Source organism: Haliotis asinina, chromosome 15, assembly GCF_037392515.1.
Source record: "Haliotis asinina isolate JCU_RB_2024 chromosome 15, JCU_Hal_asi_v2, whole genome shotgun sequence".
Classification (NCBI taxonomy): Eukaryota; Metazoa; Mollusca; class Gastropoda; order Lepetellida; family Haliotidae; genus Haliotis; species Haliotis asinina.
Window position 1 is genome coordinate 18,082,322 of NC_090294.1, and position 55,748 is coordinate 18,138,069.

Sequence of the window (55,748 nt, forward strand, 5' to 3'; positions counted from 1 at the left end):
TTCAAGTTTCCACTAACTGTTCAGAAGAAGGGATAGAGAAAGCAAATGAGTATGAGTCAGGATAAGTATAAAATATCAGTTTTATAATACAAATTACTTACTTTGCCGATATTTTATATACCTTTTCTAGGCACGATGACATCTATGCCCAAAATTTTGCACTATTATATAAATATGGTGGTAAAAACATTAATTTGAATTGTTTTAGGAAGGTGACATCTGACTGAAGAACCAAGGGATCTTTGATTTCAGTTTAGCCAGCAAAGTATTCTCAGATCTTCATTCATAAGTGTTGTATCAGTGTAGGAGATCTATATATGTGAGGATGGCATTGTATATATTCATCTGATATAAATAACATCTGATGCAGTCAAAACCTGTTAATAACAAATATCATCTAGTAGGCTAGACGTGTGTGAAGAGATATACAACCACAATGAAAACTTAATAAGCCTTGGTTATATTGCAGTATATTTATGTTTATCTAAAGTCCACATTGGATTACTTGGTGGTATGGGTGGTTCTGGGACTCTTTTATCCCCCAGCTTTTTCTCGATACAGACAAGGTTGAGACAAGTAATGCTGATAAGGCATTAAATTTTATCTGTCACTAATACATAATTAGAAGATAATTTATGAAAACCCTGGAATTATTTCATTCTACATTTGATCTTGTTTTTTCACAATTTGAATAGCTTTGTATTTTCTTGGTGTCTGATGTAATACTGACCACTAGGCATGTTAGTGCTAGAAATGCATTTCTAACCTATGAAACTAACTACAGCAGTTTGGCTACACATAGTGTGTGTTCCATGTACATACATGTACAAAGCGACCTGTGAAGAATGGTTATTTTGAGTATTTAAATTATATTTGTTTAAATGTTTTGGTGTCTTTTGTGCACACTTTTCGTAAGATAAGTTTTTCTTAATGGAAACAAAAGCAGACAAACTAGAATGTCAAATCAGAAACAGAAATAGGTGTTAGTGATATACACACTGTGTCATAGGTCTTTCCTAGGCATGTGTCCACTTGGTATAGCTGACCATTGTTACTTGTCTGGATTATTGGTGAAAAACAATTACAAACAAATATAGCTGTCGAAAAAGTGACGAAATGGATTGGATGGTCAGTTGTGACTTGTCATATTGTATCCCAGTTTTGTAGATAGTTCTTATGACATCTGTTCAAGAATTGATCTTCAGCAACCCATGCTTGTCATAAGAGGTGACAAACAGGAACAGATGGACTTGGTTGACACGTACCCCAGTTATATTGCTTGATCCTCATGCTGTTGATCACTGGATTGTCTGGTCCAGACTTGATTATTTACAGACTGCTGCCGCATAGTTTGAACATTGCTGAGTGCAAAAGTCAAGTCACTAACTCCAGTTTCAAGCGTGGCAACAAACAAACAAACACAGCTGACCATGGTGTATCATCCTCTCATGGTCACACTCACATCAGAACACTAAGATTTTCCTTGTTGTTTCACTATACCACACTGTATGCTACAGTGAAATAAACAGAAGCTAAGTTATGCTCAGAGTTACTATGCTGATATTTATCAATATTCGATTGATAGTTAACAATTCAGATCCATTGCCTATACCTGTGGTCCCTGAAAGTGGTAGGCGGTGGTTTTGTTTTGAAGTACATTTTGTCCCAGCTTGCATATTTCAATGACAGTTTTACATTTCTCTGGTTATAAGACATATTCAAGACCTGCTAAATCATATCATTGTAATAGCCTATACCGGCATAAATAACATATAATGATGCTTAGTCTTGCCATTCAATACCCAACTTGGGGTGGAGTGGTAGCCTTGTGGTTAAAGCGCTGGCTCATCTTAGTCCCACTTCCCTGCCCAATCCCAGCATACAGTGTTAATGGACCCTCATCCAAAAGGGAGATAATATTTTCTGACCTGTTTGCATGTTGAAGATCTGGGTTTTATTCCCCACATGGGTACAATATGTGAAGCCCAGTTCTGGTGTCCCCTGACGTTGTATTGCTGGAATATTGATAAAAGCAGCATGACACCATACTCATTCACTCACTCACTCACTCAATACCCAATTGTAAGACTTGGAACTGCATTCAATATTGATTGCAGTCTAAACAGTTAACACAGTTTGTTTGAGACCAAGCATGGTATCATGATATTTTGCTTTTCTAAACTGGGTCCACTGTTTAACACTTCTGGCCAACAGGTAGTCACAAAATACATTATTTACGGTAATACAAATCATGCTAATCTGGCCTGTTGATGTTTATTTAGGCCACCTGTATCAAAATTCAATTCAAGCAAATGGAATCTCACCTCTGAACATTCCAGTCTTGTATAAAACTGTTCGATGTGTTTACATTTGTCTCAAGGTGCTAAGGGGTGATGTGCTAGCCTGGTGGTTAAAGCTTTTGCTCATCATGCTCAAGGCCCGAGTTTGATTCTCCACATGTGTGCAATGTGTGAAGCCCATTTCTGGTGTCTCTTGCCATGATATTGCTTGAATATTGCTAAAAGTGGTGTAAATGTTAACTCGCTCTATAGCCAGAAAAGACAATGAAGGCAAGGTATAGTGTTAAGGCATGCTCTTCTTTTTACGTTAGTCAAACATTTGGCCTATACTTTAGATTATTACTACTACTAATGAATGAAAAACTTAAGACACCTGGTAATTGAAGTTGGGAGGAGGTTTAGAATAAAGATATTTAAATGTTTTCAACTCCATATATTACCATCAGTGGAGATACAGTTTGTTTTTCTTTCATTTTACCTAAGTGTGAAAAAGTTTTCTAGAAGTCTTTTTTTCCCTTAAAACATTTTTGGGGTTATTTTTTATTTGAACTTGTAAACAACCGAGAATAAGTGAAAGGCCTAATCAGGTAAAAGTACACATTCATTGTAAGAATACATAACCAAATACATGATACATGATTTGTATGTCTGTAAATGCTAAATATGACTATTCATGATGCACATGAAAACTCAGGAGTTGCTTTTGTTTCTAACAGAACTACAGTAGCCCTGATAGATGTGCTGCTTAACCATGCGTTCTGTAGCTGAACGTGTTCCACTGATTCTTGTGGTGCTGTGAACATAATACAGTTGTTGCTTGTGTTTAGTGTAGCTGATGAATGGCAGCCTTGGTGGTGACTGGACTATTTATTTCACGGCATGTCTGAATTGTGATGCACTGTTTTGCTGAAGCATTGTGAATATGTTTCATTTCATTTTGTTGCTGAATCAGTGGAAATAGGCCATGTTTTAACTATTTGGGTGAGGAAACAATGGGAATAAGCTGAAACAATGGGAATAGGCTGAACATAACTTTTTTTGCTGAAACAGTGTGTATAGGCTGCACTTCACTATTTTTGAAACAGTGGGAACAAGCAACACGTAAGTATTTTGTGAAACAGGGTGAATAGGCTGCACTTAACTATTTTGCAGAAACAATGGGAATAGGCTCCTCTTACCTATTTTTGAAACAATGGGAATAAGCAACACTTAACTATTTTTTAAACAGTGGGAATAAGCAACTCTTAACTATTTTTGAAACAATGGGAATAAGCAACACTTAACTATTTTTTGAAACAATGGGAATAAGCAACACTTAACTGTTCTGCAGAAACATTGGGAAGAGGCTACATTTAACTATTCTGCAGAAACAATGGGAATAGGCTCCTCTTACCTATTTTTGAAACAATGGGAATAAGCAACACTTAACTATTTTATAAACAGTGGGAATAAGCAACTCTTAACTATTTTTGAAACAATGGGAATAAGCAACACTTAACTATTTTTTGAAACAATGGGAATAAGCAACACTTAACTGTTCTGCAGAAACATTGGGAAGAGGCTACATTTAACTATTCTGCAGAAGTTTGGGAATAGGCTGCATTTGACTATTTTAACTATTTAACTATTTTTCTCGTGTAAACTTTCTTAATAATTATTCTATCAGCATATTTTCTTGAAGCCATAATTGTAATATACAAATCACTGTAGTTTGTTTTGTGGACATTTGATTAAGTTTGTTCTCCATGTGCGTTGAAAAGCTGAACTCTGTCACGATCATTCCTTGTGTCTCTTGATATATTAAAAAAAACAGAGTAAAACTAAATTCACACACAGTTGCCAATATTTACGTTTATTTAAGTGGTACAAATGGTATTTTGTTTTCTATGCAAGTCCTATATTCAGACTGTTGTTTAAGTATGTGTAATTGTGAACATAAGTTTTAGAGATGTATATCATAGTCCTTGGTGCAAAATGACAGGATTGAAATGTAAATGTTGTAAATTTCACATCTACTTTTATACGAAATTCAGTGTTTTGGATATATTTGTAGACCAGTTGTTGATAATTTAAACATCTGTGATGTCTTTTGTATGATTTAAGGTTGTGTGAGTGTTGTGCTGTTGAGAGGCCAAAGCAGCTTATAGGACAGGTTAATTAGTTAGGAAAGTCAAGCTGCTCTGAAAATCACAGTGGTGTTGAGCATATCAATGATATGCTCAATCGATGATACTGTGATACAGTAGAGTCTCCTTATAAGAGGACATTAATACAGTACATGGATTTGTAGGCTCTGTAGCCCCATATGTTCAGTACTACGCATACATACCTTAGTGGTGAAGATATTAAAGTTTTTGTTCATCAGATAAGAAGTATTACTGATGGGCCTTTGGACTGTCCTGTCAGTGTCTTTTTGACAGCAAATAAAGAGTCAAGAAATGTTTCTTGTAAGTCTTGGTTCAGGGTTTAGATTTACCAGCAAAAACAAAGAATATGAACATATGAAATAATAGCACTGTATCAGGATACAAATTGTATCTCACCCATAGTACATCTTGTCAGTTTGGCCTGAGCTACTATACGTATGCATTACCCAAGTCTAATGGCACAAATGGTAAGTCGAGTTAACTTCATTACATAGCGGAACAGAGAATGTTAAATTGAGATCTTGTCTCAGTTGTTTGGGCATGCTGGTAATCAAAGGTTGTGACAACCACTTGTGGCAGTCATGCAATGCATTAGTATTCACTTGATCAGGTCAAGCTGAACAAGCTGTGAATGAGCATGTATTGTATCACTCTCGTCAGACCAAAGTGTGATGTGGTACATATCACAGTTATGACATTGTGTAGATGTTGGAGTTTTAAGTCTTCATGTATCTGTGACCTTATGTGCATTGTGGTATTTCAGTAACATCACTGGTTATGAAGTTGATTCACATAAACTGGAAGACAAAGAATTAAAAAGTCTTTGTGCAACAATTTCTTTGAAAGCCTCACACAGAAGAGGCTTTTGATATTGATAGAATATAAGTGACATAAATATGTTTTATTATGGCATGTGATATGGAGTTTTGTTATTGACAATACTAGGTAAGGGCTTAATTTAGTGCTTGTTACTTGCATTAGTGCAACCCAATATTGAAAAATGCAACCCAATTATTGGTGTAACTTACAACAGGTGCAAGCCAGTTTTTGAAAAAAAAAACCCATGTCAATAATTCAAAAGCATATTTTTATTCCACTATGCATTGCAAGAAAGCAGTGCAACTGGAATTTGTTTGGTGCAGCTAGGTTTTATCATAGGTTGCACCTGGTGCAAGAATATTAACATCTCTTAAATCAAGCCCTGTGGGTTACATATTTTGACTGCTGTGTATGGAGTTTTGTCCACTTCTTCAGTTTTAGCCTTGTCTTTATTATGAGTTGGATAAATCAGTCAACATCAGTTATTAGTAAGTCACTGGATCATAACAACAAATGGTTAAAAGGGACTCTAGTCAATTCTAATGTGTCATGTAAGTGTAAGATCTCTATAGGTATACCAGGTTTGAAACTTACTGACATACCTTATGTTGTCTGGAGAACTCTTACAGACAATAATACCTCCTTTAAGTGCAAGTAATAAGATACCTCACCTTGAAGGTGTGCATTTGAATCCTGAGTCCGACTAAACCCCTTAAAGTACAAGAATCTGTCATTTACTGAGAAAGTAATTCCATATTTGACTGATTTTGACTACTTTCTAAATGGCATTGTGTATTTGAAAGCTCCTCAGAACAAATTGTGCTACTATTATAATATGAATCCTGCAGCTAATGCAGAATTTGCATTTAATTTTTCACTGCGTTTACTGACCCAAACAATTTCATGCCAAAAGAAATAATATACTGAACTTCTCTTACCTATTTGTACTTCACCAAAGCCCAGGTAATTAGTGAGCAAGAATATGTAAACTAGAATTAAAAGACTGCTGGTCCCATGATATCCTTGCATCATGATGTTTGTAAGAGTTTTTGAATCGTTGGGTGCAGACGTGATTACTAACAGACTGCCGCCATATGGTTGGAATATTGCTGAGTGCGGCGCAAAACTAAACTCACTCCATCACTTACATCGTATGAATCACTGTGGGGCAACGTACAACTTGAAGCATCATTCCTTAGGATGTGTGTGCTTTGTGTAAATAAACTCACTTTGAGATGCATGGTGTTGAGTGATTTGAGTGTTAAGGGTGACGTGTCAGTCAAGTCAGCAAGCCTGACAACCCAATCCAGTTAGTTGCTTCCTGCAACAAGCATGGTTTACAGAGGACCACTTTTATCCCGCATCTTCATGTGTCTGATACAGGTGAAATGCTGCCATGACTTCAGAAAACATATTACCTAATTACCTATGGGACATACAACAAAATTGGACCCGACAAAATGGGTGAAGTGGCATCAGAATATACAAGATAGTCCAGCTTAATGAAATTTGTGTCACTTTATCCTGATGATGTGGACTGTTGCTCACAATATCAACCATTGGATAGCCGTGTCCAGACTTACTTACAGTCCACTGTCAGGTAGCTGCATCATTGTTTAGTGTAGCATTAAACAACAAACCTCAAACACTCTTCATGCATTGTAAATAAGGAAGGTACAAGATGGTTATCATGTTTATTGGGAACCAGATTAGAAACAATCTTGTATAACGATCTGGCCTAAGTCTGCATATTTTCTCATTTACAATGAATTTCACACTGTTATACAAGTGTATGGTAATATGAGCAGAGACATAACATAGTACACAAGAATGGCACAATTTGACAAAATATATGGCACTATCATCCTCTAAAATAACAACTGTACAAATAACAAAAGTAGGACGGGTTTAATGCTGGTTTGAAAAGTATTCCAGTTACAGCATAGCGTGTTGGCATAATGTGAGAAAAGCATCTTGCTCTCTGCTTGGACAATATTCTACGGCTCATTTCATAAAACTGTATGAATGAGTGAGTTTGGTTTTTACTACGTGTTAAGCAAAATACCAGCAATGTCCTGAAAGGGACACCAGAAATGGGCTTCACACATTTTACCCATTTGGGGAACTGTACCTGGTTCCTTGGCGAGATGAGCAAATGCTTTAACCACTACACTACCCCACTACATCAGTATGCAAATGGTGGAGATGACACATAAAATTTGTTGTCAGGGAAAATTGGGATTGAAACCCAGGATCACTGATATCTAGCAAGGGAGGCAACTCTACACTGGTAACTACACCAACAACTGGGGCAGCTGTTCCTTAACTATTTGGATTCATACACCATTAGCCTCAAAGATTTTTCCAATGTTTAACAAAAATGTAAATAAGATAACAAACAGATGACAACACAGAAAATGGTTGATATGTAAAACTCATAAGAAAATTCCTGTACTTGAAATTTCAAGTGTACAACAATATTTTGGGTATGGACAGCTTATCTAAAACAATATGGAAGACCTGTGTATTTGCCAACTCCATTCAAGGAGCATATCACTCGAAAAACCTGTCTGACATGAACATATAATATTTCAAAGATGTCATAACAGTACTCCATTTTCCAAAACTATCATGTGCCATAAAATTCAAACTGAAATTCCATACCTTCATGACTTTGATGACTTATGCCATAACATCACATTCCATTACAGCTGATTCTAGTGCTCCTGTATCAGTCAGGCCATTCAACAAAAGGGAACTGAATGTAAGACACATTCTCAATCAGGTTCTTATTTCTACAAACACTAAATGACAATCACATCTTCAGCAATTGCAGTTGCTGTATCATTCATTCATAGTTCACAGTTGCTGTATCATTTATTCATAGTTAAAACTGTATAAGGTTAAGACATACAGAGATATTTTTACAAGAAACCATGTACAGGTATTTTGACGAGAGAGCATGTACAGGTATTTTAATGAGACAACCTCCAGGTATTTTCACGAGACCATTGACCTCTTGACTGAGATCTCCGAGAATGTATGACTTGATTTCCTTTAGCTCCTTTTTGTTAAAAGGAAACTCTTTACATAATCAACTTTAAATTTTCATTCAGAACTGACTACTAATGAATGCTATGTTTATTGTAACTAAAATGAAGCCTTTCATAAGTCCACCTCTACCAATCTACTAGTCACAGAGAACTAGGTCATATAGAACTCATGCAAATAAAGATCTGTTTGTTTCAAAGTCATGCACCTATGATCTGTTTCTGCAATAAAATACATGTCAATTCTATACTAACATTAACCTGAGGTTATAACAAACTCAAGTGAACAGAGCAGTTCATTTGTGCATAAAGACGATTGAAGGATATTATGTTATGTCTCTTCAATCACTTTACTATTACCTAATCATATGATTATGTGCGATTGGATTGTACTCCCCATCATCTTTGAATAATTCTTCCAAGAATTTGTCGTCTTCGAAGATTCAATCACTATCGAAGAGAAAGAAAACTGAGGTGGCAATCCTCCTCCATTATGCAAATCCATGCAGTAGTACTGTATTAGTGTCAATGTATTAATGTGCAGTTACTAGGCCATCATGTTCAGGTATGTCACACACTATATTCAACCAGGGTAATTAACCAATCAGATTGCAGGAAACACTCACTGTTGGTTTAAATTGTTTACAACAGTAAGCAAGTATGTAGTTTGTTATGCATGTTTCTGCTTTAACAAACGGCAAGCGTTCAGGACCAAGTCTATGTTTTCACATCTGTCACTTCTGTTATAAGCAGACCTGTGAAGGTCTGGGGCAGAATAGGCCTTCAGCAACCCATGCTTGCCATAGAAGGTAACTATGCTTGTTGTTAGCTCGCTGACTTGGTTGACACAGGTCATCGTTCCCAATTGTGCAGATCGATGGATTGTCTGATTATTTACAGACTGCTGTCATACAGCTGGAATACTGCCGAGTTCGGTGTAAAGCTAAACTCACTCACTCACATTGTTATAAGCATGTTTGTTATAAATGTTTACTGTATGTTATTTGATCTATGAAATGCCAGTACTTCTCTGTAGGGCCTGCCAGTAAACAGATCTATCAAGATTCTCCTGTCTCCTCCTCAAGGCTTTATTTTCTCAGCACCTGAGGATGATTTGTTTGTTTTAATTCCATACTCAGAAATATTCCAGCTATACAATGTTTGTCTTTAAGTAATGTAAAGTCAGAGCCAGCCAATCCAGGATTCAATATACACGTAATGACACATACTGTCAGAGGATAAAGAGATGGCCTCCACCACGTCAACGACCCAGACTGCCTGGACCATTTTCTCTCCTTTTACAACCATCATAGGCTGTTGATGGCCTACTCAAATCCAGAATCACTGCAGGATTGGTAATAATATTTGGATGATTAGATAAAGAATCTTGAATTTCATATGTACAAATCTAAATAATTTACCCTTGTATACATTATGCATTGCAGACTGACTAGAGCTAGATTATGGCATGCTGTAAATTGGTTAACAATTAAATATGACTACAGACAGCATGAATAGCAACTGACAAACACAGCTTAGAAGACATAGCCCTAGTAAAACTAACTCAGGGATATATGACAACATTTCCATCTTTGTCTCGGTATCAGGTTAAAAGTGTTTGGCAATGATGTCCTGCAATTTGGATTCATTCATAAAAATTGGAGGCAAATCCATCTATTCACTGCGAATCTGAATTTTGTTTGTCATTGCATTTTCATGAACGAAAACTGACATATAATACAATGCAACATTTGATAGGGTTAATCAGAACAGGCACTCTGTTGAAATTTATACATCATATGAGAATAATTTCAGCATATAAGGAAAGATAAAACATCCCTACCCAAAGAGTAGCACAAAACAGTGCAATACACTGAAAATTTGACAAAGATATTTTGTTAGTTGATGGCTGACAAATTCAGACCATAGTAACAAATCAGACTGGGGCACATTTCATTCTCACAAACCATTTTTTCCCTTGCTTATTCTGTCAGTTTAATAATGGATCACTGTGAACTTGCTTAAACCATGAATGCATAGGATCCACATGATTTAAAAAAAAAATGTATATTAATCAATTTTTATGCTCAGTTGATTCTTAATAAAAATATATCCATTAGCATAACAATGGTGGTAGTCACTTATCAATAACATTCACTAGGAAAATAGTTTGTGTATGAGGAACATCTTTGTGGGCTTCTCTTTGCATTACAAATTTAATTTCATATTAAACATTAGCCTCTGATGCAAAGTCATTGCCATTTTCATCCTTAACAGGAAGTTTCTCATGTAGATATTGCAATTTCCCTTGTGTGAAATCTGCGACTGTCTCCCCTGAACCAGACAACAGCCATTTTGTCGTCAGCAGCCCCTCGATGCCTACTGGACCCCGAGCATGGATACGAGATGTGCTGATGCCGACCTCAGCTCCTGAAACAACATGAAAATCATGGGAAATCAGAGACATTCTTGGTGAATTGACAAACAGTGATTGATATAATAGTGAGTGAGTGAGTGAGTGAGTGAGTGGGTGAGTGAGTTCTGTGCTGCTTGTACCAATATTTCCATCAATGTCAAGGTGGGAGCCACAAGATATTGGCTTCCACAAACTGTATCCATGTCTGGAATTGAACACGGGTCTTCAGCATTACAAGTGAACACTTTAACCAGTAAGCTACCCTATTGCTCCTATTGCTACAATTAAAGAGGCATAAGGGTATGGGTGAGTGAGTGAGTTGGGTTTTATGCGGCTTTTAGCAACATTCTAGCATGATTGGGGTCACCAGAAATGGGCGTCACACATCGTACCCATGTTGGGAATCAAACCCGGGTCTTTGACATCATAAATGAACACTTTAACCACTAGCCTACCCCATTGTTGGTATGGCAAGGTGGCAACATGATAAGTATGATAACTATAAGGATACTTATGCTAATTATATAATTATAATAAGGATATTTATGAAGTACTAGTTCTACATGGAGGGACATGTTCAAAGTGAATCACTGCATGTCGAGATATATACACAAGACACACAGCAGTAAACACAATTAGTGGTAGCATAGGAAGGGGCATGTTTTCAGTCCAGATTTAAACACAGATAACATAGGTGCACTCAAGAGTGTCCTGATAATAAGGGTGTGATACGATTCATATCCTGATACAATTCTTTTATATGATATGTTCACATTCTCTCCCTTTGTGCATGTGAATCACACCCTGAATCATTTGTTTTTGAACAGCAAAGAGGGAAGAAACTTGTATGTTACAGTCAGATTGTGAAATCAGTCATTTTGTGAAATGACTAAGAGGGTCAACCATTTCGTGTCATTTTGTGTAAAAGCAATAAATATGCTTCAGCCATTTCATGACATTTCACTTAATCTACAAAAGTAGATCACAACTTCAACATCACTCATTTGAGCAGTTAAGCTTTTGTGACAGCGAATATTGCACTTCAACCTGAAGCATTTACACCTGTTTGTTTGACACTTGCTGTGTCCAGAGCAGCCACACCTCAGAAAGGCCTGTCCATCACAAATAGATGAACTGAAATTTCATGAAATAACTGAAGTATGTTGATTGTTGTTACACGAAATAGCTGACCCTCTGAGTCATTTCCTGATATGACCGAAATTGTTAGTTATTTCATGAAATGACTGATTTCACTTTCAGACTGTAACATATATAACTTGAGGGTGACTATGCAGGTTCTTGTATTTACAGCCAGCCTGGAAACACTAGAGAATCTGCATAAACTCTTTCTTCACAACTTCATCCTCTCAGGACATGCACAGGTTGCTAGAAACTATTAATAACCTTGAATTCTTAATCCACAGATATGCAGATACAAACACATAAATCTTTGTGTCCATTCTTAAATATCCCATTGAGTTTCAAAACATTTATGTATTTTGAACAACTATAACAGTTACTTATGTAGTTTTATGTTTTGGTTTTTTTTATAAACTTGTTCACCTGTCCATGTGCTATATCATGCTCATTTAATTGTACTCTTGGTCATGTGGCCATAAATACCGAATGAAGCTCTTCCTTCCTTCCTATGTAGTTTTAACAATATTCCAGCAATATCACAGCAGGGGCACCATAAAAAGGCTTCACACATTGTACCTCTGTTGGAAATGAACTCTGGTCTTGACAACAGAACCACTAGGCTGCTTGAACTATCATGTAATCACACCTACTGATATATTTTAAATGAAACTGGTTATACTACTCAAAAGAAGTTAAAAAGCACCTGATTAATCCATGTCACTACATTTTGTGAGTTACTCACCAAGTCCGAACCTGTATCCATCTGCGAACCTGGTACTGGCATTGTGGAACACACACGCACTGTCCACCATCCTCATGAAGTGACTTGCAGCTTCATCTGTGTCACCAAATGTATTTGTAGATTAACTAATATATTCTAAGCCAGGGCTTGATTTAGTACTTTGTCACTTACACTGGTGCAACCCAATATTACAAAGTGCAACCAAGTCATTAGTCTATCTTGCACCACAGTGAAGTCAATTTTTGAATGGGTAAACTTCAGAATATAACATCTAAATAATTCAAAAGCATATTTCTTTCATTACAGATTGACATAAAAGCAGTGTATCTGGAATTTGTCTGGTGCAACTATGTTTCTATCTCAGGTTGCACCAGGTGCAAGTAGATTAACATCTCTTCAATTGAGTCCTGTTACCATTCACTCACGGATTCAATGTATTCATGAATTCATTTCTTATTTGTGATCACCAGATAAAATATTTACCAAAATGTTTTCAAAACACTGTTTTTCAGTAGGAATTATAATTTTTTGTTGGACCTCATCTGCTATTTATTACCGAGGGATATGCAATATGGAATACATGTCTTGTGAAGGCCCCTTGATGTACATCCTCAATATCTCCAGGGTATGCACTCTGATAAGTCTCCACTATACACTTGATGCATCTATGTGTCGGTCGGGTAATATTATGACCTCCCTTTGCTGACTCTGCATTTTCGCAGTAGCAAATCAGCTACACCGAAGTTATAACTGAGCTTGCCAGTGTCAACAAAGATAACAGTCACAACTTTGAAGGTTTGTTCACAGGATGACTCAGATTTTGAGAAAATCATACAGACAAGCTGACAGGTCCACACCTTGACGAAATGACAAGCCACAAAAATATATGCAAGACCTCCTTCTACATCTTTCAGAGTGCCTCTACATCATTTGTGTTGCCAAGTTTAATCGGTTAGATAATTAAAAAATGAAAGTGAGTTGTGACTGGTATGCTCAACTTCCAATCAAACACACCTGATTGGGTGAAAAGGGAGACCAAGGGAGGTAATAAATTTATCGGGCAGGGCCACATATGCATCCAGGGTATAGTGGAGAGTTATTGGAACATATACCCTAGAGATATCAAGGATGCTTGATGTACTGTCATTCAGCAATAACATTGTATTTTTTGAAGATACTATATTTTTTGCTTTTAAAAATATTTTGCTGAAATGTTCCAAACTAAGCAGTTATATGACATTTGATTATCAATTCCTTGACATCAAACATTGGGTCAAAATTTGGATAAACGTGAGTATGACATTGCTGTTGTGTCAGACTCACCATCATCAGTGACTATTGCATCGGTGTGAGAGCTGCCGAACTTATTGATGTGTGCGATGGCCTCATCAATGTCCTCCACAACTTCCACCGTGCATTCAAGGGCACTGTACTCTGTCTTCATGGAAGTGGCGGGGGTCGGCCCAAACTTCAGGGACTGACTTAGCCTAGGGCCTGCATGGATCTTCACCTTCAAAACAAAGGTTATCAGAGATGACATTACCCCTAGATGTTGAGCAATCTGGAACTTTCCTGCATTTTGGAATCATCTCTATTGGATACCTCCAAGCCAGTGAAAGAGTGAGTGAGGGAGTGAGTTTGGTTTTATGCCGCTTTTAGCAATATTCCAGCGATATCATGGCGGGGGACACCAGAAAATGGGCCTCACACATTGTACCCAGGTGGGGAATCGAACCCGGGTCTTCAGCGTGACGAGGCCAGTGAAAGAACATACTGCTGTTAAGAAACGGTAACTTAAGGAAAGGCACCAGTTCATCACCTGACTGATCTTTCCAGCAAGTTTCAGCAAGAAATATTCAACAGTTTAAACGTTTCTGAAACTGAAAATAGACTGAGGATAGACAGAGATATCGATGCATATCCTCTGCATTTTTCTTCCAGAAATCAAGTAAGAAAGATGTAGCAAGCCTCATTCCTGTAATGGAAAACATATGGTGAATATTTACAGACTGATGGCTGGATGGTGATTACTGTATGCTCTAAAACTTTCTTTGAATGAGAGAGTGAGTGAGTTGAGTTTTACACTGCTTTTAGCAATATTCCAGAAATATCACATTGTACCCATGTGGGGAATCGAACCAGGGTCTTCGGCGTGATGAGCGAATGCATTATCCACTAGGCTACCCCATCATCCCTTCTTTGAATGATGAAGCAAGTCAAACAAGTCTGACCACATGCTAATTTGGTATAAACATGATGCCATGCCAACACACTACATTTTTCTGATTGGCTCCTAATAGAAACTGTGAGGTTGGGGTTGGGGTTGGGGTTGGGGGCTGAATCATTGTACTGAGTATGTCACTGATGCCACACTATTGTCTACAGTTCTCGTGTTCATTATCAACAAGCAATATCAAAGTTTACGAGAAATAATGTGTGTTTGTAGTAGCCAATAAATTTCTGTTCTGGGATTTGTACCACAGACCTTCCAATCCAAAATTGGACGCCTTGTCCATATAGGATGACTCCATGCCCTGCTCTGTCAAGGTAAGGATGTCAGCTGTGATGACTCCACAACCTGCTACATGTTTATTATGGTGATCATGAGCACCAACCAATAATCATCTCATCCCAAAAGCTGTCTTAATCAATGTATGAGAGGTCTTCATTCAAGCAGGATGACTCACTTAGGATTTCAAACTGGATGAAGTCCTGCTAGCCACTGTAGGACAATGGGGTGCCAAAGTTAAGAAACGGCCTTCTGAACTTCAAGAACAAAATGAGCAACTTACATTTTCTTGTTTGAAGGTGTCAAAGATCTTGTCAAAGAGCGGGGTGTAGAGATGTGATTTATGCAGGAGGAGCGTTTCCATGGCATTACAGGCAGCAGGGTAGTCACACTTGGCATCGTGAACTGAGACAGGAACAGATCATGTCTGATACAACTAATCATAAGTAAAGCAGAACGTGAGTCATGGTTTGAAACAATTTGTGCCAGCTGCACTGTTAACATCAAAGTGACAGGGCTGAATATATATCCTGGTGCCTATAGGTATCACAGTTTGTAATCACAATTGTAAATTAAACATAACTCGTGTTGATGGAGCTAACTATGCAAAGATCATGATATATGTATGTATGTAGGTGTAAAGCCCACAATGCATGTGGTTTTCTTTATTTCTAATGCCACGCTCAGCAACACTGGATTGATATGACAGCTATTTGTAAACATTAAAGTCTGGACCATAGTTGTTTGAGTTCAGTTACATATTATTGGGAGGTTTATGGAACTAATTATTAGTTTAAATACAGTGGAAACTGTCTAAACCAGCATTCATTGGGACTGAAGGAATAATCTGGATTAAACCACATACTGGATTGTAGGGGTGATGATAAATGTACAAGTCATGGATGGGACTGAGATTTGACTGGACTTGCTGGATTGGTCAGATGTCAGTTTTGAAAGCTTTCACTGTAGACTGAACTTATTCTTGCATCAGAAAAGATATACATCATCAGTAACTTTAAACAATCACCTATTCTGTTTGCCATGTCAGCATTGGCATGTTGGTCAATATACACGTGACAGATGCCCTCGCTGTGTCCGAGGACTGGAATACCCTGACTGGACTTCTGGATCTTCTCGATGAGCTCGCTAGATCCACGTGGAATGACCAGGTCAATGTAGTCGTTCATGTGGAGCAGATCCTCAATGTCCTCACGACGGCTGATCTGATGCAGTGATGTGAAATATTGTCATTGCGTTGAATATTATTATGCACTGCAAGCTGCTACTATATAGAGATTCTCCCCCTAGTGTCTACTGATATGATAATATATCAACATGGGTTGATAAAGTAACAAATATCTGAGGCTTGCGGAGGATATTTTTACCTTTACCAACAAGTGTTGATACAACTGATATCAGTAGATACAAGGGTGAGATTCTATTTATCACCCCAAATCGTTCTTCATTAGTTTTCAATGAAAAATGTACATCTCTGAACACAGTACTGCCATTAGATTTGCAGTGCAGCGATGTCATAGCACTGTGACGTCATCAAGCTCATGATGTCATAGTAGTGTCAGGGCATTGTGCAAAATCTACTGTCAAAATGAAACCTCCTAGGACATATCATCTGATAGCTGGAGAAATAAACTACTGTTACCAATAGTCATCTAAATATAATCACAGCACCATTTTCCTGAAATTGCCTGCTTATACTTGATCATAATTGTCATGTTGTTTGTACAGAACAATACCAGTTTTCAAAGCACACTGACATATTCTTCAGAGATAGATATCTATCTTACACATTACAAGTAAATGGGAAGCACCTACTGGTCACACTGTTTCCTTAACCGGATGTCTGGTAACTCCAAATATTGTCACATCAGTAACGAGCCTTACCAATGAGATTGTCTCCCTTGGCACATACGGTTCCAGAGCGTCCATAACGAGGGAATGCAACATCTTGTTGCTGTTGACAGCCTCCTTGCCTCCTTTCAGAAGCAGTCCATTGCCGCTACATATTGCCAGTGCTGCCACCTAGTGATAGGAAACTGGTTTCAAATAATAGGTCCCAGCACTGAAGTAATATAGCAAGGAAAACGACAATTTACCTATCATTCATTCCACCATATGTTCTCTTCACTTCAAGAACAGTGGTCCATGCAGTATCAGCCTCATGAACTACATTCACTAGCATTCATCATACAGATGAGAGCGTTAATCTTTTGAACGAACATTTCTTAACATAAACACTGCTCAATTCACTAAAATATTCTTCCAATTGTAGTATAACATTGCCAATTTACTCATGTTAGGGTTACAACAATGAAATTTTGGGCCTGAGATATTTCAGCCTTTAGGCAGTGAAAAATGGGTATACTAATCTCTTAAACAATGTACAAAATTGATAAAAGGTTTATGCAATGTGTACTTTTATGTATGTCAGCAAGGTGGCTGACTTTGTGTGCTGGCGATGTGTCTGACTCTGAGGGTGCGGGTTTGAATCCTGGATGGGACTCAACCAACAAAGTCGTAGAATTTGTACTTTAAAAAGCTACTCCTAATATGACATCTGATACATTTAACCACTTTCTAAATGGCATTGTGTAATCATACTTATTGCATACTTAAATAATTTGTATGAGAAATTGCTCAATTTCATCTGTGAAAATTTCTGTTATTTATATAGTACAAACTGCTGCATGAATAATGCATCTATGCATCTGCACCACACATGAATATTTACCTGCGGCAGTGCGTCTGGTCTTGATTCAAATATGACCATAAGAACTCCAATGGGGACAGTGATCTTTTCCAGCTCAATACCCTCAGCAATGCGCGTCCGCTGTAACACCCGTCCTACTGCAGAGAAGGAGTCCTCTGCTATCTTCCTCAGTCCATCTGCCAGGATCTGCAGCTTGTTCTCATTCAGGATGAGTCGTGACACCAGAGGAGAAGCCAGACCTGGAACACAGATGGGCACTGTAGCTCACCTCACTCAATTTCAAAAAGGATAACAATATTTCTCACAATTTTCCCACCAAACATATACAAACATTATGGATAAGATCCTCTTTTATTTTGTGAGAATGATTTTTCGATACATATCAATTGCTGCTGGACAATGGTACAAGAATCTGTATCAAAACGTATCATGTGCAAAATAAAAGAAGTTGTTATTCATCCATAAATTTGTGTAAATTGTACTTCCAAACTCCTCAAATGCCACTAGAGGTGTTTCCCACCAAAGGCTTTGGTTTCAAATGATTAATAGATCTGTGCTTTATGCTTCCCGATTTACACGATGTGTCCACAAAGGCTGACCTGCTGAGTAGGCCTTCCTGACGTCCAGCTGGTTGGCCTGCAAGATGTCCACTTTTCTCTCTATCAACAGGTCTGCCATGCGGTTCACGATGGCTGCCCGCTGACCACTGGTCAAAGCCTGAAGCTTCCTTGACCCATCTCGAGCTGAAGAACAGATATAGCAGAGTAAGAGAGGTGTCACGTTAATTTTGACAGTATTCCAACAATAACATGAAAGGAGACTCAAAAAATGGGCTTCACATGTTGTACCATATGGGAAATAGGACCTGAGTCTTTGGTGTGGTGAGCAACAGCTTTAAATACTAGGCAACCCCAACTGCCAAGAAATAGTTGAACATATGAATGGGGTATTCCTGATTTATGTTAGTGAGTGAGTTTAGTTTTACGCCGCACTCAGCAATATTCCAGCTATATGGCGGCGGTCTGTAAATAATCGAGTCTGGACCAGACAATCCAGTGATCAACAACATGAGCATCAATCTGCACAACTGGGAACCGATGACATGTGTCAACCGAGTCAGCGAGCCTGACCACCTGATCCCATTAGTCGCCTCTTACGACAAGCACAATCACCTTTTATGGTAAGCATGGGTTGCTGAAGGCCTGTTCTACCCCGGGACCTTCACGGGTCGATTTATGTTAGAGTATGCTGCATAAATCAACTGTACGACCATAATAAATGAAATATAGTTTGTATAAAGTAATTGCTGAGTTGGAAAGTTGTTGTAAAATACTTAGCAAATAAATAAAGATGATAAATTCAGAACGAGATGGGACTCTTACAAACTTTCACCAGATTATGTTGTATAATAGGATAGTAAAGTGAACTCAGGACACTATTAAGTCCTGTTACAATAAGCTGTAAACTGAGATTCCGCTGCCTCACCTTGCATAGCTTGCACTTCCACTGGTGTTCCTACATTCTCCTCCATGGTGAAGAACGTTCCCACTTGTTTCCCCTTGACGATGTTGACGATAGCGTTTTCCTCACAACCGTTACAGATTACCACAGAGACTCCCAGCTTCAGGGCCCAGGTTGCTGCGTTCACCTGTTACACAGTCATAACATAATTTTCAACTCTTTATTTTCAACTCCTTAAATGTGGTTATACTGTATTAGATTATATTAACCGTGCTGGACCAGTGTGCACCCATTTATTTTCAGATCCCTTTGGAGAGCACAACTCAAGTTTAATGTAAGTCACAATACTATCAACTATAGAACCAGTAACCCAGTCAATGCTGGGTGATCAGATGCACACTTTGAACACAACCACTTGCTTAGAAGAGTTTGAGTGAGCATGAGTTTACGCTGCTTTTAGCAACATTCCAGCAATATCATGGCCTTGTACATAAGAAATGGGCTTCAAACATTGTACATCTGTTGTTAAGAACTGAACCTTAGTTTTGTGATGATGAGCTAACACCCTAATCACTATGCCACCCCACTTGCTTCAGACTGAAGTAACCACATGCTACAAGTGTTTCGGTGGATGGCAGGAAGTAGACATAAATAAACATGGCAGTGATCACTCAGAGCAGACGTCAACATTGAAGCAGTGAAACAGTATTATGAAACCATCAATTTCTGTCTAAACTTTCAATGACAAACATTTGTGAAGTCCATTTCAAATGTCCCCTGAAGTCATACTACAGAAAAATAGCTGATGCAGTGAAACTCATACCCATACTCACTCACTTTTATGACATACCTTTGACTCCATCCCACCAAGACCAACTCGAGATTTCTCCCCAAAGATGAGTCCATTATCTGGGTAAAGGGGTGAGTAGGTGTGGAGAAGGCGGGACTCCGGGTGTCCAGGTGGAGAAGTGTAGAGGCCATTCACGTCTGACATTATGATCATGAGGTCAGCACTGATCTCAACGGCGAGGCGCGCGGCCAGACTGTCATTGTCCTTCACACTGATGATCTGAATAAAGGCGGCAATGGCATGAGTCAGTAAGCTGGGTTACATCCCAATCTGAACTGTATTTTGATTGTATCATTATGATCAATGTGGGATGGCAATCAGAAATGGTGCAGCTCTTTCATGTGCACAGAACTGAAGGGAAACAAAGAATCAGGGTCATTAGGGGATTCAGACAAATGATCATAAGATTCCAGCCAAGAGATACATATTAATGTATTATATCTCAGTGTAAGCTGGGATATACACGGAGATGCTGCACCAGAAAAAGCCTCCATGATGGTATATAACATGTGTCAGAAATTGTGAGAATTTCATATTATCTTCAAAGGTTAATGGCATTAGTGGTGAGATTGTAAATCCATACAAGGCTGACCTCATTTCACTTGTTTTCATCTGATTTTCTCCTCAAAATGTGTAGTGAGTTCATGTCGGCAACCATGCCGTTTCAATGGAGGATTAATTGGTGACAATACATATCTGGCTGACTGCACTGGTTTAGACGGCATTGAGTACCGCATGAACATATATTCAGGCATCTCATTTCATGCTGAAATCCTTAAATGACAGCTGCCAGGTACCAGAGCTTTTAAACGATGGTAAATGTACTAGCCACAGACGGGACTGAGATTTTAGGCCGGAGATGACAACTTTCCAGAGTGGACAGCTGCCGGCTTTGAAACTATATCTACTTGAAACTACTGCTACCATTAGACTTTGATGTCTGAAAAATATTATGTCATTCTTCCTATCAAATAAATACATACTTGACATTAGCGTTTTTTTTTTTTTGTTTTTATTTGGGCCTATTATAATGTGTATGTAACAGGTAGTAGCTAATCTGTTAATTGAAATGTCAATGTGGTTGTTTTAAGGCATCTACAAACTGTCTGCGTAATGGGAGGATACTGTTCCAGCAAGCTCAAAGACCCATCCCATTAATCACCCTGGGAGATATAATATACCCTTCACAACTGCATATGGACATATTGGTGCCAAATATGACACCACTTTGGGTGATACAGTTTCACCTATTGAAGATATTGAAGTCATATGTCAATCTCAGTTGTCAAACCAAACTGAAGCATTATATTTCACACAGATTTCACCTGGATCAGTTTCAGCATCAGTCAGTCTACTTGTACATATTATGTCCACACCTTCCTGGCCTTGACATATTCTTCTGAGGGTCCTGATGGGGGTACTATATTTGCACATATTCCCCTGATTTTGATTATCCACTTCTTCCTCATTGCGTTTTCCTTCATATCATTCAATAACAGGTGCAACTATCAACAGATGTATCTAATTCTGTGCACATGAGATCACAAGTATGACTCTTGTTTGTTTTTTAATGCTTCACTGCAATATTCCAGCTACTGGAGGCGGTCAGTAAGTAACTGAGTTTGAACAAGACAATCCAGTGATCAACATCATGAGCATCCACAGTTTTCGTTAGCGTAGAAACTTGTAAGTAAGCAAGATATAAAAAAGAAAGACATTTTGAAATTATTCAGGATTGTAAGGAAAATTTTATGTGCAAAATATCTGGGCTGCATATTTATAACTTTATTTCTGCACACGCTGTTACAAGACCTACCGTGAACACTCATCCATCTACACAACCTCAAGCCTGACCTCCCAATCCTGTTTGTTGCCTCCTATGACAAGCATTGGATGCTGAAGACCAATTCTAACCTGGATGTTCACTGGACTCCAACTAAAAGTACTAGAATCTGTCCATTGCTGAGAAAGTATAATACCCAGAATAAACATACAGGTTGGTCACACTAGATTACTTTGTCAGTGGTGTTGTATATTCAAAATCAAGTACCCAGTCTCACCTGATGATGCCTTATGCATTTAATAGGTGCCCCATTCCACAAATGCAATATGTCATTTTGTGTTAGTAAAAATTAAGACCAGTGGTCTGTAATACTACCACATCAGTGTAAAATTATTTATCAACTCTGGAAACAGTTGTCAGGAAACCTGCTTTTAATATTTGGGTATAATTAATTTTTTCAGCATTTTCTACATCTGTAGTTATACTGATCTCCCAATGCAAGTTATGGGTTGACTGCGTAAATGGGGGAATAGAACATTTGATTTGTGCTATATTTCATTGCTTATCTTTTCATTATATTAGTGTCAATTACTACTTAAGTACTAGCTATCTCCTAGAAAACAGTGTACAGCTCTAATTAGATGAGTCAGTCCATAAGTGACTTGTCAATGGTCACCTTGCTGACAAAGCAGTACCTGTATTTCATACTGACAGTCATACTCGATAATCTAAAGCTCGGCCCAATGATTTGATTACCTCCCTTGGCCCCTTTCTGATATTGCAGTTTGGGTTTCAGATCAAGTGTTTAAAGAGCAATGTACTTATTATGCAGAATTCATATGAGAATAAGAAGGCAAAACATCCAAATTGGAATAGTAAGAGAGTGTTGAAACATTGTCTCCAAACACTGAGTACATATGTTGTGTTTTTCTGGCTTAATGTAAGTACAATATCAATTATTTATACCAAAAACATTTATAAAGTTAATTAAGGCAGGTTTTCACAATAGGGACAGTTCAACACTGGAAAAAAATACTTTCAAACCCATAAACAAGATGCTTAGAAATCAAGCAATACATATTCTATCAAGCCAATAATTTCTTCAAAGCTTATACTACTTCATGCAAAACATTACACCAACAACACACATTTTTAGTATTGTGAAACAGCTCATAACACGATCAGTGGTGTGTATATATGTGCAAAAAAAGAATATGAAAACCATTGAAAATATACATACATAACAGATACATTTGTAACTAGAAAGTGCAGAATTAAGTATTCGAAACAACACAAATAGTTTTTGGCTTCTTGTGGCGACAGAGACATGGAACAGCAGACACATATTGAGAGAGAAACCACATCAATTTTATGAGATAATGCGGTTTAAAATTCAGGAGAGAGCATGCACTAATATATATGTCTTTCAAATTGTCATTGTGTGTTTTCACTATCATCATAACGAACAGGAAAGCAGTGCTTGGGTATCATTTAGTGGTCAAGTTTTCGATCAAGATCAAGTCAAAATCATGTTATTGATGGTAACTAAGGTAACAACATTTGTCAGAGGTTTCAAACGTAAATGTCATATCATTTGAAGCCAGAAACTTTTTTTCCCTAAAACATCAAGGATTAAACTGGTCATCAATGTTATTAAATGCTGTTTTATTCTCACATAATGAACTATGTGTTTCTTAGAGATGGTCTCTATATTGATATGAATAGTTGATCGTTTATGCAGGGTTCTATGTAAGAGATGTTAACCTAGACACACCAGGTGCTACCTAAGATAAAAACTGAGTTGCACCAGACAATTTCCAGTTGCAATGTAGTGTGTTAAAACGTCAGAGGTTTCGGTGCATATAAACATATTTCCATAATGTAGTGTCCATGAAACCATAGCAACACAGAGACGCAGCAGATCCCTGTTTACAGAAGCTGTCACAGCCGAAATATGTCTATAAATAGCAATGTTTTAATGTCACATCTATTCAAAGTTTAGAAGAAAAATTAGCTGACATACATATGAAATGTTAGATTTATTGTTGATATATTTCTCAAAACTTGACGTGCACTTGGTGTAAGTCTGACTAATAACTAGGCTTTACTTTGTAATAATGGGTTGCACGAATGCAAGTAACAAAGCACAATATTGAGCCCTGTAATGAGATGGAAGGATTGATGAACAAATGAAAGATACTTTGGTAGCTTATCAAGCAGAGTTAATATACTTGTAATAACAATTGGATTAGATAAATGGGATATTTATATAGTGCACATATCCACACACTAGTGCATGCTCAAGGCGCTGGTATTTTTCCCTCGATCACTGGATGTCAATCTCAACAGCAAATCGTATTTCGATCTCAGCTCCCTGGGGAGTATACAACTCTTGCTGCCATTAGGCGCACCAAGTTTATTGTGGCTCTCTCATCCTTACGAGGTATCCAAATGACAGCTGGGTGGACTGGGACACATAGTCACAGCACTTTGTCCAAGTTTACTGCACGTTGCTGTACCTGCAACTAGGTGTATGCACGTGTTCATGTGGCCACCATCTGGTCATATACCAACGGATTCGTGGGTTCTTTTAAGTGCACAGGGTTGTGTACTGTACACTTGGGGTCGTGACAACACCGAAAGAGATCCCGAAACCTCAACCTCGCTGGATCACTAGCCTGGCGTTTTAGCCAGCTCGCCCACCATGCCTCCTGGGTCCTTGTCATGTGAAAGAGCATAATTTTATAATAACATGTGTATTGAAATGTATTATACATACATTACTCATTTGTTTCTTATAAGTGGGAAAAAGTTGAGCAGACATTCAGACAGAAAATTGGCAAAGCAGAAAGGAAAAGGACCCACCTTCCTTGAGAAAGATCAATCAAGGATACAGTCCTCTTATGTTCCTGTTGCCAAATTTAAGACGATAAATGTCAACTACCCTGATATATTTTTCTGTAGTTTTAAAAACAGTAAAGGTGGAAAAGATAGAATGTTGTAATCCGGATGAAAAGGATGAAAACTGATGTTTTAGGCCAGAATAAGTAGTCTTCATGATAAAAATCTTAGTTAAAATGACTGGAAGTTAGGCTGTGTACAGTACTGTTTGTACTACATAAAGTGACTGTTAATTATCATAAATTTTATGTTGGTGGTATGTATGCTTATGAAAAAAATCTGAGCAATAATGATTAACAATGTGTATGCCAAACGACTTTTAGCTTTTGAGCAAACACGTATGTTACTAGATCAAACCCATACAGAATATTTGATAGGTCACTCAAATAATTCATCACATTGTCACTTAATTTTCTAGTCGGAAAACCTAGTCACTTAAGTATCAGGTAACAATATCATATAATGCAAGGTGTCACATGTACATAACAGCTGTTTGGTTATCTCTCAAACGGTGCTGCTGAAAATGTGATATGTAATAGACCATATGCCAATTTTTCTAAGTAAAATGTTTTTGCTCAAATTTTGTTTAGCTGATTTTTTTACGTACCATGTTATCCATTTGCACCTCATTAGTGAGAAGAGGCCATAGGCAATATGTGCACAGTTAACATGCTATTGTTCTTCTCATGATTATAAGTGTTTTATTGATTGTAACAGCACTGAGCACGGAAGCACACAAGCACCGGGGATAAACAAATATTGGCAGCAACGTTTAAATGATTTTGTATAGAGTGAGTGATTTCAGCAATACTATTGAATTAGTGAGTGAGTAGGAGGAGGGGTGAGTTATAAAGTGTGTAGTTAGTCCAGTGAGTGAGTGAGAGTGAGAGTTAGTGAGTGAAGGGTTGAGGAGTGGAACCTGAGGTTAGGGATTTACATTAATGAATGTTGTGTGAGTGAGGTGACTGTTGTATGAATGTGATGAATTTTGTGAGGTCAATGTTGTGTGAATGAGGTGAATTTTGTGAAGTGAATATTGTATGAATGAGGTGAATTTTGTGAAGTGAATATTGTATGAATAAGGTGAATTTTTCCGTGTAAAAGACGTGAATGTTCTCAGAGGTGAAATGAATGTCATGAAGATGTTAGTGAGGTTAGAAGGGCTGCAAGCACGCACATGTGGAGGATGACGTACCCCCGCCAGATCCTTGTCTGGTTCAGGAGGCGGAGCTACAGCATCATTAGCGTTCAGTATGGGGATGATGTTCAGCTTCAGCAGTTCGTTCAGTGTACTCCGGAGATTCTTGCGACTTTCATCGTTGTAGAAGTCGGGCTTGGTCACCAGGACCTGTGCTGTGCGGACTCCATACTGCATAAACATGGCTTCATAGAGCGACATAAGACCACTCTGTCCAGCAGCCGCACATGCCCTTGGTTCCAGGATGGGCTGACCCTGGCAACAACACATGACATTGTAACAGTCATTACAAACATCATTTTCTGAATTATTTGTGAGTTACATATTGTAAGCATGAGGGGAATCGAACCCAGGTTTTTAGCATGACAAGCAAATTCTTTAACCACTTGGCACTGCCCCTCACTCTTTTTCATGATAGAATTAAGAACATAAAAGCAGTAATATTGCCTAAATACATGAAGCAGATTTACACAGTGAATCCCTAATCTCTTACATCTATAACGATATCTATGGAAAAATCATACTGAAGATAAATCTTAAAAAAGATAAATATGTCCACAACAGAAACTCACACGAACTCACTAAAAAGTGAATAATACAACCGAATATAAGTGACGTCTGCCCATCCTGTTATCAGCAAGTATGTAAACTTGGCCCATTGGTTTTATCCTTTTAACAACAACAACCACCTCAGATGTGTAACAGCAACAATTTCAAGCATTTCACGAAGTGAAAACATTGATTATAGAACAGTCTCGTTTCCTTCTAATCCTTGCAAATATATCGTACTGCATGCTTTGTTGTACAGTTACCTCTGAAAATCAGAAACCTAGAAATCATGGAAATCTCAAAACAAGGCTCTGCAACTAAAAAACTTTGGCGGTCTGGTATTGAATTGGAAATTTTAACTATAAATTGTATATTTATATACTTATCCTATCTCACGATTTGCACTTCTCTCTCTTGCTTCGACGCTGAGTGGAACGAATTAGAACTTTCCTGTAGGCCTCTCTTGTCCATATGCCTGTGTTCCCCAGGCTGCTCTCCTTACAGGACGGGTCCCTTAGCCCATGCAGAGCATGCAGCATGCTCCCCTATCTACCCACGTGACTACCTCAGAGAGATCATTCTTTCTTGGAGCCCACGTCTAAATCTGTGTAGTGGGGAGGCTGGGTGGGCATACATCGCGTGAGATAGGATAAGTATATAAATATACAATTTATAGTTAAAATTTCCAAATTTTTAAACTTATCCTATCTCACGATTTGCACTTATCCCACGGTTGGACGGCGGGTAGCAGATTACCCTATGTCTCAAAGCACTGACAGTATTACTGTATAGGCTAATGACAACCGTAGGTAGCAATGAACAAGACAGGTCGCATCCAACTAGCATAGAATCTATCCTAGTGGTGGGTTCTCCTGAACCCCTTGGCTTACTAGGCGCCATCGCTCCCAAGGAGTGGGTACTCCTGAGCAATGTGGTGTTCGGCGGCAACCCTCGCACATGCAAGGAGACGCAACTAGGCGAGTCATGTCACTTCGTTGCGATTTATCAGAGTACCCCCGTAATTAAAGTCTTATGACTAGTAATCGGGCCCGTACCTGCTTCGAGGCAGCCCCCCAGACCCCATCACAAAGAGGGGAAAAGGAAACTGAATCGGAAAGCTCACAAGTTTAACGTTCAGTACCAAAGCAACACCACATGGCTTCCACTACTTATCACAGTAAGACCACAAAGGTGTGCTAAGGAACTTAGGAGCTATGAATGCTACGAAATCCGTAAAGGAAATCGGGAAGGACTCACTACACTGACGTGATTGCTCCGAGGAGTAGAGGTCAGCAAGCGAGACTGTTGAACTCTTCTACATCGAAAAAACAGGATCTAGCTACTGTAGATCCGTATAGACACTAATAGCAATCACCCAATAAATTGAGTAAAGAGTTCAATTCCAAGAAGAATTCAGAACAAAACTCAGAAACAAAGTTCAAAATTTTATTCAGTATGTACACGAGAAAGAAACCATAAACGCACTCTTCCTCATCTGCGTTGACTGGCCAATGACAGCAGCTGGGCCAAGACAAGGGGTCCAAACTGGTGAAGACCTTGGGCATCAGTGACCGACAAATCCCTCAGATAATGCGAAGAAAACACTGTATCAGAGCGCCAAAAGCAACCCTCCATGATGGACGTCAAGGAACAGTTGCTGTGTAGAGCCATCGTAGAGGCTGCTGGGGGTGGCAGTGCAGCAAAAGCACTCAGTATAGTAGCACGCATCCGAAAAGATAAGGTTGTCCGTGAAACCTCAGCCTTGGATGTAGATGACAGCGGGATGAATAGCCTCTTACGAAGACCATAGAGCTCTGACAGGGCAGAGAGATGAATCTTCCACATCATCAGGCCCAAGAATCGTTGACAAAGGAGGGATAGTAAAACATCTATCTGGTTGTCTTGGTAACTGGTTTGTTGCGACAAAGTCCCAACGCAATCCCAGAAATACTCTGCCATGCCGTTTTCGTTCAAACTGCACACGATTCACATCAAGTGCATGCAACTCTGAAATACGAGCCGCAGTAGCCAATGCTACTAAGAAGAAAGTTTTGAACGTTATCTGTTCAAACGCCTTATCATGTAATGGTTCATAGTCAGTGGACACTAAATGACGGAGGACAACTGACAAATCCCATGCAGGAGGTCTGAACTTCCTGGACTGGTCAGCAAGCCTGAACGAGCGAACCAGAGACTGGAGCTCGGGAGTAGTAGACACCTTTGTTCCAGTAGTTGTAGCAAGAACCGAATTAATGGCAGCCAAACAGGTTGACAATGTAGTACCTTTAAGCTTCCTCGTAGTTCGTAAATGCTGTAGAAATTCTGCAACGACTTGAGGTGATGCAGTGGTGGGAGAAATTATTCCCCTAATACCAAATAATGTTCAAATTTCGTCCATTTATTGTCATACAATGATCGAGTTGAAGTCCTGTGTGCAGAAGTTATAGCTGCAGCTACTCTCTGAGTGTAACCCTTGGCTCTCAGAGATTTCTGTAAATGCGCCATACGTGCAGATCCAGGGTCTGAGGTGACCCGTGGTACACGTCTGAATGAGGATGACGAAGTAAGTCGTTGCGGGCGGGTAGCAGTACTGGATTCGGTTCTGCTAATTGCTTTAGATCGACGAACCAACTTCTTGCTGGCCAAAAGGGTGCAACCAAGACCAGACGAATCTTGCTGGTTGTAAGTAACTTCTGGACAACTTTGGGAAGTAGAGCCGGGGGAGGAAACGCGTAGGCGTTCAGTTCATCCCAAGATATTGCTATTGCATCGTCGTCCCACGCCTGAGGATCCGGAATAGGTGATACAAACCTTGGAAGCTGATGGTTGTACCGAGTGGCGAATAGATCTACTTCTGGTTGAGATATGGGGTAGATCATTGACTGAAACATCAGAGGTAGTAACATCCACTCTGTTGGTGACGGCCGTTTGGGACGAGACAAGGCGTCGGCTATGAAATTCCTCACTCCGGGAATGTGTCGGGCTCTTGCCACAATGTGAAGAGAATCGATTAGGTGGTAAAACTGACCCTGTCGAGCCTTGATGGTTGATGTACCATACCACTGTTGAATTGTCAGATTGAATCAGTAGATGGGACGACTGGAGTTCTGCTGCCCAGTGTTGAATGGCTAGAATGACCGGACTGAATTCCAACTCGTTGATGTGAAGGGTCTTTTCTGCGGATGACCACTGCCCGGCCACTCAATGATGGAGAAAGTGGGCACCCCAACCCCCGAGGGATGCGTCGACGAACAGGTGAAGAGTCGGTGTGAATGGCACCATAGAGACTCCAGCGCAAACATTCTGTTCTCCCTGGGGTTGTCGTTCCGGATGTCGTTCCGGATGAATGGGCACAAAAACATTTGGAGAGGGCAAAGTTGTAGTTGGCCCCTGTAAGTCAGTGCTTGTGGCGACGTTAACAACCCTAGTAACCCTTGCCATTGGCGTAGGGTTCTGGGTGAATTCAGTGCTAGGGGTAGACTGCGCCGAATCTTGTCCCATCTGTCCTGAGGTACAAATAACATGCCCTGAATGTTGCAGGTCCAATATCGCCCCTATGAATTGTAATCTCCGAGTCGGTATTAATTCCGACTTTTCGTAATTCAGGAGCCACCCTAATTGCGTTAGCTACTTGATGGTGAACTGCCTGTGGAGATGAAGGACAACTGGATCCTGCTGAGCTTAAACACAGTCGTCGATGTAGCTCTCGAAAGTGATTCCCCGACAATGCAGGTAGCTTGTTATCGTTTTGGTTACCCGAGTAAAAAGCCATTTGGCCGTAGATATTCCAAATGGTAGTACCATCCACTGGTAATGACGTCCTTGGAACGTGAACCGAAGATACTTCCGGTGATCTGGATGTATTGGTATGTGAAAATAGGCATCTTGCAGGTCGAGGGAAATCAGATAGTTCCCTTTCTTCAAAATGGCAGGTTTACCGACACCATCCGAAAGTGGGGTGGTGGTGACAGAAACCGGGCATTGAACTGTTTCATGTTGAATATCAAACGAAGTTTGTTTGAATTCTTTTTTGGGACCAGAAATACTGGGGGGTAGAACCCTGGAGTAACAATGAGTGGGTGGAGCTGTTCTACAGCATGCTTGTCCAGAAGTGTCTCTATGGTGGCCTGAAGAAACAAATTTAGATCAGGAGGATAAGTGCGTTGAAGAGGAGTGACTGTGAGATGGGGATTCCCGACAAGCGGCATCTGATATCCATGAGTGAGAATCGCCGAAACATATGGATCTCGGAGAATCTCCCAGTTGGGTGCAAACTTTCCTAATCTTCCGCCCACCGGTGAGTCGAAGATCGGTACGATTGGGGACGGTAGGACCAAGTCGGGCAGCAATCTCTGTGAGTCACTGCTTAGAGGTGCCACTTCCAGTGTCGGGACCTGTCTTGGTGGGAGGACGAGAGGCGCCACCCTGGGAATGTTTTCTACCCCTGTTCCGTGTTTGGATAAAGGGTCTGTCACGAAAGCAGTCTTTCAAATCTGGGTTGGTTGGAGAGAAACGAGGCGTTCTGCGTTGTTTCAATGAACTTTGCAGCTGAGATTTATGCATTTTCAGTAATTCAACAGAGACCTGAAAATGAGTGTCCTGATGCACCTTGTTTGAAACTTCTCCAATGTTACCACCAAAAGGCATATCTGAGGAAAAAGGCTGTCTAAACAATTCAGCCTTGAAGCGTTCATCCCAAGATGAAATATTGAGGGGGCCTCTACTGCAAGTATGTACCCGAAAAAATGGGATAATTGGTCTAGAATGACCTGAAGCTGGTCTAAGACAAACGCCATGCATCCCCTGATATAAGCATCTTGGTCAGTATATCCGTGATCAACAGCTACAGCAACGGCATCCACTGCCGAAATAGCACAATTGATAAAGGGTAGTGTGCGACGAATAGTCATATCCATATGTGCCAATTCCCTATCTTCCACAAAGAAAGGTGAAGCAGCTCGTTTGCCACATAGGGTAGAAATATCCTCGTCAACTGATGGAGACGAAGCCAATCCAGAAAACCCATGGCCGTGAGCAATGGATGGCATAAACAATGGGTGAAGACAAACAATCCTTCACGCGTTTCAATTTCTTAAACGCATCATCTAATGAACTTTTCATTTCCAGAATGCACGGTCGTGGTGCCAAGGTAATGGTCGATAGGTCATAAGACACATTAAGGACATCCGGAGATCTGCTCACCGACAGCTGAAGCTTTTCAACAATCCAGGCAAGTACATGCGAAGGTACTACTCTGGGGTAGAAATATCCGAATTATTTGGAGAGCGGGATGAGGGTTGATGAGATACACCAGTGGAAGACAGGTTACCAGTTGATGCAACTGGAACTGAACTTGACGTAGTCGAAGGTTGACATTGATTCCAAGCTACTGTAATAGCCCGAAGCATTGTATTTAAATTTGGCCCTTGAGAGGAATCCTGATTAGGATTCCATGATTCAGGCAGAATTGTCGCCCCCTGTCATATGATCCGAATCCGTTTGACGTGAAGGAGAGCGACGGTCCCTGGAACTATACCGGCGTCTGGATGGGGAGCGAACTGGTGAAATCAAACGAACCATAGCATGTTGACTAGTCGGGGAGACAGAAGGATGGACCTAACTCCATCTGGCGATCTGGATCGATTAGTAGAGCCTGGCCTACCATCCCGATGGGATGATCTTGAGCGAGCAGGTGAACCTGAACGCTGAAGTGATCTAGTCCGGGAAACAACCCCAGGACGCTGATGCGAATCACATAAGTGGCGTGAATCGGGATGAGCTGACGAATCAAATTGATGAGGCAAACCAGTTCGTGTACTTGAAATCAATTCGATTCCATCACTCACTTTGTCTAGAAGCCGTGGTTCGAGAAACTGCCTCGGTATGATTAAGTGAAGCCGAACGGTGCACTGAACTGGTGAACCCGTTCACGCAAACCTGTACTTGGTGAATTGAAACGGCCATGTGAATTGATTCTATCTGGTGAATTGATTCGACCATGTGAACTGATTCGATCTGGTGAATTGATCGGCCTGGTGAATTGATTCGATCTGGTGAATTGATCGGCCTGGTGAATTGATTCGATCTGGTGAATTGATTCGGCCTGGTGAATCAGTTTGGCGACGTGAATCCAAATGGGAGGAAGTTCCGATACCACCATTTGAATCAATACGTGTTTTAGTATGATCAATAGAAACAGACTGACGACCAACACCACTCTGCTATGGTGAACATGACCGCTCAGTCGATCTCCGAGATGGATTCGCCTTGAATGACTTGGAGAAACGGAATTATTTGGTAATGCAGGTGATGCAGATCGGTGAACCGAAGCGTCTGTTCTCACGTTTTGAGATGAACCAGATGCCCTAGAAACCAAGAGAGTAGACCGCAGATCAGGGGAGACAGTAGATACTAAAGGTTTATCCATAACAACTACCCTAGAGCCGACCTGAGACGTTGAGCCAGGTGAAGAATGCGTCCCCAAAAGCTTCCGAACATCTTCCGAAAGGTAAGAATCTCGGAGAGCGGGGATTTCAAACGACGAGGGGTGAGGGTAGGACGATCCTGGCGTGGTTTCTTGGTAGGAGTGGGGCCTTGGTCAGCAGATCCATTCCTAGCTCTATCTGCAATCCTACGAGCACAAACCCGCTTATAAGCCTTGAAATCTTCTGTTGATAAACCTGCACACTTCTCACAACGTTTCTCCCAAGAACATTGACCCACACAATCAACACACGATATGTGTGGGTCCAAAGTCGAAAACATAGTTTTACACTGAGCGCAAAACTTACGCTTCTTGTTTGGAGGATCTGTTTTCCTCATAATACAAAACAACTCAAACTCTGTACAAGAACTAAGATACGTCCACTCTGTCGTGCGACAAGAAGAAGAATGATCTCTCTGAGGTAGTCACGTGGGTAGATAGGGGAGCATGCTGCATGCTCTGCATGGGCTAAGGGACCCGTCCTGTAAGGAGAGCAGCCTGGGGAACACAGGCATATGGACAAGAGAGGCCTACAGGAAAGTTCTAATTCGTTCCACTCAGCGTCGAAGCAAGAGAGAGAAGTGCAAATCGTGAGATAGGATAAGTTTAAAAATTTGACATTACATGTATATCAATCTCATTGTGCATTACAGAACCACAATGAATAAGTGCAGAAAACACATAACAGGTGTAACCAGTGAGCCAGGTGAATTGAGAAAAATGTTATGACCTCATCAAATAGGGGCAGCCTGTGATTTCTTCGTTAAAGTATGCTGCCTGTGCCTTGACATAAAATATGGCAATGTAAACAGAGTTGTATGGTGTCTGTTTTCACTTTCACACGGTTGTAAAAATTTGGATTGGCTGAAAAGTAGGTCATTTTCTGAATAGGTTAATGATACCCATGTTTTGGTATGGAAATTCAGACACACAGTAATACTTAATTCAGACACAGTAATACTTAATTCAGACACACAGTAATGCTTAATTCAGACACAGTAATACTTAATTCAGACACACAGTAATGCTTAATTCAGACACACAGTAATACTTAATTCAGACACACAGTAATGCTTAATTCAGACACACAGTAATACTTAATTCAGACACAGTAATACTTAATTCAGACACACAGTAATACTTAATTCAGACACACAGTAATGCTTAATTCAGACACAGTAATACTTAATTCAGACACACAGTAATACTTAATTCAGGCACACAGTAATACTTAATTCAGACATACTTAGTAGCAATGTTGTCTTCATCAAAAACATCTCTGTCACACAGACTCACTCGAATATTTTCCCGTTTGACGAGGGTTTCCCTCATGCTCATTGACATGATAATCTCCTGCTGAAGTTTCTGCTTGCCGAATGCAACAGCGCCACTTGTCACCATCAGCATTTGCCTCCCTTGATTCTGTAGCTCCGAAACCTGGAACAAGGTCAAAAATTGTTTTTCAATACCCTAGCGTTAACATTATATATAAGACAACATTATCCTGAGGACAGCAGAATAGCCAATAATGGTAACCTAGAGGTCAAAGTGATTGCTAACCACACTAAAGGTTTGATTCCTCACTATGATATTGCTGGAATATTGCTAAAAGTGGTGTTAAACTAAACTCACTCACAAATTCTGTGGTTTAGGCAGTTAAAATGAGCCCTTTTGGCAACTTAATTAAGTACAAAATTCACAATCACATCTTTGAATATTATATTTGGTTGATATTTAGTATATCTTGTATGCACAGCACCAATCGCGTAATCTATTGAACACTATCATAGATCAGCAGTTCAAGCAGTGTTTGGGGTTGAGGTTGGTAATGTGTGGGGTTTAATTTTTGATTACTTCCACAGAAACCACATACTAGTGTTTTAATTCTACTATATGAATCACAATGACAGCTTGATGAGTGACAGATATGTGGCTTGTATATTTCACCCGTAATTGACCTACAGGAACTCTTCTTATTGTCAATCTCAACTTCCTGGGGAGTATACAACTCCTGCTGCCACTAAGCACACTGAGTTTTTATTATGGCTGTCTCATCCTGTCAAGTTTCCCATTCACTGCTGGGTGGACTGGGAGGGGGGGGGAGGGGAAAGGTATAACAAGAAAGCGGCAGTTAAGATTAATTTAGAAATATACATTGTCCAGTGTGACCACGTAGATATGGTTACTTTGCTCTAACTATCAGTGTGTGAGCCCATGTGTATGGTATCAAGAGGCCAAGTGTTATCTATTCCCAGGCTGTGATAAGGCGTCTACAGTGACTTCACAAAGAGCTGTTAGAACCATTGGTGCATGTAGGTCCTTGCTTGGGATCTTGGCACTATCAGGCGGTCAAGATGTGACCTGGACGTGACTCTCTTGTGACCTATCTTTGCTCACATACAATCATGGGTTTGAAAGACAGGAAACATAAGCTCAAACAGTCAGCTACACGTAGATTCACTGGTCTAGAAGCATTTTGAAGCCATTGAATGTTTACTCACATAAAATATAAATAATTTTTCTTTGGGTGGCACATTGGGTAATTATGCACACTGACATACTATTGGGTTTTGAGAATGTTTTGTGCCAGTCTATATGCTTTGTCAATGAACACTACACTGGTGATTTTCCACCTCTATGACAACCATATGCAATTAGTTGAGTCTGGACCAGGTAATCCAGTGATTGACATCATGAGAAACAGTCTAAGCAACTGGGATATGATGACATTTGTCAACCAAATCAGTGAACCTAACCATTTGGTTCTATGCATCACAAGCATATGACAAGAATGGGAAAATCAATTCTAACATTGATCTTCAGAGGTCAGTGTGCAGAATTTATTTACACTGGCCCTGTGGTCCCTGGCTAATAAAAATTCATCAAGACCACTAAATGATAATTTTGGACTGGTCGTAGAGGCCAGTGAATTTTGTATTGATAGGTAGGTAAATCTGTGAATCATATTTTGGACCAGTGAAGTACAGACAGGACCATAACTATAGTCCACTCACTGGTCCTGTGGTCTAGTGGGAAATTTTGAAAGGTTTCTTTCCCCGCAGGTCCCAACTTGTCGACTAGGAAGTAAAAATATTTGGGTAATGGTGAATGTAAGACAGACAGTCTAAGTAAACTTATCCTCCATACTTTTCGTTACAATCCACTACTGAGTCTAACAAAACCTTATGGGAGGTCGCATCAGGTAACCTTTGAGATTGACCAATCAGAACACAGCTTACCAAATCGCGAAAGTGGACATTCACACATACCTTTTGAACTTTTTATCTCAAAAAGGTTTGTACCCAAACAATTCCGAATGCTTCCAGGTGATGCTCATGGCGTACATACAAACATGGCAACGGTGAGTAAACAGTCGCTGAAAGCAGTGTTTTTGGCAATATTCAAGGATGTCATCTTGTGGAAATGTTATCTAATAGTAACCTTGTCAACAGAAACCCCAAAGCGTATATACTGCAAGTCAAATAACTGTGTTATATGCCGATTTTTGTTTATGGAGAGATCTGTGTTAGTAACTTGAATACTTTGAAAGTCCCTCCGATCCCTAAATAGTAGCCATTGATGATTGGTTAAATCTATTTAACCATCTCGCGTTTGATTAGCCGGTCATTGGCTCAAAGGTTACCTGACGCGATCTTCTACAACGTTTTGTTAGACTCAGTGATGGAGTGTAACGAAATACACTAAGACTAAGTTTACTTTGACTGATAAGACAGATATTTTGTTAATCAAAGCGTGACATCTTCCACAGACTGTAAATATGCTGTCCATACCAGATGTGTATTCACACTGTCTGAATGTTGGACAGTCTTTCTGGGTTGCCAGGTGGCTTTTTCCCAAGTTAATTCTTAACCACAATGCTGACATGTACAAAATCTCTAACAATGGTTATGGCCAGCTATGTGAGTGAGTGAGTGAGTGAGTGAGTGAGTGGGTGGGTGAGTGGGTGGGTGGGTGGGTGGGTGGGTTTATTTTCATGCCGCAATCAGCAATATTCCAGCTATATGGAGGCGGTCTATAAATTATCGAATCTGGGCCAGACAATCCAGCGATCAACAACATGAGCATCGATCTGCGCATTTGGGGACCGATGACATGTGTCAACCAAGTCAACGAGCCTGACCATCCGATCCCATTAGTCGCCTCTTACAAACATAGTTGCCTTTTGTGGCAAGCATGGGTTGCTGAAGGCCTTTTCTACCCCGGGACCATCAATGGTCTACAATGTGAGCAAACGGTCACACGACATATAATATACACGCAATAATATACATGAGATATTTTGGATAACACTTTCTCTGTAATGTACAGATTCTAGTACTTTGGGAGCTTGAGACTCATATGGGTTCAACCCTTAAAGATCAGGATAAGAACTGATCTTTAGTAACCCATGCTTGTTGTAAGAGGCGACTTATGTTATTGGGTGGTGAGGCTTGGTGATTTGATTGACATATGTCATCAGACTCCAGTTGGGTAAAATGATGCACATGCTTTTGATCACTGGAATGTCTGGTACAAGTATGTACAGATTGCAGCCATGTAGCTGGAATATGTGTGCGGCATAAAACTACACTCACTCATCTGAGGTCCAAACCCACACAGTTATGAACCTAATCGCCAACACACAGCATCAGTGATCTAAAAAAAGTAGCCAGTGTGCCATCTGCAAAAGGAAAGTTTGACAACAGGTAGATCACATACTTTGTGTACCTGACTAGCTGAGTAGGATGGCTGGCTAGATCTACTATCTTCCCTATTAACTAGGGCATGAACTCTTGAACAGTTCTCTTGACCTTTTTAACACTGTGACCTCATGTGGACCTTACACTTTGGGATGTTTGTGTTCTCTGGTTACTCAAGACACATGACAAATGAATTTCGAAAAAACATTAAAGTGAATTAGGTGGTCAGTTCTACCATAGCTGGAAATTCATGTGTGTAGTTCAAGTGTAGAAATCGCAGTGTCTGAGTGTAACTGCAAATACAGCATTACATTTGACACCTTCCTATACACCAGTGTGTACATAATAAATGTACTGCTAACAAATGTTACTTTCATCAGCTTCATCAGCCGAATGTCACTACAAAACACACAACCAGGTTCCCATGACAGTGGAATTCAAACAGAAGCTATTAGCCTTACAACAAATTATTGGTTAGAGAAGCATCAAATTCAAGACGATCTGGGTGCCATTGTTTAAAACAAATTTAGCACTATGGTGACCATGGCCTTAAAACAGACTAACAAAAGTCTTAGCTTTAAGGCTGTTTAAGAAAAATATCACCAGTGAGTGAGTTTAGTCATACTCCGCTGAAAGCAATATTTCAGCAATATCATGGTGGAGAACACCAGAAATAGGTTCACATGAGTGAACACTTTTACCACTTGGCTACCCCACCGCCCCTAAATCATCAGAACACTGGGTCACATTAACTGAAGCACCTAATCACCTGTTCCACGATGGAGGCAAGTCTTCCCAACGCTATTCCGCATTCATCCTCACGTGTTATTACCGCACTGCCAAGCTTCACTACAATTGTCTTCGCTTTCGGCAACTCTGACCGCTGGCCAGCATTGAGTCTCTGCACTGAACTGACAGACAAACATCTGACCAGCTGACCATTGTTGTAGGTTAGTTTTGACTGATGTCCACACAGAACACAATATGTCTGCTGCCGACACAGAGATTGGGTTGTCCTAACAACTTGAAACATGGTGTAGATCTGGAAAAGGAAGCAAAACATTGGTAAATTCACCTGAACTACTTGCAATGAATATAGATCAGTTTTACGAGGGAACAATATTAGAATATTCATGTGTGGCATACACTTACAATGCATTACATATCCTAAGTGACCACACCCAAAATTTTGTTCAATCTTGACTGAAGTGAAAACCACAAAATGTGGGAGAGTGTTCGCCCAGACTGGACATCACTCTTAAAGAGGTTGAGAAGATGTCTGGGTGGAAGAATGTAACCATGGACACTATCTCACCCTCAAAGGGTAAAAAGAGTGTAAGGGAGAGACTGGACATCCTTAATTGACCACACAATACCTAACTGTTTAACCCAGCAATATCTGACCTTTGAGGGGTTGACAGAAAGTCCAGTCAGACAATTCCACTCAATATTTCACATAGACAGAAACATCAATGCACGTATGTATGGCTGCTTACGTTTGAGTGATGTTGGGGAGGTGCTATAAAACTGATACACTATGGTACTGTTTAATATTTCACCCTCACTCAGGCACAGAAAACCAACTCTGAGCAGTCCAGCATATAACCTGCAATACCAGCCCTCTTGTCAGGTACATCGACTCCAAGTAGTCCAGATCAGTACACAACTCCAAGCCCTCCAGCCCAGTACACCAAGTCTGAGCCCTCAAGCCCATTACACTAGCTACAAGCCTTTCATATCAGTACACAACTCCAAGCCCTCCAGCCCAGTACACCAACTCCAAGCCCTCCAGCCCAGTACACCTACTCTAGCCCTAAGTATAAGCCCTCCAGCTCTGTACATCAACTCCAAGTCCTCCTGCTCAGTACACTAGCTACGAGCCGTCTAGCTCAGTACACAACTACAAGCCCTCCTGCTCTGTACATCAACTCCAAGCCCTCCAACCCAGTACGCCAACTCCAAGCCCTCCTGTTCAGTACACTATCTACAAGCCCTCCTGCCCAGTACACTATCTACAAGCCCTCCAACCTAGTATACCACCTCCAAGCCCTCCAGCCCAGTACACCAACTCCAAGCCCTCCAACCTAGTATACCAACTCCAAGCCCTCCAACCTAGTATACCAACTCCAAGCCCTCCAGCCCAGTACACCAACTCCAAGCTCTCTCGCCTAGTACACCAACTCCAAGCCCTCCAACCTAGTATACCAACTCCAAGCCCTCCAACCTAGTATACCAACTCCAAGCCCTCCAACCTAGTATACCAACTCCAAGCCCTCCAGCCCAGTACACCAGCTAGAAGCCCTCTAGTCCAGTACACCAACTCCAAGCCCTCCCGCCCAGTACACCAACTCCAAGCTCTCCAACCTAGTATACCACCTCCAAGCCCTCCAGCCCAGTACACCAACTCCAAGCCCTCCAACCTAGTATACCAACTCCAAGCTCTCCAGCCCAGTACACCAACTCCAAGCCCTCCAACCTAGTATACCAACTCCAAGCCCTCCAACCTAGTATACCAACTCCAAGCCCTCCAACCTAGTATACCAACTCCAAGCCCTCCCACCCAGTACACTAGCTAGAAGCCCTCCTGCTCAGTACACCAACTCCATGCCCTCCAGCTCTGTACACTAACTACAAACCCTCTAGCCCAGTTTACCAACTCCAAGCCATCCAGCCCAGTACCCCAACTCCCAGCCCTTCAGCCCCATACATTAAGCCCAAGCCCTCAGCTCAGACTACCCTGAGTGATGTTTTATGTGCCTGCATCTTAGAAAATGCCCCTTTCAATGTGTCTGACTACAGCCCAGTCATCTGCACCTTGTCTCTGCTATCACGTCTACTGATACTCAGGCAAGAGGGACGAAGGTTGTCTCCTGAGAAAAAGGGAGAAGTCAGGACTGACTGAAGGATTATATACACATGTACAAAAGTTAAGCGCCACCCACTACTTTTGTGATCTGCTACTTTGGATACTCAATGGTGACTATCATAATGAGATCGATGCCTGTCATTGACATCATTGGTTTGATTATGTTTGGCAACTAAATGGGTGATGACGACCCATTTGCCTTGCATCTCTTAGCATTAGTTACCTTCCTCGTCATCATGACTGATTTTCTTACTCTAAAGTGAAAGGAGAATCTCACAACAGACCGTGAAACCAAGTGTGTGAAACTTGATTTTCAAGATTCAGATGGTAGGGAAATGGAGTTGCAAAACGTTTTCTTTGTCATATCTTGACAATCTTAGGTCCAAGAATCTATGGAAGGCTAATTCAGTCATAAACATTTATAGATTGTATTTCTCATCTTCAGTGGTGAAATCAAGATACTATGAAAATAGTGATGCTTAACTTTTGTGCATGTGTATACCAAAATCTGACTTCAGCAAACACATGAGGCAAGCATAGCCACATCTCACAGACTTTCCAAGAACTCAAACAATCCCATGACTTGATATCCAGACCTTCAGGAATTGTGTGCAGTCAATTGGAGGGAGAAACAAATCAACACTTTCCCTGATATTGTGTCAAGAGACTGTGTACATTGATCCAGACGTTGTATTTGATGCTTGCGCTAACCATTTTCCTTGTGGATTGTTCTTGATGACATGTACATGAGAATGATATTGAGCATATCAGTTCATAGTAAATACCTGCTAGTTCTCATGAACAAAAAGGAATATAAATGTAGATTTAAAAAAAAAAATGGTGCACACATACATAACATGCTGAAAAGTATAGTCATCAAATCAACAACAATATTTCCTAACTCTCTATGAATTATTCCATGCATTTATATTTGATATATTTTTTAATACAAATATATGTGTTACTTGAAAACAGTGTTAAGTTGATACTATTTATTAAACGTAGACGTATATTGCTGCATATCAACCTCTTGACAGGAGCAGATGATGATAATGGTAGATGTGCTTACTATCTGGTAACTAATAAACATATACATGATACAGAGTATATATATATATATATATATATATTTATTTATATATGGGACCTAATGGCTCAACTTAGGTTCCACTTTTTTGTGACCTGTGAAGGTCCCGGGGTAGAATAGGCCTTCAGTAACCCATGCTTGCCATAAAAGGTGACTATGCTTGTCGTAAGAGGCGACTAATGGGATTGGGTGGTCAGGCTTGCTGACTTGGTTGACGCATGTCATTGGTTCCCAATTGCGCAGATCGATGCTCATGTTGTTGGTCACTGGATTGTCTGGTCCAGACTCGATTATTTACAGATCGCTGCCATATAGCCGGAATATTGCTGAGTGCAGCGTAAAACTAAACTCACTCACTCACTCCATCTTTTTGTGTTGAGAATACAATAAGACACCTCCATTATAATGTTTCTGTTCACGAACACATGAAGTAGGAACATGTTTTGAACTTGCTGTAATTTTAAACACGATATGTATAGTTGTGTTTATCAAATTTCAGTAAGAATGTTTGAAATATTGTCAAAGGCCTGACACATACCTGCAGGAGATAAAAATTACATACTTTACTTCGGAAGAAAATTAACTCAGAGGGGTTTCCATATTCTATATATCACATATTCAACTGAATTATTATTTGAATAATGCAAGCATTAGCTGCACAAACTACATGTCTTGTATACTGATATGTTATTTACAACAGAAGAAAGCAAGGGTAACAATAAATCCATCATATAAAGTGATTTTTTAAACTATCAAGATTCAAGATATACAACAGATATATGTTGTTCACGAGAGAAACCTTTGAACCTTGTAAAAACATGCCTTAGTACATAACTTTTATTCTTATATGTTATTTACAACACTGGTACCAAGCAAAGGGTAACAATAAATCCATCATATAAAGTGATTCTTTATACTACTGAGATTTCAGATATACTGCGTTTGTGAGAGAAGCCTTTCAACCTTGTAGGAATGTAAGCCTATATTCATTGCCTAATGATAGAGAGCCACGTGACTTGCACCAACTTTCACAACTGGTGCAAGTCATGTACTTTATTATTTGAGAAATGTAATGAAATAGCTTTGGGGCATGAGTAACACGATTTATTAATGACAAACAAACTGACAGCTGAGAAAATTGATGCAAAATACTTTCTGTTTTAAAGAACGATTTCAGGTCCCAAAAATCTAAAAATATACATGTATCTTTGGCCACATACTGTTAGTACTGATATGATCCATCAACAGCATGATCACACAGGTATCACTGTATGATCCAGATAATATAACGTGTGGGGACAGACAGATTTAATGAACAGTATATCTAAAATGGACAGAATCATCATTAAAATGCCCACATGCTATCAGAAAAATGCCCACATGCTATCAGAAATGCCCACAACTTGATGATGCCCCCAAATTGATGATGGGCCATTACCATGCCCGTTGTTAGGTGAGGTCATAATTAAACTCAGCTACTGATGTTCAATCAATAGAGCTTGGGTTCAATATTGAAAATATGTCGGAATCGCATTCGTCGTATGTGCCATTGTGAATTTTCTTGCTAATGCCAACCTTAACACTTGTGCCAGAAATTACAACATGTAGCAATGAAAACATTGACTGGAACTGTAACCTTGTTAAACACTGAAAGAAATGGCAGCTGATTGTATGGGCAAAAGTCAAGGTCAAATGTTGTCACTCTCAATAGTGACATCATCTGTTTTGTTCTGTGACATTTCCATATTTGCAAAAACGTGTCATTGACCTCTGTCGTTTGTTGTTAGCAGTAAATGCTCCAAAACCAAAACCGTCCTTTTTTTTATTGTTAAAAAATCTATCCAGTTTAGCCATAATAACGGTAATGCTATTTTTGTGGGGCAGTATCATTTGCAGAAGTCCTTGGTCTTTTCAACTATTCTCCTTCATCAGGCAGTTAAATAAAGACCTCAGTCTTCTGCAAATAATAATACTCTGAAATTGGTGTCCATTTGTCAAGTAAATAATTTTCAACTTACACTGTTGCTTCATGACAACAAAACTCGAAGAGGTTCATGGTAAAATTAGGCAATATCGTCTTTCTTTCTAATTTCCGCTTATTCTTGTTCCTTCACTCCACTGATCCGGAAGTTGGTAAGGGCAATGATGGCGAAGAACAATCTGAGTACCACAATTAGTGCTTAAAATGTTGGACCCGTGAAGGTCCCGGGGTAGAATAGGCCTTCAGCAACCCATGCTTGCCATAAAGGGCGACTCAGCTTGTCGTAAGAGGCGACTAACGGGATCGGGTGGTCAGGCTCGCTGACTTGGTTGACACATGTCATCGGTTCCCAATTGCGCAGATCGATGCTCATGTTGCTGATCACTGGATTGTCTGGTCCAGACTCGATTATTTACAGACCGCCGCCATATAGCTGGAATATTGCTGAGTGCGGCGTAAAACTAAACTCACTCACTCACTCACTTAAAATGTTGAATAAAATATATTTGATGTGAATAATAAATAAATATTGGGTTGTAAATATGAGAGCACACCTAAGTGAGCAAATGGCAGTGTACCTTTGATGGTGGCGATATTTCATTTCGATATGAAAAAAACTTTCAAACAGAGGCGAGGGAAGTATGTTGCCAACCTTTGTCATCTACATTTTGTCTTAAAAATAAAGTAAGTTACCCACACCAAAAAAGCAACATCCAACAGATCATTACAACTGTATTTAAATATTCATCATCGATGCATAACTTTTCCAGTTACAATATACCAGGAACACTCCTAGTGTGCTGATATTTTAGCTTATTCATTCACTTTGTGAAAAAAAGGATCAAAAGTAAATCAAAGAGTTGAAATATTGGCATCTTGGCATCTGATAATTAGGAGATAAACATCATGTGTTGGCCAATTTCCGGGTGTTACTGAGTATTTGAAGCACGGGAATGCATTTGGAACCGACGACGTCAGTTGGAGGTTTCAAATGAAATATTCCCGTACTTCAAATACTCAATAACACCCGGAAATTGGCCAACACATGATGTTTATCGACATTGTAAACACAAAAGTAAACCAAAGGGTTTTACTGTATGCACTCGTTTACATCGAGAACGAGTACAGCAGTGAAGTGTCATCAGCTGGCCGTTTCAGCTGGTTCCCATGGTAGCATCTGGAGTTGCTCATTTGTGACGTCATTCGAACTTTACATCACAATATGATTTGAATGACGTCACCACTGTTGATGACGCAACAAAACAATTGTTTGCGAGGTTTCTACGTGTCATTACGCAGTATATAGTCTTGCAGTTTCCGGGAATCTAATACCATTTGATCATGTTTTTCAACCAATCAGATTACAGAACACAATGACTTTTGGTTTACAATGCTTAATGATCCTCAGTGTACCACGTATTGGCCTTCAGATTTACCAGTATACTAAGGGCTTGGCATCCACTACACCAAAAGGGGTTGGCATCTTCATGATTACATTACAGAGGACACTAGTTACAAAGTGTATCATTATATCATTTTGGAAGATTGACAGATAGTCAATACTGATTCCTATCTGACTAGCCATCCTGAAAATTGCCAAACATGAAATCAATCCAGGCCCACAAATATCCACTTGCTACAGCTACAGGGATGCTAGCATGTTGCATGTTTGGCTACAAGGGGACACTTAAAGGCTGACAATTCCTACAGCTCGGTTTAGTCCTTCATACCACTGTAGATGTGCTTTATATGTGAATAGATCATTTTTTACACTTTTGAGTGAGTGAGAGAGCTTAGTTTTATGCTGAAGGCAACAGTATTCCAGCTATATGGCAGTGGTTTATAAATAATCGAGTCTGTTCCAGAAAATCCAGTAATCAACGGCATGAGCATCAATCTGTGGAATTGGGAGCCGACGATGTGTGAACCAAGTCGGTGAGCCTGACCACACGATACTGTTAGTCACTTCTTAGCACAAGCATGGGTTGCTGAAGGCCAATATTTTAACTGGACCTTTATGTGTTAACACTTTTGAATGTGAATGAGTTAGTGTAATATTATATATTTCTCACTTCATGTGTGAGTGAGCGTGTGAGTGAGTGAGTGAGTGAGTGAGTGAGTGAGTGAGTGAGTGAGTGAGTGAGTGAGTGAGGGAGTGAGTGACTTCACACACAGTTTTGAATAGTTCTGGCATGGCATGGCTTCTTGTTTGTTTATTAATGCAACAGTTAGCAATACTCAATCAATATGACATTGGCCTGTAAATAATGAAAATAGCTGAGTCAGGACCTGACAATCCAGTGATCAAAATCATGAGCATCTATCTACAGAACTGGAGTATTAAGTCAGCGAGCCTCATGACTATTGTGTTAGTGCTGTGCTGTGTGAAGCCCATTTCTGGTGACACCTAGCCCTGCCATGATATTTCTGGAATATTATTAAAAGTGGTGTAAAACTAAACTTATAAAATCATAAAAAGGTTACAATGTCAGACATAATGGTGAAAGTGTTTTTGACAAGATACCATGATATATATTATTAATTTTGGTTTGAGTACTGGTAAATCATTAATTCTGATGTCAGTGACATTATTGAAAGGATATCAAACACTTAATCGTCATATCAATTTCCATTTACAGCTGTTGGATTATGATGCTATGATATTTATGTCTTTGTATCTGTAACTCATAGTCATATCTGATAAACTGCATGCATTAATCAAATCAAACAGTTTGTAGTAAAGCTATTTGTCTTCAACTAGCATGTTATTTAGACTAAGAAATTAAAGATGCACGTGTGTGTGTGTGTGTGTGTGTGTGTGTGTGTGTGAGAGAGAGAGAGAGAGAGATATTTTTGCATTGTATCTAAGCTCAAATTATGCATCTATTGATTGAATCAGTGAGGAGCTGTGTGACCTTGTTCATATTAGCAAAGAGCTGTGAAGCATTGTTCATACTAGTGGAACATTAGTTCATATCAGTGTAGAAGTTCTAGAACTGTGTAACGCTGTTCACATTAGCTACAGATGTGTAACGTTGTTCATATTAGCAAAGCTGCATCAAACTGTTCATATTAGCACATAGCTGTATAACATTGTTCATATTAGCACATAGCTGTGCAACACTGTTCACATTAGCACAGCTAACACTGTTCATATTAGCACATAGCTGTATAACATTGTTCACATCATTTGCACAACAACATAACTTTGTTCATATTGCAAAACTATGTAACATTGTTCATAACTGTAACAGAATTGTTTAACTTTGGTAACATTAGTGCTAAAATGTAGAAAATTGTTCATATTAGTTAACTGTTTAACTTTTATTCATATTAGCACCGGGAGGTGTAACTTTTGGTCATACCAGTGAAGAATGATTTCACTTTTTCAAAAAGGAATAGTGCAGAACTTCAGCACTGAATTCTGATTGGTGTGGAGCTGTGTCAATCTTACATCAAGTGCAGACTGGCATCACACAGGCCCTGCTGTTGCACTGATGCATCAGTGTGTTCAGGTCGGTTCAAAGCTGCTTAACTTTGATTAAATGAATACAATAGTGCTGCATAACTTCTATGAACAATTGCAAACACAAGCTAAAATACAACTGAGGTCTATCTCAATGATGGCAGTAATATCTAGGAGTGACGAGATCAGTCATTTTCATTACTGTGACTTTATCAGAATCAAAATTTCAACAGTATTTCAACAGTTGTAAACAAACATTAAGGCTTGAAAATCATACTAATCTCTGCAGTAGAATTGAGTACACCCTTCTTGACAATAACAACAACTGGTATTTTCCAACATTCATTAAGTCATTAAGAAGATATGATGAAGAGGAACAAATTTATGGATTCACAATCTGACTAAAATGAAACATAGCATCTATTGCTATAAAGAAGTTGTTATTCCCATAAAATTTGTTCTTTTTCCTCTTTTTTTTCCCACCCTGCTGCTACGCGAAAAAGAGAGAGAGTAACTGTAATCTGAAGTTGATGCTATCCCTGCAAACCGGCCACACAGAAATGTTTTGAATTCACATGATATATGTCATATTTTAAAAACAATTTCAACTATTGCATCTACTGATGGTCAAGCATATTGAGGAATTTCCAGTGAGGGCAAACAACTATATTTTTGACAGTTTCCTTCCACTCCAGTTGGCACATTCCGCTCCAGTTGGCAGACATGATGCAATACTATATCATGAATACAGATTAAATACCAGAGACCAGGGGCTCTGCTAAATACAAACGAGCAGCTTGTCAATTTGTGCAGATATTTCTTGGTATACTGTTACTAGCTTAAAGAATTCATGAAAGATGTGCACTTTCAAGAAAAAAAACCCTTAGTTTTCTTAATGGTTGTAGAAAATATTCAGTTCATAATAAAGGTGGTCTTTGGATTAAAAATGTTTACATAAAGGGTCATTATTAAGTATCAATCACATGTTTACATTAACCATAACAAGACAAAAAATGGCATCCGTCTGCAAAACATAGACTGTGACGATTCCGATATGAACAGAAATATGGATTCTACCTTTCTCGAGCTCACAGTGTCATCAGACAGAAATCCGTGTTGTCCAAGTATTCCTGGAGAGTTGCATCATAATGTACACGTGTTGAGAAGCGTAAGCGAGTGCATTCTTTGTGAACCACTCAGTCAATCGCTGGATCCTCTAGCGACCAGATGGTCATCCGTATAATGTATGTTGAAAATCTGCTGTCGTCAAGTCTCGCCCACTGGACAGTTAAAGCGTTGTCACATCACATACACACTTCTCTGTTGACGAAGTCACTAGCATTGGTACTGAAGGACCTAAAACATGTCGAAGGGCTGGGCTCGCGACTAAAATAGCACAGCTCTTGTCATGTGTTTTACCATAAACACTGTTTCTTTTGATGATGGCGTGCTACAGTGATGCAGTCCTGTTAGTCGTGCCTGTTGTCCTGTCTTGAAAAACCTTACACAACCCCTCACCCCGCCGATATGGCTCGCAGTTTCAGCTGCGAGTTCCCGGGTCGCGAGCTGACATTTAACCTATAACCTCTGACCTCTTTACAGCTGAGCAGCCGATGACAGTATTTGGCGACTTTTTGCAAGAATAAACACGTGTTTGGCGAATGGACACATGCTGGTTCAAAGTCCAGGCTCATATGACCTGACCATGTTTAATTTGCACAACAGTTTGGTCGTAAATCTGTGTAAATCAATGCTAAAAGACGTTTGTACACATAACGCTCTATAATTAGGTTTCCATATCAAATAATCAAGAGGCGGATCGGCTTATATTTTACCCACTCTAACTTGTGTAACTGCTATGTAGTCACAATCCATGAACCATATTATTTTCCTTTCAACCTATCACTGCCTGTCTTCTCATACATTTCACAAAATAAAAATAAAATAAACAACAACAACAAACAAACAAACGCATGTCCTGTGCTGGTTTGTTCTGCATGCGGTGCGGTGGGGTAACCCAATGGTCAAAGCGTCCACTGGTCACAGGGAAGACTCTTCGTTCGCTAACTCACATTAGTACATGTGAAGCTTAGGCCTATTTCTGATGTCCCTTAAACAAACAACTAGTCTCTGAAATGAACATATTTAACTGAAAAAGTTCATAGTTAAAAAAAAATAACATAATGAAATAGAGCCTTGAGACTTTCTTCATTTTCAGAGACTAAACAAATCTACAGAGCGATCATTTCTTGGATTTTCTCAACACATGCAAAGATTCTTATCACCCATTACTGACACGCCACTGAAGGAGTATGTGACAGGACTTTTTATTGCCCCCAACATCACCCTACCCAGCCCGACCCCTACTCCCTCTCAGTGTCGTGTGGGAAGCCCAGGGGAAGTATCAAGAGTCGCAAGCACAAAGCTCAGGGCTAGCATCTCTTGAGACTAATGCCTTGGCTTAGACTAACAACTAGTCTCTGAAAAGAACATACTTTATTGAAAAAGGTTCATAGTTTGAAAAAAATGTAATGAAATGGAGCCCTGAGACTTCATTCAGAAGCTTAGAGAGCCCGAAGCTGAGGGAATCTAGACTTGCCACATTTTCTAGACTTGCATGGACTTTCTTGGATATAGTGGCTCGAAGCAGGTGTCCCCCACCGTGATGTTGCTGCAATATTGATAAAAGCGGCGTAAAACTAAACTCACTTACTCCATGTATTACTATCACTTGATGACGTTTCTCCTGCTTCGAAATCTGGTTCGGTCGTTGTTTGACGCCGCACTCAACAATATTCCAGCTGTGTGGGGTTAGTCTGTAAATAATCAAGCCTGGAGCAGACAGTCCAGTGATCAACAGCATGAGCATCGATCTGCGCAGAACGCGTCAATTGGACGCACTGATTTAGAGTGCATAGAAAACACATTAGACATGACCGGACGTACATCATAAACATTAGACCCGTGAAGATCCGGGTTTGAACTGTTCTTCAGTTACCCATGCTTGGCGGAAGAGGCATTTAAAGGGATCGGCAGCTGCCAAAAGTACCCCTGAGCTGGGACGACTCTGTAGGGTATAGGTTGTAGTGAGCCACTAGAGAGAAGAATGTTAGGCTGACGTTAGGTCCCACGTTCGTCTCAAACCGACAGACGTTACAAGATGATACGTTTTGTTACCTTGCAATGGGTATTAAAGGAATAATGCATAATGAGAGGGCACTGACGTCAAACTGCGATATATCAGTAGGCTAGTTCTACATAAACAGCATCACAAAATTTCGGGAAACATTTGGCAGTGCGTATTTTTCACATCACCGAGTAGAAAATATAATGTTCAACATTTCAGTGTGTAAGACGTAGGTAGATCCAGCGCAGAGTTCAATACTTTTCAGACCTAATGGAATTTACAACGGAAAAATAACTCGGCATCCAAGACGTATGGTCAACGAGCACACACGCACGCATACACTGTGGCGATTCAGTTGATATCGTCCGGTAGACAGTGTCCGGCATGCATTGGTACACGTAGTTTGTAATATCTAAGCTACAAATGTGATATAAGTACATAACCCCCACGTTCGTCCGGACTAGACCGAACCCAGTCACATCGTTCAGAATACTATGTTTCTGGATTAAAACGACGCTTGTGTGCGTGCTTGTGTGCTTGCCTGCTTTTCTGTTTCGGCCCCTCTCTCTCTCTCTCTGTGCCTGTGTCTGTGTGTGTGTGTCTCTCTCTGTGTGTGTGTGTGTGTGTGTGTGTGTGTGAGAGAGAGAGAGAGAGAGAGAGAGAGAATGTGATGGTATTATTTAAGTTACGGGAAAAAATAAAAATCAATATTACAACTGGAAAAAAGATCACAAGAAGAGGGAATTCCATAGTGAGTCAGAGAGGTCAAAGTACAGATTATGCTAGTCAATATTTACTTTAAAATCGATGTTGTATTTTCCGAGCAAAGGGGACTAGACAAGGTAAGTCAGTGACTTGAGCGTATAAGTAGGACACACGATAATCTGTCTGATCTAGATTGTATATAGGACTACATTTGTGATAAGAACTAGAGAAAAAGAATAGTTCATAGACATTTGCTTAGTGCCTCCAAGGACAGCCTTATGCTTGCGTCCCACAACCACAGGTAATAATTTTTCTCATTGTCAAGACAAAATAGAAACCCTAGGTTGGAAGCGATTCGTTCGAAATTATGATATTCTACGTTTGTGGTAAAGTGAAATATAAGTACAAAAATTAGTATAATGCAACGTTTAAATTGGTTGAAAAAGACGGGGTACTCCAGCATGTGTATATATCGGCTAAGGTATGTTATCATTTGGGTAATACTATTATATGCCGCTATAGCCCATCCAATCCACATGCATGCTCAGACGATTGTTTTCCCTGTCATTGAATGTCAATCTGGCGCACCCAGTTAATGTGGCTTTGCCATCCTTACGAGGTACCCATTCACAACTGGGTGGGACGGGACACATTGACACATTACTTCATGTGGCCATTATGTGGTGATATGCTAAGGGATTCGTGGGTTCTAAAGGGTGCCCGAGGTTGTGTACTGTACACTAGGGATAATGACAACACTGAAAGAGTCTGCACACAAAGTTGACTCTAACGTTTTCACACCCGGTCACAGGTGGTCTCAATCCCACCACCTCCAAGCTCGCTGGATCACAAGCCTGCACAGCTCATAAGCCGGCTCGTGTGATCGCCCACTACGACGAGGATATAAAGAATCGAAAGGATATGAAAATGTTTTGAGTCTGGTGTTTTGATGTCAGACTTTGGCCCGTATTTGTTGACTCAGTTTCATAATTTGGTTTGATTCAGTCCAACGTCCGCTGATAAATGGACTCAAAGTTGTACACAGAAAAATGTATATAAGAAGTGATGATCCGGGTGATCCATACATAACTGATTGTACAGAAAATAGATTCCAGCACAGCGAAACGGCAGCGTTCCGTAAATAATCAAGTCTAGGCCTGACATTCCAGTGATCAACAACATGAGCATCAACCTACGCAACTGGGAAACGATGACATGTGTCAACCAAGTCAGCGAGCCTGACCACCCCATCCAAGAGGCGGATGCAGGGAATGGGGGTGGTGTGTGTATGTGTTTGTGTGTGTGTGTGCGTGCGTGTGCGCGTGCCCTCTGTTTGTCTTGAAATTTTGTTAATTGATTATTGAAACACTGATGGAAATGAAGTGTTGAAGTGTCGGGCTAGCTAGTTACTCGCCCACAAACAGTTCACGAGACCGAAATTTGAATGTTCACATGGTTTCGTCGTTAAGCTAATATGGTGAACATTTTATCAGGTCATAATCCTGCACTATTCAAAAGTGCATTTCTAGTAACTTTACAAGAGAGTAATATTTCACTAGCCGGTCGGGCCAGTAACTATGGATATTTGCTGGCTCGATTGGATTTTTAGTAGCCAAGGGCTAGCGGGCCACTGGTAATTTCACACACTGTACACGATGTCATTTAGAAAGTTGGCAAATGTAACTATTGTCATATTTATGATTACACGATGCCATTTAGAAAGTGGTCAAAAACACCATATGTCATATTTGGGATTTCACAAATTTTAGTACTTTTTTGGTTGGGTCCCATCCGGAATTAGAACCGGCACCCTCGGAGTCAGGCACCTACTCGCCCTCACACAAAGTCAGCCGTCTAGCCAGCTCAGCCGGCGCGACTTCCACAAAAAATGAAAGTCGGGCAACTGGTAGTCTAGACTGCGAACTTTGTGTACCCCTCTGATAAGTGTGAATTGGCACGGCTCCCACGGTCGAAAGCTATGATTACACGATGTCATTTAGAAAGTGGTCAAATGCAACATATGTCATGTTTGGGATTTCACTTTCTCAGTAAAGTACAAATTCTAGTACTATTTTGATTGAGTCCCAACCGGGATTCGAACCGGCACCCTCAGAGTCAGGCACCTAATCGCCAGCATACAAAGTCAGCCGCCTAACCCGTTATGTTAGTGTCATATTTAGGATTTCCCTTACTTTGGAAAGTTCAAATTCTCGTACTTTGTTGGTTGAGTCCAATTCGTGATTCGAACCCGCACCCTCAGGGTCAGGCACCTAATCGCCAGCACACATAGTCAGCCGTATAACCAACACAGCCACCGCGACTTCCACTAACACGAAACCCAAAGGATTGCCGTGGAGGTATGTTAGGACGGTTCCGACAGAAGCATTCGTAAAATCATATAAACCTGCCGGATCCATGCTGCCCCATCGCATTTATAGAAGATGATTTCTTGTCTTTGATTGCCATTGAAAAGTGATAGACTTTGAAGGGAAACTGAGGAATATTCTGTCATGTGAGGAATATGACGTTTCGGAGTATATTTTCACTCCTTCGGCTTGTGAATGAAGGTTGTAGGAGAAAGAATATACTACAGAGGTGTACATACTAATGAACTCCCATCATATATTCTGTTTTAGATCTGTACCACCAGCTATAATTAAGAAATCAATTTCAAGAGTTCCACCCCAGCAGATGTTTAGAAACACTAGGGCTGTCACTGTTACCGCATTAATAAAGCACACTGTTCAAAACCGCCAGGGCGCATCCATTTCCAGGTGACCCGTGAAGGTCCGGGTTAGAATGTATCTTCAGTAATCCATGCTTGTCGTAAGAGGTGACGTACGGGATCGGGTGGTCAGACTCGGTGACTTGGTTGATACATTTCATAGTATCCTAGTTGCATAATTCGATGCTCATGCTGTTGATCACTGGATTGTCTGGTAAAGAATTATTTACAGACCGCCGCTGTTATATTGCTGAGTGCAGCTTAAAACTAAACTCAAATAGTGTTACCCAGCCGTGTTTCTTGCTGGAATATTGCCAAAAGCGGCGTAAAACTAAACTCACTCACTCACTCACTCAAAACGTACAGCAGGTCGCATGACGATTCAGTGGGAGATGATCTTTATGACGTGCCAGTGATTGAAGAATTGTCGATCTACAGCAACAAAAGCTTTCACTAAATCCCCGTGTTTGTTGGTTCTTTGGACTATTTCACGGACAAGCATCGTCTGGTCCAGACAATTCAGTGATTGCCATTATGAACATCGATCTACCTTAGGCGCCCGACTTTGCTCTGATATATTTAAAAGCATGATGTATCTATCTATCTACCTATCTATCTGTCTGTCTGTCTGTCTGTCTATCTATCTATGTCGTACTTATAAATATATCAGAGTCTGGTGTCTGTGCGATTTACGTAATAGGAAATACGCTGACAAGCGTCAGACAAGTCAGCGATCCTGACCACCCAATCCCAAAGTCGCGTCATACGATAAACATGGGTTGTTGAAGATCAGTTCTAACCTGCATTTCCGCTTCAAGTGGTGGGAATGCAGGAAGCGCACTAGGTCTTCCTCTTGCCCCTTTCTTGAAACACAGTCACAGACGGCACCACGTACCGGTGAACTTTGAAACATAATCGGAAAGGGACGCGCAAAGGTTACTGGCGCTTTCAAGGGACACAATTCTGCATATCGCTTTCAAGGGACACATCTCTGCAGCGCGAATTACTGCGTCTAAAACAACTGGGCACCCGAGACCATTTTCCTACTGCCACTCTATCTTTCTGAAGATCCAGGCTAGACTTGGTCTTCAGCAATCCATGCTTGTCGTATGATGCAGCTAACGGGATCGGGTGGTCAGGCTCGCTGACTTGGTTGAAACATGCCATTGTATCCCCGTTGCGAAGATTGATGCTCATGCTGTTGGTCAATGGATTGTTTGGCCCAGACACCATTATTTACCGACCGCCGTCACATAGGTGAAATATTGCTGAGTGCGACCTTAAACAACAAACAAACAAACAAAACAAATCTTTTATTGCTATTAAACAAACTCACGTCGTCATGGCAATACTGTGAAATATGAGTTACCAGACAAATGTTAAACACAGCATACGTTAAGAACGCCGACAGATTAAGTCTATCAGCGCTGCATGTAATTGCCAATGGCAACAAGAACACGTGTACCTGTACTTTTTAAAGATGAACATATGCCAGAGGCCATGTGGGGGCGGCATAATACCTCGACAGTATGTACATCGTTAGCCGAAAAATACCTACACATTCTTGTTCGCTGGGGTGGAAATACGTGATATATGTGATTATAAAAAATAGTTTTAGATGCATTCTGAGCAAGTCAGTCAGTACGCATTTGCAATTGCTGTGGTTAGTTTAACATGACACGGGTCAGAATGAACAAGCGGTTACTATGGATTCAGGTGGGTTTTTTACGTGCATGCTACAAATAGGGACAATCATGGTTATATATTCACGTTAGGCTACTTATATCCATAATGGCAACCATTAAACGCTGTTATTAGAATCCCCATCACTGACGTCACTAAGGTGTTGGTGCAGATGTGAACGTGTTCGCTCATCGCGGTCCAGTTCGATTCCAACAATGTGTTAAGTGAATATTTCGGTTGTCTTACACTGCAGGAACAACTGATGTGATTACTTGCATGGATGTAGTTGCAAATAGAAAAAGAGGCTAAACTTTGGAATAAATAGCAACCA

General features: G+C 40.1%; 1 protein-coding gene across 1 annotated transcript; it reads right to left on the reverse strand.

Moving 5' to 3' along the window:
• Window positions 1-6,947: 6,947 nt before the first annotated feature.
• On the reverse strand, window positions 6,948-48,759 carry LOC137265849 (delta-1-pyrroline-5-carboxylate synthase-like). Its single transcript, XM_067801309.1, has 14 exons — window positions 48,255-48,759; window positions 38,547-38,819; window positions 34,374-34,514; window positions 26,042-26,299; window positions 20,163-20,381; window positions 19,337-19,499; window positions 18,451-18,594; window positions 17,873-18,090; window positions 17,026-17,163; window positions 16,151-16,346; window positions 15,407-15,528; window positions 13,938-14,124; window positions 12,615-12,710; window positions 6,948-10,746 (listed from the first exon to the last, which is right to left on the reverse strand). The coding sequence occupies exons 2-14, from the start codon at window positions 38,808-38,810 to the stop codon at window positions 10,544-10,546; spliced, it is 2,349 nt and encodes a 782-aa protein (XP_067657410.1). The 5' UTR covers window positions 38,811-38,819; window positions 48,255-48,759; the 3' UTR covers window positions 6,948-10,543.
• Window positions 48,760-55,748: the final 6,989 nt, after the last annotated feature.

Excerpts from the sequence above, each read along its gene's own strand:
- LOC137265849 (XM_067801309.1), bottom strand. The coding sequence starts at position 38,810 with ATGTTTCAAGTTGTTAGGACAACCCAATCTCTGTGTCGGCAGCAGACA. Across the intron at positions 34,515-38,546 it reads TTGCCTCCATCGTGGAACAG|GTTTCGGAGCTACAGAATCA; the intron begins GTGATTAGGTGC and ends ACCTTGTTCCAG. Across the intron at positions 12,711-13,937 it reads TGCAATAGTCACTGATGATG|ATGAAGCTGCAAGTCACTTC; the intron begins GTGAGTCTGACA and ends TTGGTGACACAG.